Source organism: Ixodes scapularis, unplaced genomic scaffold, assembly GCF_016920785.2.
Source record: "Ixodes scapularis isolate PalLabHiFi unplaced genomic scaffold, ASM1692078v2 PGA_scaffold3__209_contigs__length_174095766, whole genome shotgun sequence".
Classification (NCBI taxonomy): Eukaryota; Metazoa; Arthropoda; class Arachnida; order Ixodida; family Ixodidae; genus Ixodes; species Ixodes scapularis.
Window position 1 is genome coordinate 13,075,814 of NW_024609868.1, and position 71,293 is coordinate 13,147,106.

General features: G+C 43.9%; 3 protein-coding genes and 1 long non-coding RNA gene across 4 annotated transcripts in view; all 4 read right to left on the minus strand.

Moving 5' to 3' along the window:
• The window catches only part of LOC115332265, a 9,685-nt gene extending 4,346 nt beyond the window's left edge, over positions 1-5,339 (minus strand). The window contains exons 1-2 of the long non-coding RNA XR_005715707.3: positions 5,260-5,339; positions 1,280-1,594 (exon numbers count right to left, since the gene is read on the minus strand). This is a non-coding gene — a long non-coding RNA (uncharacterized LOC115332265). The remainder of the gene's footprint in view (positions 1-1,279; positions 1,595-5,259) is intronic.
• A 7,724-nt stretch (positions 5,340-13,063) lies between these two features.
• On the minus strand, positions 13,064-28,042 carry LOC8040250 (cytochrome P450 4c3). Its single transcript, XM_029994683.4, has 11 exons — positions 27,641-28,042; positions 25,561-25,673; positions 25,332-25,411; positions 21,952-22,145; positions 21,805-21,874; positions 20,974-21,100; positions 16,126-16,317; positions 15,556-15,729; positions 15,379-15,445; positions 14,547-14,726; positions 13,064-13,227 (listed from the first exon to the last, which is right to left on the minus strand). Exons 1-11 carry the CDS (start codon positions 27,861-27,863, stop codon positions 13,064-13,066), a joined length of 1,584 nt encoding a protein of 527 aa, XP_029850543.2. The 5' UTR covers positions 27,864-28,042.
• Positions 28,043-30,123: 2,081 nt separating this feature from the next.
• LOC8038892 (cytochrome P450 4V2) lies at positions 30,124-49,709 on the minus strand. Its single transcript, XM_029994673.4, has 11 exons — positions 49,344-49,709; positions 35,392-35,504; positions 34,599-34,678; positions 33,930-34,123; positions 33,786-33,855; positions 33,489-33,615; positions 33,191-33,382; positions 32,947-33,120; positions 32,316-32,382; positions 31,766-31,945; positions 30,124-30,353 (listed from the first exon to the last, which is right to left on the minus strand). The coding sequence occupies exons 1-11, from the start codon at positions 49,564-49,566 to the stop codon at positions 30,190-30,192; spliced, it is 1,584 nt and encodes a 527-aa protein (XP_029850533.2). The 5' UTR covers positions 49,567-49,709; the 3' UTR covers positions 30,124-30,189.
• A 6,004-nt stretch (positions 49,710-55,713) lies between these two features.
• Positions 55,714-70,670, minus strand: LOC120841200 (cytochrome P450 4c3). The gene is made up of 11 exons (XM_042292570.1): positions 70,589-70,670; positions 69,323-69,435; positions 69,072-69,157; positions 66,464-66,654; positions 66,324-66,393; positions 61,975-62,101; positions 61,350-61,541; positions 61,113-61,286; positions 59,720-59,786; positions 59,408-59,587; positions 55,714-55,968 (listed from the first exon to the last, which is right to left on the minus strand). Exons 1-11 carry the CDS (start codon positions 70,668-70,670, stop codon positions 55,787-55,789), a joined length of 1,464 nt encoding a protein of 487 aa, XP_042148504.1. The 3' UTR covers positions 55,714-55,786.
• Positions 70,671-71,293: the final 623 nt, after the last annotated feature.

The following is a 71,293-nucleotide window of genomic DNA, read 5'->3' on the forward strand; positions in this document are numbered from 1 at the left end:
CTTGTGTGAAGAATGTCGCACCGTTCGCCGGAAGTGCGTCAGACGGGCATGAAACCCTGTGCGCACTGCATTGGGGTTCGTGCCCGTCCGGCGCACGGTACGACATTCTTCACACAAGTGCTCGAACGAATTCAAAGCGCATTTGACGGTTGCTAATGGCCATAATATTTGTTATGTGTTTGCTTTCTTCCTGCCTGAGTATGCCGAGATAATTTCAGACACAACGTTCCCGGCACAGATCTCGGGCGTCAGTAAAAACTCGTCCAAAAAAGCTTAGCGAGGAGTAGGGGACGCTTGTTAGGGCCCTCCGTCGTAGCTAGCCGATCTCAGCGTTTGCGAAAAGTTAATTTTCTATCAGCACAAAATTTGAGTGGGAGATATATGATGACACGAGGAAGACATCATAGTAACTTTTGTGCAGTAGTGAGGTCGAATTTATTAAAGTTCATGCGTAAACGCTGGCCTCAACTTTGATACCCTGTGAGGATGCGGCTTGCTATTCGCCCAATGAAGTAACAAGAAGCGGACGTTTGGCAAACAAAATGCCTGTAAGGCTCCGGACGAACAAATTTCAGTTGTAGTTCACTGGTACTAGACGGGATTACTGACATTGAGCTCAAAGATACACTCGTGGGGTGAGGTGACTAAGCTACGACTTACTACGTTCGCATACGCACGCACAATATCCGGTGTTTCGGGAACCAAGGAAAGTGCCCCGGTCTTCGTTTTGTATCGCTTGAGAATGAGTGTATTGTACGTTCGTGAAAAGTCAGATAATCGAAAACGCAAGCAGCGCGTTCGGTCGCGGCGTAATAGCATGAGATGAAGCTGCTCAGTCGAAACCGAAACTGAGTGGCCAACTAGTTCCCAGAGTGCACTGCGTGGTATTTCGCCGCGATGGGGCGCGTCGGTTTTGGAAGAAGTCCATTGGTACTTAAACCTTAGCATCTGGTTCGGAATGCTAGTGCTACATTTGGGCGGAAAATTGGCGTTCGGCAATTCATAGCTTAGTTTTGCAGTGAAAACTACACTGTAAATTTGGGGGGGGGGGGGCGGGGGGCCAGCTCTATGTCAACAATGTGATCCTTATGACACTGTCAGCAAACTTTGTGAAGGTAAGACTGAAAGAAACAATACAAAACTGTCCTTAAAATTATGCAACAAGGAAGCTCAGTTATGTTACATACAACCATACTTGTGCCATGCTTGTGCCAATCTGCCTGTTTAGAGTATGGAACATTCCGGCCAATTCTGCTTCATGCCCTTCACACAAACTTACCAAAGGCCTTCGCACCCTCGACGGTACGTTGAACAAGAGATTTTGAATAGGTACGGCGTTTGGATTCAGTCGAATTCTCTTTGTATCCATGCCGAGGCTTCGCCGGACTTCGGGATTTGCCTCATAGTCCTCGAGAAGAAAGTGATGGGAGCAGATGTGCACAATGTGTAGGCCAAAGTCATCCAGGCCATCTAAGTTGAGGGCTCAAAGCCACAAGGCTCTTCGGAGTGGCTGACTGGGCAACGTGTAAAATCCAATGTTGCCTCCCCATCACGCCACAATGTCTCACGATGGACATCTTCAGCATGGCAGGCGCTGAAACGGGAGCACAACGCACATCAACGTCATGAAGCAGACTGCAAGCTAGACCTGCACGACAACCAGGAAAAGGGGAGGAGAGCACTACTGAGCGATGTCAACCAGTTCTTCGAACGACGTTTCACCGACATGCGACATTTCATTGAAACGTTTCTCTTGTTCGCTTTATCAAAGCACCTTGTGACGTTTCGTCTAACACAATCCACGCTGAATTCGCAAAAAACTTTCTGCACCTTGCCTGGTTTATGGGGGGAGCGAAAGAAAGGGGAGCCCAAGGCGTGGGTAAACACGCCATGGTGATTCACGTGCTAGCCTTTAGCGGCTCCTAGGTTGAATTATATACTCAGCAAAAAACAAAACGTATACCCTAGTAGCACACTTAGTTCTGTGAATGTCCTTAGGATGTCCCGAACGTTCTGAGGATGTCCTGTGGACGTTCATAAGACGTCCCCAGAACGTTAGGACATCCAAGGACACTCGCAGAACGAAGTGCGCTACGGTATGTTATGTCAACAAAATGTTGAAGCATGTATCCACGAAACTCCAGTGTAGACGAAATCTGAGTCTATGAAACGTGTGTCCACAAAAGGTTGTCCGCGAAACGTGTTTCGACGAAACGATGTGGACCACTATCGAGCAGCCAAAAGAGCCGAACTTCCTCGGCTTGCGCAACTACAGGGTGCGGCCGTAAAAACTTTCACATTTGGCACGCCTAGCAAAACTCTAATTTCAAACGTACATACCTGAAATTGGGCACACGACCCTCGTTTATTCCAAAGTCTTTTGCCTATTTTTTTTCAGATCTCAACTCGGGAGTAGCGAATTATTAGAAAGATAACAAAAATGGCAGATGTGCATTTCCTATGGCCTATACCCGCTCGTTCGCCGTCTACAATCTGGTTCGCGAAGGCGCTCCCAGGTGGTGCACTGAACACAAAAACGCGAAAAACGACGCACGAAAGGCTGGCGTCGGGCAAGATAATCGCGATGAAAAGTGATTTTAACGAATTATATGAATGATTGCTGGAATCACCTGTTTCAAGTCAAGTTTTGACAGATCGTCATGCAAGCGAGAAGACACCATGATGTGACAACTGCCTGGAATAGCAAGTGGTGCTGCTACCGTTGCAGACAAGTTTTTTTTTAGTTATCATTTCATTCTGATTTTTACAGAACCACTGTAACTCGTAAAGCAATATTTTTTTTTCATACAGCTTGGGTATAAATAACACACAATTCGCAACACATGTTTGTAAAAAAAAAAGAAGAAATCATATTAATTGGAGCAATATTTACGGCGCTAGTCATTTCGGCCGGTCGGGGATAAAATGGCTGGTATTTGAGAGAAATAGTCGTCTTCTTGCCGGTTTCCCATTGGTACCTCTATCAGCAGCCTCTACTTTGCTCTCCGCGTGCCGCAAGCAGCACGAGAGACGAAAGTAACAGGGAAACTAATAGTTTAAATTCCGTCAGAAAGTGGAAGTTGTGCGTTCATTCAATTGTTTATTCTTGAAAAATACACCTTCTGATACGCCTCTTCTGTCACGACGATTTGAAATTATGTTGATGCTGCAGCGGCCCTTTAGACGACTAGGGTTCGGCCGATTCGATATGCCCTCCCTTCACAGATACGCAAAGCCGAAGTCGAGCTTCGTACGCCAGGAAATCCCTTTCGCGCAGCATCCCATCGTCGATCTCGAGGAACGCGCCCTGAATTCTTTCTTTCGGCTCTTCTGTGCTGGGGATCCTCCTCTTGTAGACAAGTCCTTTTATAAATACTCATACAAAAATGTTGCACATATTTAAGTCGGGGGATCGCGGAGACCAGTCCATATTGTCTGATCCCCGATCCATCCACCGCCGAGGGAATGTATTATTGAGCCATGCCCTCACACTCCTTGCGTAACGGAGAGCCACCCCATTACATGTCCATCAAGGTGAAAGTTTGCTTCGTCACCAAATAAAAGAAATCGCAGGTGCCCCGGGTTGCTATTATTTCGCAACAACTCCGCCTTGCAAAATTCTAAACGTCGGGCATTGTCGCCGTCGTGCAGGGCTTGGACAACTCGCACCCTGTACGGGCGCAAATTGTTTTTCCGCAGAATCCGTCGTACATTTTTTACCGAAATTTCAAACAACTAGGCTGCTTGTCTTGTTGACAATTGCGGGTCACTCTCCAAGACAGCAAGAAACACTTCAATGAGCTCTTCATTTTTCAGCAGGCTCTCACATACACTGACTGGAATTTTCTTTCTAAAGTCTCCCGCTCGCAAAACGATTCGCCCAAGTCAAAATTGTCGGGCATGAAGGCGAGTGTTTACGAAATGCAGTGCAAAATTTTCATTGTACTGTGGCCACCGAGTTCCGCTCCACGTACCACTTCAGTGCCTTGGCACACTCATTGGCCGAGTATTACGGCATTGCAGGGCGGTGCGAGAAATGTTTTGATAATAACTGCAGCAGATAGTGCAACAAAAACAATGAATAGCAGCAATCAAGATGCCTCAGCAGCGGCACTCTTGATTCCAAAGTTGAGCTTTCACCAGAGACGGACCCGTCAACAGATAAGCAGACGACAAAGGAAGACACTCGTTCGTCGGCTTTAGAATATATGTTTAATAAACGAGGTTGTCCATCAGTTTCTAAATTTCAATTAAAAGAGCATAATCGTTCACATATTTTGTTAAAATTACTTTTTACCGCGATTATCTCACCCGACGCCAGCCTTTCGTGCGGCGTTCACCGCGTTTTTGCGTTCAGTGCGCCACCTGGGAGTGGCGTCGCGAACCAGATTGCAGACGGCGAACGGGCGGGTATAGGCCATAGGAAATGCACGTCTGCCATTTTTATTCTCTTTCTAATAATTCGCTGCTCCCGAGTTGAGATCAGAAAAAAATTGGCAAAAAACTTTAGAATAAACGACGGTCGTGTGCCCAATTTCAGGTATGTGCGTTTGAAATTCGATTTTTGCTAGGCGTGCCAAATGTGAAAGATTTTACGGCCGCACCCTGTATAATCACCAACAGCATGAGAATGGCAGGGATTAGTTTCAGTAGTCCCGCCTCCAGCTCGAGCTTTCTTGCTTCAATGATGCTTCGGCGTCTCTTAAGCCTTGAGCAGCCAAAGCACGGCAAAGGTATGGCGCCCAGAATGCGTCTACGACAGGTGCGTTTAGAGTCTTATCCCGCCCGTACATCGAAAGTGTTCCCAAAGTGGTAACAAACGACGTCACAAAAGCCAGAGTGTCATGGACCGTGTTCCAAAATTTTATCGTCTTGCACCAGGGTAAGGGTTTTGTACACTGGCATTCTAAACCCTACCCGCAACCAGCGTTTTTCTATCTGTGCTGTCACGTGACACGACCTGCCGGAATAACTCGGAATCACTTGGGCAAGATTTAGAACACAGCCACGCCGTTAGATGTCCCGATCCTGGCGAAAAGCACGAGCAAAGGTGAGTGTCGCCGTCGCAACAGCGTCCCAACTTCTGGCTCCCAGAGCTTCCGTGGACTGTCAAGCTCAAAAAAAACCTTCAGTGTAACAGGCCATGTACAAAACCGACACTGCAACACCACCAGGATCGTGGCCAGCGACAAGGTGACATTCTAGCGACGTCATCGGGCGAAAATTGAGGGGCCACTTCTTGGGATGCGGTAGACATACCAGTCGGAGACACGTTCCAGGCACCACGGCAAAAAGGCAACGAGCACGTGTTGCAGCCAGGACGTCCGAAAAAAGACGCCCTGCAGTAGACAAACAAGGTTACTTTTAAACCAGCGTTCCGAGAATGAAGCCGGTTGTCAGGCGTCCTGGGACACCTGGCACCCTCTCATGGAGTGCCCCCCAGGCGGCACTCGCTATACATGGCTTGCATGTGACATTAGTCCGCCCCTCTTTCCGGTGGCCAGCGGCGACTCATTGACGCGGCGGAAGCTACCCTCTAATGTGCCCTTTCCCCCCATTATGTCTGACCAAGTGACGTCAGTGCAAGCTATGCATGCTATCAGCCTAAAGCCCCTTGATGTGCGTCTTGTAAGTAGCATCCAATGCGCCAATTCACGAGGCCCGTGCGTCGTGCGGCCCCCGGAAGCCAATGGCGGCACAGCATCGAAACGAGCCGCCTCCAGAAGCAAACGGAGGCGGAACATTCGCTCACCGCGTCACATGTCTTGCGTGTTTTCACAACAATAGTTGTCGGTACTCGTGAGAAGCGCAAAGCGTGAATTTTATCAAGGTGCTTTGTTGGGCTAGTCAATAACTCAGGAAGTTCCCGAGAAAAGAGAACCGTGTTTTTTGGCACAGGTGAATAAACTATGTATCGCAGAAAGCTAATAGTTCTATCGCAAACTTTTGCGATAGAACGCAAAAGTTTGAGAACTCGTTATGCGAATCATACGATGATTGAGAAAAACTGTGATTTCCCTAAGCCCGCCCGAGCCTAATATCGTCAAAACAAGAAATGTGTCATTTTTTGCACCAATGTCGTGCTCTCAAATTTTCGCGTTCTATCCCAACCGCCAGCGTCTCATTTTCACAGAGTTCGAGCTTTCTACAGTGCATTGTCATACCAAACACAGTTCACTTTTCTCGGGAACTTCCTGTACTTAGAAGACAAGGCCTGCTCATTACGTGATCGCTAGTGTATTTCTGACCCACCCAAAGCGAAAAACACAACAGAGCTTGACGAGAGACGCTGCAAAGCAGGAGACGCGTTCATCTTGGCATCGTCGCACTCGTTGTGAGACACTGCAAGGCGCACTGTTGACAATGCTTACAAGAGCTAGGCAGAGCTGCGTGGTTCCACTAGTGACGACGCTTGAGGCGAGAAATGCGCAGGCCTTTTGTCTTCTAGGTGATGTTGGCCTCATGTACAGAAATGGCGGAACCAGTTGAACCTTGGATGCACGTTAGCTGTGGGGGAAATTGATTTTATTGATCAGATGGCCACAAACGAGCTGGTGATATGGTTGAACATTGACTAAAATACCGTGTTATAGTACTATTCGAGTGCTTCAAGATCAAAAATCTAAGCATTTCCCGTTTCTTAAGTTGGTCACTGCCTCTGTGAACATTCATGTGGCAAGAAAAGGTATGCGAGAAGTGGTGATCGGTGTAGGTCACTGCCTCTCTGTTTATTATGGAAGGAGCGTTTTGTATTCTCCCTTCCCTCCTTTCTTTTTTTTTTTTTTGGGGGGGGGGGGGGGGGGGGGGTTGTGGAAGTTATATGAGCAGAATTGTTTGTCATAGAAGATTCCGCTGTATTTGAAACTGGGTTTGTCCACTCCTTCTCCTCTGTCAAATATGATGTCCATCCCTCCTCCTCTAAGTCTCGAGGTTTTAGTCAATAATAAGTTTACCATGTTGTTGTTGTTGTTTTTGTAAATATGAAGTTTGCACACAGTGTCGTTCAAAAACGATCCATCTCCATCGCCCGCGGTCGCGGTGCCTCTGGCGCCCCTAGGATCGCTATCCGCCCGTACCTGCTCAAGTTCGGGCGTTCTTGTGAAGCATACATACACAACATTACTACTTTCTTTTAAGCATGTTGGACACTGAATGAGAGCTTCTCACCTGTAAACATGATTAAATCATATCCGAACAATCAGTCCCTTCCATCTTGACACTATTGGCACTTCTGGCGCTCGAATACCCAATGAATGGATGACAGTTTCTATTCACCTCGTACGTAAAACGCGGAAAAACAGGTGCATGCGTCGGACCCCCGAAATTGGGTGGCGGCTTCCGTCACCTAGCGACTTTTTTTTTAACATCCCGAAGCGCGCGAACGTTTCTCCGGCCGCACATAGCCCGGCCGTCCCTCCCTGCCAGAATCGTCCCTTATGCGTCTCCACTTTCTAAATGTTTAAAAAGCACCAACACGCTCAAATAGTACGAGCCCCATTCGTGCGGAGCTATGGTGCGAAGAAGACATTCGGAAAAAGAGAAGGACACGGCGTCCCTCCGCGGGGAGGCGCTCTCAACCCAGGTATCAAATTCGCCGTTGGCAGTTTGTGGTTTCAGCTAGAGTGCCTTCATGCACACGTGCGCTTTTGCTTGACTGGTGACATGTCAGCCATTTTCCCGCCCAGTCGTTTTTTTAATGCATTTTGAGGTACGCGCTATCCGGTGTCACTCAACTCGAGCGCGTAGCTTTGGCTAATGAATAAACGCCATTTTAGCGCCCAAATCACGCACCTAGTGCGCTAAAGCGTCACACGCAGGCACAATAAGGGCAACAAATTGAATATCTTCACCCCGAGACAGACAGACAAGTAGACACCCTAGTTTCAGCTAGTTTCAGCATGGCCCGAGGGGGAAAAGTCCAAGAAAAAGTCTCGTTACGTCGAGTTACTGCAGCTTCTACTTACAGATTTTTGTGTCTTGTGGTAGTATGGTGAACAGTTGCTCTAGGGAAGTAGATAGACAAGTTTTTATGCTTATATAATTTCAGTCTGGACATGTGTCGGCTAGCGCTACAAGCGCGCCTTTTGATATATTTGACTGCAATGTGTAGCGCGTATAAAACTCCAGAAAAAAAACATAGCTCCGTACAAAAAGAACTTGGATTTCCCTAAATAAAAATAATCATGCTGTACTTTTTTTTCTCTTTTTTTTTTTTTTTTTCATTATTATTGCACGTTTTTTGACGCAGGTTTTTGAGCCTGAGCACGAGGTTAGTCCGAGTTGTCCTTTTTTTAATATTTTTAATATTTATTACGCAATTGTTGGCTCACATTGCGGTGTTTACTTCTAATAGAAGTACCTTTAAGCAAAAGAAAGTCGGCAGATATCAGTCACCGCGATATCCGTGGTTCGAATCCAGCATGCCAAGTGTCTCCTTGAATTCGTTGCCATGCGGCATTCAAAGCTCAGATATCTTGGTGACTCGCGTACGAATCTGTTTGCAGACTGTTTTTTGCATAGTGTATAAACAGTGTGACTCCGGCTTTAGGGGAAAATTAATGGCGGTGAGATACGACTACCTCGCAATGATTTCGCCATTTTTTTTTATAAACTTCGTGATAATTGTAAATGATGATTCAAAATGCGGGGCGTTATCTTGTAAACGTGCAGTGTTTGACACATGTAGCACAGACCACCGTTACCCGTTATGCACCTTGTGATGCAGTGGCGTAGGCAAGGAGGGGGGGGGGGTCGAAATCCTCTCCCTCCCCTCTCCCCTCGAGATGCCAAACCTACCCCCCGGGAAAGGGGGGGCCGGTGGGGGGGGGGGGGGCCTCTCGGTCCCTTGCTCATGCAGTCTGTTCTGCACGGGGCATAGAGCAAAGGGGGAGAGCGGTGTTTGTGGGGTACAAAATGCTCAAATAAATAAAATAGGCAGTATTTACATACAATTGAAAGAATCAAACACGGAGGACAAACACAGGACAACCACGTTCTTTCATTTAGCAACGACGTTTATTTTGGGCAGAAACATTGCACCCTGAACGAGACCCCGACTAAGATAAGGTGATAAGGGGGCAGGCGAATTGGGAGATGGAAAGGTGATAACCCTTTCCATCTTCCAGTTCGCCTTCCCCCTTATCATCCTATCTTGGTCGGGGTCTTTTTGCTAAATGAAGGGACGTGATTGTCCTGGTGCTTGTCCTCCGTGTTTTATTCTTTCAATGTTATGCATTTATGTTCAATTCGCTCGCCTTTACCAGTACGAGGCAATATTTCTTCCTTCATGTTTATTTGATGGGATGCGGAACTTGATTTCAGATATATAGAGTACAGATATTTTGAAACATATGTGTGGTAAAGGATGGCAATTTCAAGGGCAAGTACAACAAACTATTCTCACTGAAATGGACAGTTCAGTCATTCCAAAGCGAACACGTGGGCAGGGATGGGCAAAATACATGCAAATATGTATCGAAATACAAATACAAAATACTTCGTCAAAAATGTATTTAATTGCAAATCTAATTACATTTCGTAAAAAAGCATATAAGAACAAGATACAAATACAACCAAATGTATTTCGTCTCCCCCAATTACATTTCCAAATACATTCCTCAAAATTTGCGTCAGCGACTTCAGGTCACCTGAAGTTTCTGGGTATCTCATTTTAATTTGCATTGCACACTCGGGAGTTAGTGTGCGAGGCTCTAGTAACGTAAAAGAAATATAATAAAAAAAATGTAATCAGCTTGGACGTAATAGGTGAAAAAAGTACAGAGCTTCAAGCAACTTTTTTTGTCGATTACATTTTGGTATAGACCAACAAAGAACCGAGACGACCAAGACTCGCAGCACTAGCTAAAAAATTTTTTATTGTTGCTACTCGCACCAAATACGAAAATCTGGGCAACCCGCGCATTTAAAATATTCCAGGCAAACATATGGATGGAAATCAGGCTGGAAAGCATCACAAGCTGTCATAGGAACTTATTTAGCCAGAGTGCCTGTGAACGTCGATTTCGTCACTATTCTTGCCCTGGACTAGCACCGTAATCACAAAGTCACTAAACGCTTGTGCTTGATTGAGAGACACTGCATTCGGTGCAGAACGTACTTTTCTTCCTGTTCTGGGCAGTGACAATAAATTTGAGGGATGTATTTTCACCCACAAAATTGTATTTAATTACAATTGTATTTGAAATACCCACGTTTTAGTATTTAAATACACACGACAAATACATTACGCAATTTGTAATTAAATACAAATGCAAAATACACAAAGTATTTGAAATACGTATTTCAAATACTTGTATATTTTAGCACTGTAGCGCCGCCTGGATCGCTCCAAGATGGGAGGCGGAATTCTTCAAAAGATGTCGCTACACCAAACCCAGTTGTTTTGACCGTTTGACGATTTCCTTTTCGAAGTCTAAGTGGCAAGCGCTCGGAGAGCAGCCAGCGGAGAACACGTGACATCCGCCGCAATCGTGACGCTGTTCGTCTCGGGGCGAGCATATCTGGGGCGAGGCTGACGTTGAGGGAACGTCCTAGTCGTTCCCGCCACCGAAACGGCTGCTTTTGTACGAATTTTGAGAGACGGGTGGGACAATAGCCCCTTCTGGGAAGAGGGGAGTTCCTCCTTCCCCTCGTCTGTTATGGTGGCCGGAGGCGAGACAGGGATCGTCACTACCTGTCAGACTTCCTAGACTGGCATAACGAGGCGTTAGCGACAGTCATCAGGTGCTCTTTCCTGATCGTTTAATTCGTTTTAAACTTTTTTTTTTGTGTCTTTTTCGACAGGAGATTGGTGTATCTAATGAGATAGCGCTTATTTCAACACGAATAGACCAAGAAATAAGCGCCGAAATTTTGTTGTAGTATCCCTTTATATGCTGTAAGCATCTTTTTTCTTTTTTTTTTCTGCTTTTATCAGTTGGACCAATCTGCAGGCCTAGGCAGCTTGTTAAGAAAAATCACACCGATTGTCCTTTTCTGCAAACCCGCGCGGAAAAGACAGAAAAACAAAAATGACAAGCCGCGGTAAGCAAAACCATGTATCACAGTTGAAAGTGAAGGGAAAGGTCGCGACGGGTTTGGACAGAAGACGGACAAAGTCCTAAATTGTCCACCCTCGTTGCGTACAACTGAAAAAAAAAAAAAAAAAAAAGCAATATCGCCGTTTTTGGCGGCTTATACGAGTTTTTATCACACGTTCGAGTACTTATAGGAAAACAGTGGGAGGGAAGATATGGGCCTGTAATTGTTAGCGTTATCAAGAGTTATCCTTTGTGCATAGGCGTAATTACCCTAGCAATCTTCATGCTGTCTGGAAAAGTTCCGGTCGGTAAAGCGTTATTGCAGATATGCCGCGGTAAGACACATAATAAGCCTGCGACAAATTTGACTCACTCGGCTTTGATATCATCGTCCCCAGCTGCAGAATTATTGGATAAGGAATTAAGAGAGGGAAATATTTCAATATCGCTACATGGATCTAAAAATGCGATGTTTGAAGATTGTGGGTAAAATATGCATCTCTAAGTTTTGCATTAAACCCGCAGATCCGATGCTGCACCGGATTCACACACACACACACAAAAAAAAAAAAAAAAGAGTTGCGTGACACTCTTACAATTTTTAACATTAGTCTTGCCTTCCATAGTATTTGCCATCAATACTGCAATTGAAACATGACCACCCCCAATATAATTAATGATTTAATTAACGAATTTCGTTAGCCCACTCGACCATGACGATTATCCCCTCGTCTAATGCCCTCCGAGCCTGATAAATACATGGTGAAAATGGCACTTGTCTAACTCTCACCCATCTTTTTTTTTAAATGTTTAAATTAAAATTAATCTCCTTGTATAAAACATTACGGGTGCTTGTGCGTATTCTCGTGTTAACTAACCGATTTGATTTGTGTGCACTTTTTTTTGGTTAAACAGCGGCATTACAAGGTGTGCATACCACACGTTGATGGGCCTCTATCCGCAACCGGTCGTATTTGTTGTAATAAATGCTTTAAAAGGAGCTTTGAATTTCGCTATCAATAAACTCAGGCGTAATTAGTTTACAAAAACAGGTGAAAACGGTCAATTCATTAAAACTATCCGATAAATCTGAGGGAGTATAGAGTGGAGTCAAAGATGACCATGCATTCTCTTTTCCGTGACTTGAGAGCTTCCGCGCAGACAAATGGTAAATAGTAGGTGTGCTTATCGAAGGATGCCAGACTTCGAGTTGTCACGTGCGCGAGAAGTCGGATTTGTTTTACCTTTCAACTAAACCCACAGCTACGGCGCGCAATGGCATGCTCGTCCGATCGCCTTTTTCGAGTATTATTCAAGAACAGTTAAAGTAATTGCACACACGGTCTTCCACCCCATGGTTTCTAATACAATAGCAGCTTGAAGACCGTAATAATAAACATTTTTTTATGCCTGGAGATACCCATTACCTCAATTGATAATGTCTGTTTGTTGTCATTATATAATTAATCTCTTGCTGACACTGAGCTTAGTTTTGCGGCCCAAATTACGATGGCCGTCATTTTTGTTTTTCATGTCGGGGTCGGAGGTCCTTTTTCTAGGAGGGCCCGGTTCATTTCAACTTCTCAAACACTGGATAATCCGGCCCTCTACCCAGAAAGAAGGTGCGGAACTGCTGTGTTCGGACATTTACTGACCAAGAGTACACGTACAATTCATATAGTACATAGAACTTCAGGGTGCTTGCGTCTATTTTCGCAGTGCTGAACCAAGTAAAGGCCTTGCATACTAATGGACATAGACCTAGACAAAGAATACAGCCTGAAAGGATCATGCGTTGATTTGTTAAATGGTTTGTTCACAGTATATTTTACAACGAGAAACAAGTCTGTATATTTATATATGTATTGTGATAATTTTAGGTAATTTTTTATTCGTAGTTCAATGAGTGAATCTCCACAAATCCTGCTTTTTTACAAGGCAACTTCTAGAAAACAACACAAATGGTTCATCACTGCCATTCTATGTTACAACCTATAATGTGCCCCAGGATGAGCACTGAGGCGTCACACCTCACGATGTGTAAATTTGAGCCTTAGTCCATCAACCGATCTCAAGACCAACTCGGAAGAAAGCAGAAGCTTGTCACGTTGATCGAAGGGCTTCACGGTGAAATTTTTAAATATGTGTGCAATTGTTATTTTCACTTCCATGCTGCCAAACCTTTGACCTGAAAAAAAAAAATAATTACGTCGTCATTCAAGGGACAAGTACTACTGATCCTGAACCGAGCACGCAGTGGTGCCTACATGTTGGTCACTAGAACGGAAACAAAATCAACTGTCTAGCTTGTGACACGTGACCATGCTCTCAAAGCGTATCCGTGAGTACTGAGTACTACATTTGTAAATGGATGACGTGCAAGTGGCCCATGTAAACAAACCAATATTATTTATTATCTAGCACTTTAAGTCTGACCAACCTTCTTGTCCACCTGCTAGGATGGTCCGGCAAAACCACGCTGCTATCTTTTTTTTTTTTGGTGCTCCGCTGCCAGTTTCATCGTTACACATGCTCCAGTCGCAGTTTCTGCCACAGCTCGCGTTTTCCAGTTGCGCACGCCACAGAAAGTTCGGTCCCGTGGCCCAAGATGATGTTAATAAACTCATCAGAGCCTCATGCGGTCTATCCAGACGATGTCTGATAATAGCATCTCTGAAGGGTTGTCACAGCGTCCAGCACTCCGCGTCTCCCGAAGGCGGAGCACGGACAGAAGCAGCAAACAACATAAAAGCACTCCCCATTCAGCCCCTCCTCCTCCTCCTATGCCAAACACATTCTTAAAAATATCGTTTTTTTGTTTGTTTGTTTTTTTACGTTGGCGTTTCTATGGTGGCGTTGCCTAGGTTGTTTTAAGACCACAAGCAACATTCTTCAAAGTATGTCTACTCTTGCTTGGGGAGGCTTTGCGACACAAAGAACACTTGTTCCGCTCATACCCTTGTCCGCATTTAAAGCCGTACGGCATAGCTGCTGAATAAGGTGGAAATATATGCAGTGTGAAGATCCATTCAGTTTTCAACTGAAAACCGTTCGTCAGAGAAAAGTAATATCCGTTATCAGTAGGCTTAAATCTCTTTCCTGTTTCGTTCACAAACCAAGCTATTTCTAAATTTAAAAAAAGTGTCACTCTCTAAAGTCTAAAAACATTAGTTTTGTTCGCTGTACACAAGAAAAATAATTAAAAAAAATATTGCACATGATTTTTTTGCTATTTTCATAGAACGTGTATGCACGTTCCCATTTAAAAGTCAAAGAACATGCGACAACTGCATAGACTGATTGAAAATAAGCAAGGTATTGTTTGAGTGTGTGGGACTTTTCTTTTTTTTTTTTTTGTGACCAACAAAAGCATTCCTGCGACATGTGCTTTGCATTCCTCAAAAAAAAAACAAAAAACATCCGTCAACAGAAAAACAACAAAAAAAAAAACAAAAAACATGGCGGCAGTTTTTAGCAAGTTTGCGCGCAATCAGAGATCGTTCTTACCGATGCAGTTTCTTGAACCCGCTGAAAACGGTATAAATGCGAAAGGATGACGAGAAGCGCAGTTCTCTAGCAGAAAACGATCTGGGTCAAACACCTCGGGGTCTGGAAATACTTCGGGATCTCTGTGGAGCCCGTAAATAAAGATTTCCACTGAAGTTCCTTCAGGTACCACATAATTCCCTAAACAAAAACAAAACAAGACAAAATAAATAAAGAAAATGCGCCAAATATGAACTAATCAAGACGAAAAATTTAGTTTTGCCGTTTATACAGATATTGGCAGCATTTAGGAATTTTAAACACTAGGAATAAGCCAGAGCGGTTGCATATAATAAATTTAGTAATATCGTCAAGCGAGGCGTTTAAATAAGAACGTAAAGCACAAACAAAGTAGCAGCGATAACACGCTCATAATAATAATATAACAAGAAAATGAGCTCGGATCTTAAAATGCATTTTGTCTTTCGTTGACCAGAGGTAGCTGCTTTACAATACCATGGACTCCGTGCGTTTATAACTGTATACTCAGTGATCCAAAAAGAATGCACAGTATTTGTATTCTTCGAAAAGAAAAACGAAAAGTACCCAACACTGAACAAAAACAGAAACTAGAGTGAAATGGTGCGAGACGAGTGAGACAATAAAAGGCACACCTAAGCTTTTCATAAAAAGTAGTTTTGTTTTCTTCTAAATTGGCGAAGGCGCAATTATACGGCGTGGATTCGGTGTCTAAGTTTATTTCTTATAATATGTTAAACAAACGTGTACATTGCTCATTTAGTGCTTTTCAGATAACAGAAAATAATTAAGAAAAACATGAATATTTATTTACCTAACGTGAACGACTTCGTCACAGTCCTTCCGATCATCGGCACAGAGGGACACAGCCTTTGACTTTCCTGCATTTTCGATGTAAATAATCACTAAAACTTCGTTTAATTTTTTTTTATTTTAAAAGGATCCAAAAGCGTAACAAATCATGGAATTTGACAGCAAAACGAACATATACCTTTACGACGCACTCCAGGTATTTCAGTTCTTTCAAGTTCTCCGTCGAAATGCCTTCGGTCTTGTGTTCACCGAGTACCATATCTAATTCTTCTTGAACTTTCTTTTGAACGTCAGGGTGCAGGGCTATTAGATAGCAGTTCCAGGCAATCGCCATAGCAGTTGTGTCATGACCCTATAGACAATGGAAAAAGCCCTTAGAGCCCTATACATGCATGGTCTGTGCATTGCGTGCAGGGTGTATTCTAATTTCCAAGATCCTAGGTAGAGAGCTGGTCCATCTCGAACCATGAGGAGCATTTGCAATTTAATGGTGGACAGTTCCGGCGGATATTGGTCATTAGTGCGCATGCGCTACATTTTTGGGTGGCAAGGAGGAAAGCAGGCGGAAGGGCGAAGATGCCCGCGCAGACGACCAACACGATCGTCACGTCCTTGCAGCTCGTATCGCAAACGCGTCCCATAGTTCATGTAACCCCGATTGAGCAGTTGGACACTCTGTAATATTAAGCAGTTACAAGAAATCGAAAAAACACTCTGCGCAGCCGTGATAGGAAATAGTGAAGAATACCGCAAACATAAACGTATCGACTTCTTCCCCGATATCTTCGTCAGTAAACGACTCGTCGACGTCGAGACTGTGGTTCAGCAAGATATCCAAAAAGGTGAGGAGCCTTTTCTTCGGGGACCCATGTTCAGCTGCAGCTGTTTTAGAGGCTTTTTTTCTCTCGTCAAGCATCTCTCTTCTTCGTTTTTGTATTATCTGTGAGATAATGAGATTCAATTCAATCAATTCAATGTTTTTTTTCGCGTGCTTAACCACAACTCAAAGGCCTTTGCGGTAAAGCATGAAACATAAAATACATAGTCATCACAAATATCCATGCTTCAAATTATCCACATGCTTAAAAACTTATACATATGGTTTACATTAATACACATGCAAACAGTTTAGGCAATTTCAGAGCAACATTGTGCAAACAAGAGGCAGTTTTGTACAACAAATATCAACATTGCAGAACTTCGTGTCAAAAACATGTTGAATTCGTGATATCGGTGACAAGTTGCCATGAATATCTAGGTAAAAAACTGAGATTTCTAGAGTTTGCACTGAAGGGAATGCGGAAGTGTAAAGAAGCAAGAAGTGCAGGACTGTCTATGAACCCATGGACCAACCTGCGCAAAAACTTAACATCCCGGACAGATCTCCTGTTATGCAGAGTGCCCAGTTTTAGTTTGGATAAAATTAAATTATATTCAAAATAACATTTGCGACCAAAATATTTGTCATAAACAATCCGCACAAATCGTTTTTGCATATGTTCAATTTTTTTCACTCGCTGTACTAGAGATAGCGTTCGAAATAACGGCTGCAAATTCAAGTCTACAGCGTGCATGAGTACTGAACAGTCGCAAAAGACAATGATGAGTGCTAAATGGTCTAGTTTAGGCGGGCCATTATTCCCAACATGCGCAGACTCTGGCTAACAATGGAGTTTATGTGAGAATCAAAAGAAAGGCGATCATCCACAAACACCCCTAGATCTTTAACTATTGTGGTCCGACTTATAGTTTCATTTCCCATACAGTACATGTAAGATAATGTGCTACGCTTTCTGGACAAAGACATCACTTGGGTTTTGCGGGGGTTCAAAACTAAATTGTTCAGAATACACCATCTTTGTACTGAATAGACATCTTCTTGCAGCGAAGCACAGTCAGTGATAATTTTGACCTGCCGAAACAGTTTAACGTCGTCTGCAAACATGAGCACCTGCGAGTGTTTCACAAAGGTCAGTAAATCATTTATAAAAATAATAAACAGCGGACCAAGATTCGAGCCCTGAGGTACACCCGAAATAGACATGAAAGGTTGTGACAAGAAGCCAGAAATTCTAACACAGTTCTGTCTTTCATGTAGATAACTCCTGGACCAGGTAATATATTCAGGACCAAGCCCATAGTTCCCAAGTTTCTTCAATAACAATGGATGATTGAACTTGTCAAAGGCTTTGAACATATCCAAATATACTGCATCTAGCTGACCCCGGCTCTGAACAATTGGCATAAAATAATTAAGAAATGTGCATAAATTTGTTTTAACGAATCTCCCTGCTAAAAACCCATGTGGTATAGGAATCCCGGAGAAAAGCTCACCGGAGATAAGCTCACCGGAGAAAAGCTCACCGCGAAACCGGCGGATGCGGAGAAAAGCTCACCGTCCATTGAGAGTATGCGAAGAAAAGCTCACCGATTTTTTTTCTTCATTTTATATGGAGGCTGTTGGATCATGCGTAACATATATCAATTTATTATCATTAAAATTCGTCAGCTTTGTAGAAAAGAAAGTCTCTTTTTTGTAATATTTGTTAAGCTTATTGTGTATATTGCCTCCAATTTAATAATTGCGGGCGAGTGTTTTCTGTGGCTTAATCTGTAGGCAACGAAAGCCGAACTGAAAACTTTTATAAACTTGAAGAACAGGAAAAAGTTCGAAAACGTAATAATGCCTGCCTAAAACCTAAAAATCAAAGTTCTAAATCCCGAAAATCCGAAAGTGCATGCGCAATAACGCGGTGCCTGAAATTCTCTTTGAAGCTTTTGTTAACCTTTGAAAACTGGATAAAACAGTCAGTAGGAAGTCGAGACTTTTTCTTCTACGGACATGCACGTTTGTAGCCGTTCGTGCTGGTGTTTCCACACGTTGCCTTTGTGTGATTTTGCCCTTCTACGACGAGCCATTCATGACCTTCAGAGCTGCACACTGGCACGTTTTTTCTCGTGACCTATATAAGAATTACACTCTAAAAAAAAAGGGTACCACCTTACACCCTTTTGTCCCATATAATACACCCCAAAACTTCATTTCGACGTACAGCGCCCTATAGTTGAACAGACGGCACAAAATTTTACCAGGGGCTTGATAACGGTGCGATATAACTTATTAAATTGCTAAAGTACGTATCAAAGACCAAAGAAAGAAAACACAGAGCTTTTGCAGTATGGCCAAGAAAACTCCGATAACCTTTTTTGTAGTCAATAATACGTACATCAGCTATCTTAATAAGTTGTACCACACGGCTATCAAGCCCCTCATAAACTTTGGGGCCGCCTGTTCGATTATGGGGCGCTGTACGTCGAATTGAAGTTTTGGGGTGTATTATATGGGACAAGGGGTGTAATAATACACCTTTTTTTCTGAGAGTGTAGTCTTCTGCAAATTAGCGAATTGGGCGAGTTGGTAAACGTTATACATGTTGAAAACCGCTCAAACGACGGCGACGGAGTGAAGTCCACAAACACGACAGGACGAAGCTGTTCACGTAACTAAAGTTTGTAAGTGAAATTAACAGAAGGAAAACAGCGTAGCCGACACTGATTACATCAGCAAACACCTACTTATCTACTAAGCACTATCGAATATTTGGAGCTGAAACGGTTCACACATCACTACTCATATTAGCTCTAAAAGTACAAACCTCTTTATCTGACAGAGCTACAGCCGGCGCACTTTCAGCTGTATATAAATTGTTGTATTTTTTACCGGTGTGCAATGTTCTGATTTTATACTTGCGGCTTCAATAATATACAGAATGGGTGATTACTAATTTCTGAGGAATTAGTAATTATGCCCAATGAACTTCAAGAATATTACAAAAAGAGGATATATTTTTAATGAAGTGACGAATGCGAATTGTGTTAAATTGACACGTTTGACACAGAATACTCTAAGTTAAAAAAGAAAATCGGCGAGTTTTTCTCCGCATCCGATCAAAGGCCGGTGAGCTTTTCTCCGCATATGCCGGTTTCGCGGTGAGCTTTTCTCCGGTGAGTTTATCTCCGGTGAGCTTATCTCCGGTGAGCTTTTCTCCGCCGCCCGTGGTATAGAAACTACCTTTTGTTTAAAATAATGATATAGGCGGTTGTACATCACCTTCTCCAATACTTTTGAAAATGCATTAAAAATAGATATTGGACAATAATTGCTGACGTCACTAGAATTACCAGATTTTAAAATTGGGACAATAATTGAAGATTTCCAGTTTTATGGAAATACACCTGTTTGTAGCGACAAGTTAAACAACTTCTCAAAAACAGGAGCGAAAATTTCGCTGCAGCCCTTCACAATAAAATTGTAAATACCATCGCAGCCGGTCGATAGTTTAGAAATTTGTTTTCCAATAGCCGAAAGCACCTCGTCGACTGTAATTCTCGTAAGAGGAAAATAGTCATCAGACCTACATGTCACAGGCGAACTGGTGTTGACACTAGAAAAACATGAAGTAAAATAATGTGGAAACTGCTCGCAAACAGATTTTGGGGACATGTGAACACCAGATTCACTGCGCAGCGTTAAATTGCCCGACTGCTTCCTGATATGCTTTTTTACAAAGCGCCAGAATTCTTCGGGTAGCTCCACTTGCCTATGATGTATATACTGGTCATGAACGAAGAGCTTCTTTGATAGTTCACGGCGTATGCTATACTTTTCATACCAGAAGTCGAGTTTCTTCTTTTTACACAATCTATGATAACACAATTTTAACCTTAAATAATGTCGTAGATCCTTAGAGAACCATTTTGGATACTTCTCGGGGCGTTGAAGGTGCCTAGGAATATACTTATCCATTTGCTTTATTGACTACTGATCTAAGACCGTCCGCCATTAAATCAACATCCGAATTTTGTAAAATAATGCTCCAATCATATTTCTTAAAATATTTTAAAAAACCCAAAATAATCACCGAGATCGTACGTATATCTGAGCACGCAGCAAAGTGGTATCACCCTTAACGACATTGAAAACGAGATTGGGAGCGGAGGGTGGTAAGCATCAGCATTTACCAGCGGATCATTTATGCGAGCCACTTCCGCGACATGAAAGTTAGATTAAACTAGATACAGAATATTACCGGAACAGTTCGCAAACGTGTTCTGCTGCGTAAAATCATTAAAATTGATAAAGTTGAACAAGCAGGACACTTTTTGACGCGTGAATGAGCTTGCACTGTTAATTATACCGGGAGGCCAGTCCACCTTTGGCAGGTTAAAATCTCCGTAAATTTGTACGCGATAGTCAGCCATATCGATACTGTTTTCCAGGAAATGGAAGTGGTCTATAAAGATAGCAGAATCTGAGGCAGGGGAAAATAATATGATCCGATAAGAATGTTGAACCCATCAGCGGAAGTTATCTCCACCCAGGCAGATTCTTGATAAGTTTCTAGATCGTGACGTCTATGTGCGTTCAAAGATTGCCTGCAAGCTATAAGTACACCACCGCCGTATCTCATCCCGGAAGTATATTCACGATCTCTTCGAGATGCAACATATCTTGGTACAGTATGCACCCTGTGAAAACGAGCAAATAAAAAATAAACGATTCTAAGCAAAGAGAAATAACCCAACATTGCGTTACCTTGGTGCTGAACGCGTGTACCGCGGCAACGCCATCTTTATACCGCCGGCCATTATCAGTTCGGTAAAACGTAAAATCTGGGTATAGCCATGGACTCTGTATCCTAACGGAAATCTCGTTCGTTAAGCTGAAAAAAAAAAGTTTTACAGTTTGTTTTTATACTCGTAGTGAAAGGAGAAACTATAAAGCGTGCTAATTGTTTTTTTAAATTTTATCACGGTTCGACGGAAGAGAGACGTACTAAATTAACCTGGGAATGATTTGGATACCCACCTCCCCGCCTCCTCAAAATAAAAAAGAAAAAAAGAGAGAACTTTTTTTTTTATTAGCGCAACCCATATAGTTGTTAATCGAGTGCCGTACAATATAATTTTTGTAATACACTTCCTGTAGTTATCCTTGCATGGTAGAAAAACTTAAAATACTTTTTTTTTTTGCGCTTTGTGTTAACTTAACTTGAGCTCAACCCTTTGGTAACTTTTATTTCCTTTCAGCATAAGTTGTAGTATTATTTTGATTCATAGGGTAGGGCACACAATCACACCAATTTATTTGACTAGTAATCAAGTTACGGTCTTTTTCTTGAAAAAACAAAGAGTAGTTCACCCTCCGATTATGCACTCGACACAAAGAACCACATATACACACAATATGAACAACCTCGAAATTTGTTCTCCCAGGAAGAGAGAAAAAAAAAAAAAAAAAAAAGCGAGGCTTGCGCCGAGAATTTGTGCATTATTTACGTACTAACATGTGTCTGCACTCTCCGTTTAGGCTACACAAATAGAAATTTAAAGCAAAATAGAAAAAAAAAACATTAAAGCAGCTCACACATTGATAGCCTTTACGTAGTCCTCGCAGCACTCTTTCTCTTGACTCCCGCTCACCCCCATAACTGTTTCTGTAAGAAACATACAAAACACCTCCAGCAAGCCGTGTTATGTTAAAAAAAAAAAAAAAAAAAACACACACACATACCCAGCAATACGCCAAGCGTACACGACGTTGACAGAGGCACCACATCGAGCCACTCAGATTCTTCGCGAAGCTTTGAGATCTTGGCCACCATTTTTCTGGAATGCTCATTGATGGTATGAACGAAATCGTCGAGGATTCGAAAGTGGAACGCAGGAGTGAGCATGCGTCGCCTCTTTTTCCACTTTGGTCCGGTGCTGAAAAATAATAATAAGACGGCGTTCCGTATACTCAAGTAAATTAGCATTCTGTATGCACTTAAAGTTGAGGTTTGAACTGTTGGATCAAGAACGAAGCGAGTCACCTCCCACCTCTTTCCTTCTAGCAGAGCAAATGCTGGAGGGAAGGTCGTCTCCCCTCCATAGTTCGCTCTGCTAAAGTGGAAAGAGGTGGGAGGAGCTTCCACTTCGTTCTTGACCTGTCACGGACTATACCTACATGGGATGCCATAATCAATACCTGCGGTCGCTCAAAAAAAAAAAAAAAGAGGAAAAAAGCTTAAAGTTTGAGTTTTGCTAGATTTAGCGGGAAAATTGACGTCGCGTGACCTCAACACAAATTCTATTCCCCGCTAAATTTAGCGGGGTATTGATTTCAGCGGCTAATTGAATTGGTCTTAAGGTCACGTGACGTCAATGTTCCTGCTAAATTTAGCGCGGTTAGGTTACGCCGACGCCGCGAAACACGAGAACGGGCTCGTAAGTTAGAGCTGCGTACTAAAAATTCATTGCTCACGGGATGTCAGACGACGAAAAATAGGAATAGCTGGAAACCTGTCGTGACACGGTCAAGGCCAAGAGCTCGAGTTTGGGAACGCTTCTTCACATGCCCAAGAGCAAACAAAAAAGGAAGGAGCTGCTCCCTGAGCCACTGTGCCGCTGGGGACACCAAAAGCTCTTTTATTCTAGAGTTCTGTATAGGTAGGGTTGTTCGCTTTCGGGTAAAACCCGATTTTACCCGATTTTTACACCCCGAACATGTTTCAGGAGAATCCCCCCGAATTCCAAAACCCCATAACCAACCTATTTATTTTTACGCCGCACGAGTTTGCGGTGCACACACGCTAGCTACCCTACCTCGGGACAACAGTGACGTATAGTTCATTTCGCAAGCTGCGTGCAGCACTGTGGACGCTACACGTCTCTCAACCAACCGCCCAACGAGCGCGCCTAACTCACCGTGACATTCTACAGAGGCCGGCTGAGGAAAAGCAACAATAGGCGTTGGGCCTCGGAGGGACATTTCCGCCCCCCGCTGTGCAGGTGGAACCGCCTCGGCACGCCACGTAGCTTCGGCCCTGCTGCACTTAGCTTGTGAAATGCACTAGCAATCCATCCCCCTTCGACCGGTGAGGTGTCGACGCCCCACGGAGTCTCTCGGGTATACATGGCCATCTCGCTGGTGTCCAACCTTTCTCACGAATAACGTCCGAGCCAGTCAGTCACTTAAACAGATCGGGAAAACTTGACAAGTTTATTTCATAGCAAAATATCTGGTCGAAGACAACCGTCCCTCGAACGGTCGGGATTCTTGTTGACACCTGAGAAAGAGGAGGATTCCGTGGGCGGCTTCCCTTGAAGCGACCGACGGCAATCGAAGCTGGAAAACCCTGAAGTTCCCCCCGATTACCAGCTTGAAACACGTCCCTAACTTTAACGCGTTAGCCTTAAACAGCTCTTAATACCCTCCAATAACAAAAAAAAAAAAAAGAAAAGAAAAGAGTGTATTATTGAGTACATTTGTATATTTAACCCGAAAAAACCCGAATTTCGGAATGTTTCCTCAAAAATCCCGATTTCTCCCCGATTATCAGCCTGAAAAATAGCACCCGATTTTTAGCCCCCGAATTTAGAAAAAATATAAAACCCGAAAACGAACAACCCTATGTATAGGCTCCCTACGAGAGCCATAGTTGCACGTCTGTTTTCCGAATGCCGCCTCGCCGCTATTCGCCGAGATGCGATCACGTGAGGAGCCAGATCAAATGCTGTGTATGAATGTAGACGTTGCACCCGGCCCCGGAGTACGTTCCCCATGCTTTTGAGCGCGCCGCGCGCCTCGAACGCGCGGCGCCGCTATTCGCCGAATTCAGTCACGTGAGGAGCTGAATCAACATGTCGTGCAGGAAAGACGGCGCTACGGGGATGAACGCGCAACTCCGTCGTTGAGCGTACGCTGCGTTCGCTGCGGACAACGTCGGACCGACGACGTCACGGACGTTTTCAATCATGGCAGTCTTCCAAAATAGACAGACCCGAGACCAAATCAAATTTACCCATAGCTTGGTGTTGATTACAAAGAGTATAACATGTCGTGAATTCCAATGAAATGGTTATCTTGAATTTGTGCGGCATGTCTTTTTTGCCGCTCTTTGTTAAATAGAATTGGTCGAAGGCAAGCATTTAAAATATATCAAGCCATTTAAAAAGAAAGTTAAAGAGAGGCGTAACGGAATTAACAACATCGTATCCCACAACCAGATTAATTAAGAAAGGCAGAATTCATCAAACTGTCTAATCATCCCAATGAATAACACGCCCAGCCTTACGAGCCTTCCCGAGCGAACGGCCGTACTCGTCGTCTCGTTGCCTCACCGCCTGTGATTATTGTATCTTGGAGTTTCGTTCACACTACGAGCGCAGACTGATGCCGCAGTTGTGCAGACGTCGTCGGATATCGTATAGACACCAAAACGTGGGGAAGGCTGCGTTGCAGACGACATTTGCGCCTTGCACACGCCCGCCCCGATGGTGGCCCGCCCATATCCCCCCCGTCGTCGCGTAGAGAATCACATGACCGCTCGTACCAAGGTAGTCGTGTGTTTGGCGGCCCAAGGCCAATGTTGACCGACGGAGGCGAAGTTTCGGTTTCGGTTTAACATGCTTAAAGTAAGATTTCACAAAATATCTCAAAGTTTTCGCCAGGCAAATGATGTAGTGCCTTTTATTAGCGCCTTTTTGATGTGAGATCCCCCAAAATCCCGAAAGTGAGCAGAGTTGCCTTTTGAACTAAGTTCAGGATTAAACAATTCGGTTTATATAAGAAAATATTTAGAAGTCGGTCTCTGCGACCGCGCGATGAATATGACCACCGTGCCAAGCTTCACATGTACGTTCAAATATTTGAGGTCGCCGATATAAACTAATCCCGCGAGCTTCTTTATATTGTTTACTGAAGTACTTTTCCATATGATAAGCATAGCGAAGCAAAACAAGAATAGGGTCGAACACGCCAGTGACTACGCTTGAAATATTCCTGTGAATCGCGGCAGGTTCCTTAGAATTCAAATTTTTAGCCAGACCTGCGATCATAAGCCTAACCTCTGGTTTGAAAGTCGCGACTACATTAAAACGCTTAACAAATGGCTGGTCTTATGAGCATACCTTGTCAATAGTCCAGTGCCAAGCCAGGAGTGCAAGAGTGCATATTGTGGTGCCTTAGTCAGGGTGTTGGACATAACTGTCTGAAAATTTCAACGGTTGAAAAAATTAATACATTTTTTTTTCGTTACAGTTAGTGGCATACAAACGCGCACGCTAGGAACAAGAGCAACCAGGAAATTAAAACTAAGTGCATAGAATTTATTGCAAAGGGATACATGTATTTACTCACCTCAATGTGGTCCGCTTTGAATATCAGAACTGATGCTAGAGTTCCTAAATAAAATCTACAGATCCCATGAGCTTGGAACAGCTTACAGAGGGCGTATCGAGTTTGAAGTACTGCTGTAGAGCATACAGAGAGAAAAAAAAAAAAAATAGCGCAAGAGCGTTATAGAAATAAATACCATTCCATTCGTTTTTGCACATTTTCAATAGCTAATTCTAGCGGCAGATTCAATAATTCCAAATGACTGAGGCAAACTCCAGTCGAGATCGAACTAGAGACTTAAATAAAAATAGCAAGCAACAGGGAGTTGAAAGTTGACGACAAATTCTTGAGATTCTTCCTAACGTCCCCAATGCTGCAATTCCCCATCTAAAAGAAACAAAAGACTAAACTTTCTAAAGAGGACAGACACTACAAAGAAGCTGAATAACAAAAGCGACCGCACGCTAATATAAAACTAGTAAGCGGACAACAAGATCTTCAAACATTATCTCCGGTTTTTCGACGAGTTGTCTCAGTGACGAATCGCCCTATGACGAATTGCCCTATGTGACGATTAGCCCTGCTACGAGTTGCCCTATCACATATTGTCTTTCGACGAACGGCCCGTATACCATTTGGTGCGCCATGGCCTCAACTGCTCAACTCATCAATATCCTCAATCGGGACGACCAAACGTCTATGTCAACTATTTCGTGCTACATTTCCAAGGCCAGCGGGACGTCCACAGCGCCGCAGCCTTGCACTGCTGTGGAAGTAGTTGACTCTATCTTCCGCAACTATCTTTAACAGAGTTATGCAGAAGCTACGCTAGGCATTGATGACGTAGCACAAGATAGTTGACGCCTAGGTAGGTCTAAAAAGAAATTGTTCATACGTTTGTTATCGGCGGGCGTGTACGCTTGCGTAAGGCGGAGGCTTTTATCGCCGAGAGCGGTGTCGAAACAGATACCACGCCCTTCGTCGTCGAGTGCTTTGACGGAGTTGGAGCATCTAAATGGTATTAGAGCACACGTAGAGCGAAGAGAGGAGATAGAGGAAAGAGGGCGCTACTCGCAACCATATTTACAGAGATGTAGAGAAGGAAGAACATCGTAAAAGAACACCTCAGTAAATAGAGTTGTGAGTAGCGCTTCTTTCCTGTATCTCCTCTCTTCTCTCTATGTGTGCGCCGTTTAGATGTTCATTCAAATACCAACTAGCCCATTTATCAAGCCTTTGGAGTTGGAGCACTGCGGATGTTATAGGCTAACCTAGGGTGCCTTCATGTGCGCTCTGCTTAGGGTGGTGGCATCTCGCCATTTTGTCACACACGTTTATTTTTATTTTTTGTTCAGAAGCGCGTGAAAGAGCGTATCCCTGCACACGCTTGTGGCGCTGACTGTGCTATGGCGACATTTTGTTTTCGTCGATTTCTTTGTATTTTTCCCGTGAGCGCGTGCTGTCGGCATGTGGTACTACAAAGGGTGGCATCACCCTAAACAGAAGGACATTGAGGCACCCTAGGCTAACCGTGACAATGTAGCATAAAAGAGTCGGAAATCCTAGGCCCCAACGATAAAAATAGGAAATAATCCCAAACGTAGGCTCTTGTGAAGAGAGGGGCTGCGTATGAAACAATATTTGTGCTTTTTACAGCACCCTTTGCATCGATGTTGTTCTTGGAGCTTCGTGACTATGCTTTTCTGACGACGTTCTTGCACTACAATATGTGCGAGGATTTCTAAGAAAATGGTGTCTTGCAAAAAGCGCAGCCCCGCTTCTGTGTCATTACGTCGCGTAAACAAACATGGCCGCGCCCATGAAACAGTGCAGACATTGGTCGTGCACTGGTCGTAGCAGTTGTAGTCACTGAACGATTAGAACAAAAGGGTGCGGCTTCTTAATGTTCACGCTTCTTGCTTCATGATTAATCCTTCAGCGTCCTTATCGGCCAATTCCGCAATATCACTGGATGCGGGGGTGTAAGGAAGATGGTCGGCAGTTGCCACGCATTGCGTTCCTTAAGCCGTCAGTGACTAAAGTTACAACGCAGGCACTTAGGTGATGCTAATTCCAAAGCTACCCAAAAATGTATACTTACAAGCGTTGTAAGGCACCATTGGTTTCCGTTGTTCCGCTCTAAGATGTTCCATTACGACCCAACGCAGTGGGATGTCTTCGTTGGGTCCGGGAACCTTCTTCAAGTGCTTCCAAGTTGCCAGCCGCGCGGCGTGTAAAGCTCCTAGGAGGCCAACCACCAAAACCACTCCACCGAAAAGACACAACCCCACGACGACGAAAAGTAGCTGGAGCCATTCTTGCATCGCGTGTTCTTCGGACAGGGCAAGTACGTTTTCCAGCGTCAATGTTCCGGAATGTAAGAAGTTCGGTCAAATTTTGTATGTCCAAAATATACTCTGAACTGCAGCTGCGTGTACTCTCTTGTTAGCTGTCGGCGGATAAGGAAAACGCCACTCCGCTACGCCATGTACCGGTTTTTATCTCATCAATCCGGTCGCCCTCTTTCTTCTTCTTCTGTCTTTCTTTTTTTTTTTTTTTTTTTTTTTTTGTATAGTTACGACGCGTACCGAATCTGCGCAGAGTTCCGTTTCGAGGAAGGGCGTTCGGTGGCCGTGAATAGTATTTATGGTAATGTAATAAGCCCATTCTTCCTGCTTTCTTCGGTGTTGAACGGGCCTTGTTTACTTCAGCATTAACGCATTTTGAGGGATAATTCTTGTCTCAACGCAACTTTGTCATTTTTTTCTAACGTTAATACTGGTCGGATGAAATAGGGAATATGTCACTTTCGCAAACGATTGCGAGGTTGTCCAAGAGATTGAAGTACAGGTGGTCACAAGATTGGTTGAGAAACCGATTGTTGCCTAGTTTTATTAAAACGTGCGGGGAACTGTCTTTCCATTAAAAAAAATAATAATATTTGCTTTTATCAGGATCGGAATTGTCAAAAAACTGGAGTGCTTTTCCACGTGTACTACATTGCAATGTATAATAGTTTAGACAGTCTACTCGAGAATATATGCTGTTCTTTTTTTCTGTTTACGAACACTTTGAGCTGTTATTCTATGAATCAGAATAACATTACATTTATTCATCCTTTTCATCAATTGCTTTTGGTATCTGTATTGTTACCCAAGAAGGTTTCGGGGTTTGAGGGCAGTGTATGACTTGGTCCTCACACTGGCAGACCTGCGAGCCAACTTTTCGGTTTGAGTGAGGGATTGTTGATAACCAAACAACCACGCTATGTCCCAATATAAAACAAAACGACGTTTTGTCCTATACGTATTGAGACATAGTATACATGAGCAAGTACTCACTAGCAAGGTGAGCTCGTGGCAGATATTTATTATTCGTAAGCATGGGCCCGACCCATTCCACCTTGCTCTGCACTCAGCGTCCTTTGGTAGTCTCGCAATCGCAAGCAGACACGATATATATTAAATTCAAACTTTTTCTCGAGCTGAAACGAAGCACGAAACAAGCATTATTTTAGATTTTTATGCTTTCAAGAGCGAATAATGTTGCTAATAAATCTGCGCAAAGCAGAACCAGCTTGAGATAATCTATAATGTTTATATCACAATATAGGCTGAATAATTTTATTAAAGTTAAGTTGCTGCAAAGGCGAAGCTAGTCGCGTTAATTTAGGAAAGAAAAATAACTCGAAAATATGACAGTCTCCACTTCCAAACCAGCTGGCCTCTGAACTGGAAGATGTTGAAGCGAATAGTTTTTGTATGTTATTTTGCAAGTTATTTGGTGTTTCATGTCATGTTGGTTGTCACGTCATGTCATGTTGAATGAAACTATTCAAGTTAACACGCTTAACGTGGGTCATGCCAAATTTCGACAGAAAACTCGCACAAACATACACCTACAATTGATTGAAATGTTTTGTCCTACCATAGCCTCCTATACTGACAAAGCCTGGCAGATCGCCACGAGAGGCGGTTGCTGAAATGGAAAAGGTGGAGCGGCAGACAACGGATGAGAGGAGAGCCACGTGACTGGCGCCCCGCTGTGGCGAGACGCCGAAACACACTTCTCCCGAGCGAACAAGTGTGTTTCGAGTCCTCGCCGCTGCAAAAACTGTGCGCTGACGTCCAGGTTCCCCGAGAAATGGCTCTTTGATGGTATGTGCTACCAGATCCTCACGCTCCAGATCTGAGACCGGGCACTCTATGGCTCCGTCGTCGAACTGCCAGGCGTTACGAGTATAGGGGAGGCCATGGTCCTACACAACGGTCGCTTGATCGCTTGTTTTTACGACCTGGAGTATCGCGTACCTCCGTGTAGGAAAGAAGGTTCTGATAATGATGCGCTGTTTATAGTGAAGTAACTCACCAGCTGCCGTAAAATTTAACATAGAATGTGTTATATAAGAAGAGTTGTGTCATGGATGAAAAAAAATAACCAGAAACTGCTTTCAAATACCAAAGTCAGAAAATGCACATGAGCAAATATATATTACAAACGCATCTTTAATAAAAACTAAAGCTTAAATGAAAGCTACCATGACTTATTTAGATTTTTTAACAATCTATTTTGTTTAGCACGTGTCTTGGTACCTATACAGTTTTGTTTGTATGAGCAATTTACAATGTTACGAAAATTGAACATGATGCTTTAAAGTGAGCGAGGTGTAAATTTGATCTTGAGTCCATCTATTGCCCTCAGGATGAGCTCGCTGGACAGTTGAAGTTTGTCGCGATGCTCAAGGGGTCGTAGATTGAAGTTTCTCAGGATGTTACCCAGGCATATCTTGACCTCCATGTTGGCAAATTTTTGTCCTGAAAAAGCACAATTTTTCTTTTTAAATATCTGAGTAAACTTTGAATTTCTAACACTGCACACGACAGATACAGATTACCTCTAAAGAGTTTGGGCACATTCATGCTGTGGGAACCACGTGTTCCCCGCCTCCCTATCTAGGCCTAGCTCCGGTAGTCCCTGGGGCGTCGCTATGTCGGGGCGCATCCCTGAAGCGAGGCGAGGCCGCATTCCCTGGTCGACGGCTCTCCTTTGCCCTCTAGGGTGTTTTGCCTCAGGCACACCCTTCGGGACCTTGAACGTGTACATCCGCCCCTCCGGGGAGTGAATTTACTACCGACAACCAGGGCGCGTCCATTCCGTAGGCAATATAAGCCGGCCCTAAAGAGCGGCTGGGGGCTCTCGTCGGGGGAGGGCCTTACTCCACGGAGCTCTATTTTGAGGCTCTTCCGGTGATTCTGCCTACTGCGACAGCGCAGACTCTGACCGATAATCCTGTCACATTGAGACAGCGCCGATATTTTGGACTTTGTTGAGGGTACTGTGATTTGGAACTTGATGTCAATAAAAACGTCGCTCTACGGACCCACGGACCAACTGTGTTTTTACGTGGTACTCCCAAATGGGAAACTAACAATGCACGTCGAATTGAAAGCAAAGTTAATTATAAATGTCCAAGATAACTAACGTTGCCCTTCCAAGAGATAACCGTTTTCACATATTTTACGTTCTTCAACACAATTTGGAACTACAATCAAAACTCCAAGATATTATAGAAACAAAAAGTAAAAAAAAAAAAAAATTACAACAAAAATACCTCAACCACAGTAGGTATTTTTTTACGGACAAAGGAACTGAACGCGTCGAGAAAAAAAAGTCAAGTGAACAAGACACGACAATATGGTACATTTACAGTGGTTACTTCTTTTTGGCATGTCTGTCTTTTTGGTGGTCTCAGTTTCTTGAAGATGTATTAACTGGTCACTTTTTGTATTGATGTATTTTATTAGCCTTGTGTCTACATGCAACGCGAAAATCGGAACACTGCACATGTCGAGGTGAAGCGTAATCTTAGACCACTTGTTGACTTGCCGAATGAACTCTTCCTTCTATCTATATTCCTTCAATATGGATAGCGTAAAGACTCTTTAAAACCTGTGTAAACTTTTGATTATTAAAAATAAAATGTAAATGAAAATCTATTCAAATTTCCAGTCACCGGGTGCCGTCGTTGAATCATGTCTTGCTAAGTTTCCGAACACCTTGACCTGGATATCAGACTCTTACTGAATTACATATGCCGGTCTTCATCCACGGATCCACAGAAGTGAACAAACAACAAAGAAGTATGCATTTGACATCAACAATACATTAGAGCTGAAAAGGGTCGGTTTAAGTCGGTCATGAACAAATTTATGCATGCGTTCCTCACCTATGCAGTTTCTCGAGCCAGCTGAGAAAGGAATGAACGCAAAAGGGTGCCGTGAGGCACTGTTTTCTGACGAAAAACGCTCTGGATCGAAGACCTCGGGATCTGGGAAAATCTTTGGATCTCGGTGTAGGGCGTAGATAAATATATCTACTGTAGTACCTTCAGGTAACAGGTGGTCTCCTGAAAAATTACAAAAAATGGTGTTTTAATTAAGCAAGTATGCTGTACTTTCTTCCCCTAAAGTGCCAATTTATTTGATTGTCTTTACCGACGGGAATAATTATTAAAAGGTACGTCCTATACATGTGTTATCTATAACAAAATATTCTTTATTCTATCCTTTACTCTAAATGATTTGTCAGTTTTCTCACCCATATGATTCATATTAGTGCTCGACTTGTCATTTGAAAGTTGAAGCTCATATTTGGGAAGCAGGTACCCGAAAATTTATATTAAAATGTGGCGGCCTGGCGCAGTGTATAAAAACATTACTGAGAATTTATGTAGATATGATTTTAGGTCGTCTATTAGAAGATAAAAAGAACGTTACCTAATCTGAGTTCCTTCGTGACGGCTCTCCCAATGAAGGGAACTGAGGGGTAAAGACGTTGGCATTCCTGGAAGCAAAAATAGTACGTTGTTGCGTTCATACATTGTACTGCTTAATTTTAAAACAATCCCTAAAACGTACATACTATAAAGTGCGTATTCTAAAATAGTGAATATTATGCGCAGGTTGTAAAGTAAAGTTCTCCTGTTATTGCCTTCTTTATAAAAAAATAATAGTAATAGTCTTTATTGATCAAAATCAACTGTACAAAATGTCAGGTCTACCGAAGCCGGTTAGGGCCTGTGTGGCGCGACCTGGCAGTGGAAGCACATTCTTCACAAAAATACAACACAAATCAGCGACTGGTACTCAAAATTTAGAATGCTTATTTCTATTATTAAACAGTCTCTTGACATTCTTTTTAAGATGACGATTCGTCATTTAAAGTTATCATAAATTTCAACAAGGTAGAATTAAAAAAATAAATAAAAAAGTGCAGTGTTTTATTCGGCATAGTTCTATGATGAAGTACAAACCGCTGAATATAAAATGCTATCTTGTTTCTGTACACGTGTGTGTACAGATTTTGAGGCTAATTATTGTGTGGTATTAAGGGCAACATTATATTTACCTTTGTTACGCAGTCCATGTATTTGAATTCCTTCATGTCATTCATTGATATATTTTTTTCGATGTCATTTCCAAGTACAGCATCCAATTCCTGCTGTATTTTCTGCTGAACTTGTGGATGCAAAGCGATCATGTAGAGCGCCCAGGCAATGGCCAGTGCCGTGGTGTCATGACCCTTTGAAAGTAGTTTGGTAGTTAACGCTTTTACTCAGTTAGTTATTCAGTCACAAAGTTCTGGAGTTTACCTCAAACATAAACGTGTCGACCTCTTCTCTGATATCTTCGTCAGTAAATGAACTGTCACTGTCCAGACTGTAGCAGAGTAAAATGTCCAGGAACGTACGGAGCCTTTTCCTTTGAGGTTTAGCAACATCTGCGAGGGGTGCCTGCGCCGTACTCCTCTCCTTGATCAGTTCCTTTCTGCGTTTCTGTATCACCTGCGCCAGATCAAAAAGTTTTAAAAAAGACGAAGATCTTTTCTTAAAGCCTCAATAAAATAATATTTATGTAAATTCTCTTCTGCAAACAACGATACTTCTTTACCTGGGTGCTAAAAGTATGCACAAGATTTGTAGCCGCCTTATACCGATGTCCGTATTCTGTTCGGTAATAAATGAAGTCTAGAAGTAGCCAGGGTGTTTGCGCCCTGAACACCATTTGGTCTGCTAAGCTGAAATAAAGTATTGCTTAAAGTTAGTGGTTATATATGAGTAAGCAAAATAACAGGGTAAACCAAGCAGAGGTGGTTTATACATATAATTATTGCAGTTGCCCGAATGAAAATGTTTTACTGCAGAGTTGAATACAAATTTTATAACCAAGTAAAAGCAATACACTCACAAATTGGCAGCTTTGACGTAAGATTGGCACTCCGGTTGTTGTTGACTTGCAGTGATTCCCATTATTGTTTCTGTAATAAAAGAATCAAGTATCGCTTGGGTTAGTTATGTGCACCATGTCATCGAAACATGCAGACTTATTCACCAAGTAAAACGTCCAGCGTGGTCGATGCTGCCAGCGGCACGACATCAACCCAGTCGTCCTGCTCAGAAAGTTGACGGATCCTGGTTACCAAGTGCTTTGTGTGCTCGTTTATGGGCAAAACAAAGTCGTCCAGAATTCGGAAGTGGAAAGCGGGGGTCAGCATTCGTCGCCTCGTCTTCCATTTTGATCCAGAGCTGCATACCAGAGAAACTATAAATCTTACAATTAAAGTTTTAAATATAGATTCGTCCTTGAAAAGAAAACTATTTTTTATGTCATTCATGTGCACATTAGGAAACAAGACCAAACATAAATCGGACTATAAGATAAAAAATTTACTTCAGAAGAAAGGCAAAAGTGTGGTGTAATATTATAATTAATACCAATTTAACGATAATTTTTGTCGTGATTACGTAAGACCCAAAATGACCAGGAATTCAACTGCGTTGGAAAAATGGTGACTAATTTATGATTAAAGCTTCAAATATTTATTTTCTAAGTGTCTCGATTGCGTTTGTCTGAATGTCTGAAATTTCACAAAATGAAAATGATTCTTAGAGATTATGAACAATCAATTATAACACACTTTACCAGTTAACAAATTACTTAGTTCAAAAAAATGTTACATCATACCGTTCTAGGTACCGTACTGTCTGTCACCACACGTACCTTGTCAGAAGCCCTGTGCCAAGCCAGGAGTGCAAAAGTGAGTAATCAATGGACTTGGAAAGCGTGTTTGTGAGAACGATCTGAAAAGGACAAAAGTTCTGATAAACACTGCTAAATCTGTCACATCCACGTTAAAGTTATAAGCACAAGCCCATGTTTAATTATCCGCATGTGATTAGTTTTTTGATTTCATTAGGAGTGAAGACTATATATACCAATGCCCTTTCAACGAGCGTAGACATCAGGGATAAATCAAGATTCGGTAAGCTCCTACAGGACTGAATTCCTCTTATAAGACATGTGAGTGCTTCTTAGGCATACCATCTTTGCTGCACGATAATCCCTAGGTAAGTTTCACGACGGAATATTAAAAGAAACACGTTAATGTTGAGTAACAATAACCTGTACTTTTGTGATTACTCTCTTTTAAAATTAGTGCATCATTTTCGGTTGACGTGAGAATAGAAATGTCATTACTCCCGCTCTCCATTTCCGAATCACAATGTGCGATAAAGTGAGCGGAAAAATCTTTGTCGGTTTTTCCTTGTTTTCATGTACACAAGGGTGATTTATTACCCCGGTGGATTGCAATTGACATGTCCAGCAATAAGAAGGCGCAGCTGCAATGTTGAACATCGTGTATGCCGTTATGGCTTTTCCACTTGGTGCTCCTGATTCGTAATGCAACCGCTGCACATGTCGGTGTGAAACTGTTGGCGTTCACAACAAAGGTAACGAGTTGCAGGTGGAACGTAGGGTGAAAAACGTTTCACGAGTGTGCCATGAACGTTACCTCAATAAGGTCAGCTCGGTATACGACCACGGTAGGTACATGCCCTATGTAGAACCGGTAAAGCCCATGGGATTGATATTCCACGGAGTGAGCTACTCGAATCTCAAGAGTGGCTGAAATGAAAAGGAACAGTGTTTGCTCAGTGGCATAGAAAATAAGAGGCTATAACGAATTCTCAATTTAGGAAAACACTTGCATAAGGGTAGACAGAGGAACACATTCAAATAAAAATGCGCCAGACGGGTTCATATTTGACCAGCAACAAAGCCGTAATCTCTAATAGTAATCAAATTTAAATGTTCTTAAGGAAGTAACCCGTCGATTTCAATTCTGAATCATTACGTACGTTGTCTACAAAATTCCAAGACTTCGTTTAAAGAACACATGACATAAACATCTCCAGCAAAAATTGCCAAGTATCAATGTTTGAAAGGCAAACTGAGAGGGAGAATGTCAGTTGCATAAAAATCAAAATTTATTTTCACGATTACATCTCGTCGTTGACCATAGATTACCGCATTTTGCGAACTATATCCCGCACGCACTGAAAAGTCAGCACTTAGTGCCTAGTCCCAGCATAAAAATTATCACACACAGCACACCTTGACCAATGCCTGCCGTATCAGGTAGCAAAGAAGCTGGTATCATACACAAATCCCCATTAATATGCTCTACTATTAATAATATCTTTAACCTCTTGTCGCAGTAAATGTTCTAGAAAAAAACAATTCCTCGTATAGTTCGCACCTGTAGATAGTCTGTATCGGGTAAAATTTCGACTTTTAGACATGTAGTCTGTAGACTATAATCTGGAAAACACGTTTGAAGTACCATAAAAAAACAAAGCCTTGATTTTCTGGATTGAATTTGGCAACTGCGTTCTATACGCTCGAAATGAACGCGAAGAAAATGTGAACAAGGCAGGTGACTCGGGAGTGAAACCTCACATTGAATAAAAGGATCTAGAAATAGCGTCTAACATTTTACGTGTGCTTAATACACTTCTCGGTTAATAAGAGCCTTACATGTGTTATATTTTACATTAAATGTTTTGATTATTCTATCTGCTCCTCAAATGAGCAAAAGTGATGGCTGGAAAATGTAGTGACCGCCAAATATTTTGAGCTGCGTTTGTTTGAAACAAATCTGACACACGGAACAAACACTTAGCTAAATAGGGAGTGTCCGACACATGAAGGGGGCGTGTCGATCCAAGTGATGTGCGCGCCAAATGACTGTTGGCAGCCGCACCGCGGCGCCACTGTCGTTTCGCACGCTGCCGGAACCACTCCACAACCAACGAGACTTGCGGCGTTACGTTTTGAACGTCGAAGAACGAATTAGGCAGCGAGAAGCAGGAACAAAATAAGCACTGCCGTTCTCACTGACAAAGCAGGAATAACAGAGCTTATTGTGTTCATGCGCTGCCTGATTCCTTCTTCGGCGTTAATAATGACTAACGCCGGAGTAGCTCCTTCTTTTTGAAGAACACATGCAAAGGGGGAATAAAAAAAAAAAAAAAACGCCTAGACGGGAAAAGGATGGCAAAAAATGAATTTACAACGAACAAAAAAAAATTAGAGCTATATTTACGGCGCGCAACGAATTTGTAGTTGGCGCCCGCGGAAGCCGCCACTGGTCACGTGGTAGACCTGTGCGTCACCGCGCTGCGCCACCGCCGCTACAAAGTCACGCCACCACGGCACGCTGGGCGTGGCGCGCTGCCGGTCGAACTTGAACGCGTTTCTCCACACCGCCGCCACCGCCGCCGCCGTCAACTTCTGACTGGCTCACAGGTCTATCACGTGCTACGAATACTTGAAAGGATAAAACATCGAGGACGAGGACGGAAACAGGACTTCTTTCATTGAGCAACAACATAGAATGACACAAACTATAAAACCGTCCCCAATGGTTTCAACGTTCTCGAAAAAGCGCTGGCGAAACGACGAGGTATCAATAATCTAGTTATATCTGGTGCAGAGAATTCGACCTTTGTCTCTTGTCAGTGATAATGAAGGTGCAGAAATATTGTTGTTGAGAGTCCCAAAGGGAACTGTACTATAAATATAAAAGTTTAAAAAGCACTAGCGTCACGACAAGGTGTGAGTAATCTAGTCATTTCTGGTGTTAGGAATTCGACCTCTGACTTTGTCAGTGATAATGAAGGTAAAGAAATGTTAACAGACCCCATGGCAAATGATTCAATGATTTCTCTCCCAAATCTCTTGTTGTGCGCGCCCAGTAATATAGTATCAGAGAAATAAGAAGTACAGTAATCGCATGTGCGGCTGTGAACGACGATTGGGTAAAAAGACTCGTTTGAAGCTTTTGATGCTTGAAAGTTGTGTTTCCTAGGTCGATGGATGACGCACCTTCCAGTTTGTCCAGTGTATTGACTGCTGCAGCTTAGTGGAATTGAACAAACCTTTCTTTCTTCACACTCTACGAACTTTTTTGGTATGTTTTACATTGCACCCTCTGGGCCTGTCGCTCCCATTAGCATTTTACACATCTGTTTGAGGCGCATACGACAAGAAAAAAACAACACCCGTGTCGAACGTGGACGCGACAGATCTTAAACGGTGCGCAGAATTGTGCATGTAGGGAATCACAAAGAAGCGACTTTTTTTTTTTTTTGGCAACAGCTTGAGGAAGTTGTAGTCTTAGGATGAATTTTTCAAGGGTTGAACCAAGGAGGTCCACAAGAAATCCTGCTTTTTCCAACCTCTGATGCTGCAACTTGAGGCTACTTTCGGAGAAATTTGTACACGACTCATAGAATGAGGACTTGAAAAGTGACCTCGCTATGCCATGCTTAACTGACTTGGTGTGAGCACTGGTGAAAGGGAGGACTGGCTTCTCCAATCACTGCTGCAAGGCCCAACAAGGACCTGAGGAATGAGGGTGTAACCATAAATCCAGGAATTATAATCCTTTCTTTGAAGGATTTTCCCGTGTAAATGTTAATCTTGCAGCACAGTCTTTGAACACTTCAAAGACGGTGTCAGCGGACAAAACGTCTCGATAAATGACCAAGTAATTGTCGACATACCTAAACAGTGGAGGCTTCATCAACCTGACAGTTGACGAAGCCTCAACCTGACAAATATCTATTTGTAGTCCACCTTAGTAGAATACGCCTTTCAGTTGAGGGCTTCATCAACCTGACAAATATATATTTGTAGCCCACTTTAGTAGAATACGGAATAAATATTTACAGACCAAAGTATGCAATGGCTCGTGACTTGCACCTGTCCTTAGTGAAATATTTCTTCTTTTTTGACACAACGATCAGTTGGACAAGTCCTTTCAGGGTTGCCTAATGTTTAGGTATGTCGACGACTACTTGGTCACTTATCCAAACGTTGTGTGCGCTGACCGCATCTTTGAAGTTTTCAAAGACTGTGCAGCGAGACTAATTTTTACGCAAAAAAATCCTTCAAAGGAAACATTACAATTCCTGGGTTTACGGTTACATCCTTATTCCTTAGGTCTTTGGTTTTCCAGCAGAGACCGGAGAAGTCAGTCCTCTCTTTCACCAGTGCTCACTCCAAGTCAGTTAAGCATGGCGTAGTGAGGTCGCTTTTCAAGTCCTCATTCTCCAAATCGTGTACGCATTTTTCCGAAGGTAGCCTCAAGTTGCAGCATCAGAGGTTGGAAAAAGCAGGCTTTCCTGCGGACCTCCCTGGTTCAACCACAACTTCCTCATGCTGTTGCCAAAAAGAAAGGTCGTTTTGCTGTGATTCCCTACATGCACAATTCTGCGCACCGTTTAAGATCTATCGCGTCCAAGTTTGACACGAGTGTTGTTTTTTCCTGTCATAGGTGCCTTAAGCAGATGTGTAAAAAGGTTAATAGGAGCGACAGTCACAGAGGGTGCAATGTAATATATGCCAAAAAGTTCGTAGAGTGCGAAGAAAGAAAAGATTATTCAATTTCACTAAGCTGCGGCAGTCAATCGATTGGACAAACCAGTGTTGGGAAGTACTTTAGGCACATTGTACTTGAAGTACTACTTCAGGTAGGTTTAGGAAACTTGTACTTTACTTGAAGTACATTCTCTGAGTATTTACTTGTACTATACTTAAAGTATTTTTGTGGTACTTTCAGAGAAAAGTACAATTCCTGACTTCAAAGTACATTCCCCAATTTGATTTTGTTAAATTTTTATCACGAAATGAAGCTTTGTCAACTCCAAAGAAATCCTGGGAGGGATATTCTACTCTCACCAGAAACGTGAGCAGACGATGCATCGCTCCGTTTGTTCTGGGGGCGACTTTCCCGTAGCTTTTTGAACTCTCGCTACGTTTCGGTCGGTCAGCGCAAGTGAGGAGGTTTAAAATATTATAACAGCAAAATGAATCATAACCTAGCACCTGAGACTGTGGTGCGGAAAAAATAAACTTTGAAATCTAAGAAAAAAACAACAGAGGAGAATGTCGCAATGTTTTGAGACATTCTCTTTTGTCTTTTCTTTCGAGTTGAGAGTTCCTTAATTTTTTCGCACCCCATCTCAGGTGTCACATTATAATTAATTATCACCAGCTCGCCTGCGCAGTAACTGTCTTTTTTCATTAAAGAAAGGACACTCCTCTATGAGGGCATTACTTGCGGAAGCTACGGGGCTGACGTCATGCTCTCTCCCAGTACATCCCCCTTGGGTGAAACAATCCAGTGCAAGCGACACCAAATTCAGAAGAGGGACTTCTGAATTTGGCTCCATTCCTGAGGGAACTACTCTGTGGCCACTTGACTTTATCAAATATTCGTCGCTGTTTTTGGAAATAGGTCATGCACCCCTGGTTACCCCTGGGCGATGCATAGCAGTTAAAACATCACTGTATAGGGGAATAAAAGGGCATGATGAAAGATTGTTTTAAAATACTTGTACTTTACTTTGAAAGTACATCTATTTATAGTACTTTACTTGAAGTACATTGCACCCAGTGTACTTACTACTTTACTTGAAGTACGTCACGTCTCATTTACTTTGTACTTTACTTGAAGTATCTTTGAGGTGTACTTTACCCAACACTGGGACAAACTGGGAGATGCGTCAACCAACGACTCAGAGAACACAATTTGGAAGCATCAAATGCTTCAATTGAGCCTTCTCACTCAGACGTCGTTCAAAGCCGCACGTGCGATGACTGTACTCCTTATTTCTCTGATATTAGAATAGTGATCGGGCACAGCAACAGATATGGGAGGGAAATCACTGAACCATTTGCCAGGGGGACTGTCAACAACATTTTTTTACCTTCATTATCAGTGACAATGATGGAGGTCGAATTTCTAAGATTAGAGATGACTAATTACTGACACCTGGTTGGGACGCTGGTGCTTTTGAAAATTTATAGTTATAGTACATTTCTTTTTGGGACAGTCAACAATAATATTTCTGCGCCTTTATTATCACTGACAAAGGTCGAATTCCTTGAACAACAGATAACTAGATTATTCTGTCACGTGGTGCTTGAGTTTTTCCGGGAGCTTCCTGTATGCCCTGAAAGTTACTTATTAATCTTGGTTCTTTTGTTGCACTTTAAAGGAAGTATAAGTAACTTTTAGAGCCCATATGAAGCTCCCGAAAAATCCCTAACACCACGGGAGAATAGTGGCCGCTTTTCCTAGGGCTCCCACGGTCGCGAACTACAAATACGTTTCGCGCCGTAAATTTAGCTCTAAAAGTTTTTTTTTTTCACTGTAAATTTTGTCAATTTTTACATTCTTTTTTATCTCGGTTGTTTAAATTTTTTTTTTCTTTGCATGTGTCCTTTGAGGCTGGTTCACACACTTTAGACTTCCTAGAACTGTGTGCCTTGAAACCTCTTAAAATCGCTTGCTACAGGAGAAAAGCGGGGGATGAATTTGAATTTTATAAACAAGTACCACAATGCTGGTGCATGCCGGAAGTCACTTGAGCTAAAAATGGCGGAGCGTCGCCTCCATTCTAGTTTGTCGCGGCGGCGCGGCTCTGGGATCTGCATTAGAGCAATAAGAGCGGGCTTGCAAACGTTGGAGCGTCACCGGCAGCCACAGGAGACTAATAAGATCATGCGCTACAGGATGTGGGATACGCCATGAGCCAAAAATGGCAACGCGTCGCTGCATTCAATAGCAGTGACCGCGGCAAAATCAAACAATGGCGGTACTTGGGTAAGTCAGGATATCCTGCGCTTTAGACTAGGGAGGCTGTAGTGAGGGTGGGCGCAACTCAAAACCTGGAGAGCGTTTGCAATTTAATGGCGGCGCCTGAGGGAGAGGATTCGAGAAAGGATATGCGCCAGTGTTGCCTGCACGAGAGCAGGCGCCCGCTCTGTTGCAACTCTGCTGCTCCATGCGCCTTTCCTCCTCTCGCCTCCCATTGCAAGAAACGAGCGCCTTGGCGCAGCCTCTCTCGCTTCCCTCTCGCTCTGAGAATTGCAAACGTCGAGCGGAGAAAGCAAAGTTGCCAGACAAGCAGCAACGTCCAAGATGGCGGAATTTACCATTTTTCGCGTTAAAAAAATACTTAACCTATCGCAACAAAACTGGTGGCTATGGAAAAGTAATCATTTATAAATTGTGTAAATTATTCAAGCACCTTAATGGGCTTTTATGACCCGAGTTAGGAAAGAAAACGACCCTTTGCCCCATAGACTCCCAGCAAAATTTAGCAATTAAATGGCGTCCATGTCCCGTGATCGCCGATCTAGCAGTTGCACCCACCCTCACTTGAGCCTCCCTACTTTAATGGATGGATGGATGAATACGGCTGAGCCCTTTGGATCGGGCGGTAGCTTACGCCACCTAGCCATTTTGTTTTACATTTAAGCTTAGAATATTTAAATGTGAAATCTATATTCACTCCGCAGTGCGAAGAAAATGAGGCTATGAAACCCCTTGCCATCAGTAAATAAGAAAATACCTAGTTTTCTCTCGATTTCTGCCACCGTTTACTTAATCTTTGCTTGGTAATCTCTACAGTCTTGAAATCCACTCTTCCTTCGCTGTCTCTAAAACCCAATGACTTTATTAAATCTATGTTGTCTTCGGTAGGCATAGGGTGAAGCCCTTTACAGTAGAGTATCAAGTGCTCAGCCGTCTCGTCCTCCTCTCCACAAGCAGTGCACAATGTATCCATTTCTTGGTACTTCACTCTGTATGTTCTGGTTCGCAGAACACCCGTCCTCGCCTCAAACAGCAATGAGCTTCCCCTAGAATTGTCATAAATGCTTTCTTTGGCAATAACTGTTTTGTTTAATCTATAGCTTTCCAGAGCCGTCTTTCTCTGCATTCCCTCTAGCCACCGATCTCTTTCTGTGGCCTTAACTTTCTTCTTAACTGAGACTTGCTCTTCCGTACCTTCGCTATAGCCCAAAAACTTTCCTCTTAATTTCCTAGTGCGCTGTCTCCACTTTGTGTCTACACTCCTCATGTATAAATAGCTGAAAACCTTTCGTGCCCATTGCTCCCCATCCATTTGCCTCAACCTATCCTCAAATTCTATCTTGCTCACCGCTTCCCTGCTCTCAAATGACGCCCATCCCATGTCTCCTTGTACTCCCTGGTTTGGCGTTTTGCAATGTGCCCCCAAAGCCAGTCTACCTACTCCGCGCTGTTTTATTTCTAGTCTCGCATGCACTTCGGATTTCATGCATAGCATTGCGTTTCCAAAAGTCATGCCAGGCACCATGACCCCTTTCCAAATCTCTCTGACCACCTCATACCTGTTGTAATTCCAAAGTGCTCTATTTTTCATTACAGCTGCATTTCTGTTGCCCTTACCTATTATATACTTTTCATGCTCTCGGAGATATTCTGCACCATCACATATCCACACTCCTAAATACTTGTATTTACTAGCTCTCTCAACTGTAATATTCTGTATCTTCAGCCTCTCAACTTCATCCTCGTTAAAAATCACGACTGCTGATTTTTCGCTACTGAATTCTAAACCTAATTCCTCTCCTTCCCTACCACAGATGCTCATTAATTCCTGCAGCTCTGTCCTGTTGTTAGCCATTAGTACGATATCATCCGCATACATCAATCCTGGTAAGGATTGCTGAATTTTTTGGCCTAGCTTACTGTAAGAAAGGTTGAATCCAAGCCCACTCTTCTCTAGTCTATCCTCCAATCCTCTCAGATACTTTAGACAGAACACACCAACACCACCTATCGGGGAGCCGTAAAACACTTGGCGGTGCCATATATTTTATATTTTCTCGCGCATCATTTTTTTTTCTTTAAACAACTTTGGTTTATGTTATAATTGGCCGTTTTTTACAGATAGTACATAGATTTGACCCCGCAGATACCACAAAACATGCGCCCCAGTGAAATGCAGTTCCACAGTCACCGCATAGATGGCGCCAGCGTGCCAGTGTGTTCTCTCGTCGGAAGAGATTGTAAGAGGTTTGGGTACTCGGTTCTAAGAAGTCGCGAGTGTGTGAACGGGTCTTAAGGCGTCGCACGTCCCTAAAACGTTTTATCTAGTGGGTGCGTGGTGCAAAGCGTGCTCACCCAGAGTAAAATCGCGAGAAAAAAAACTTGATGAATTTGCGCAGCTTCGCGGGTGTTCTTCACTCCAGCGGTCACATGTATTCCCTTGAACCCTTTGTGACTTCTAGTCACGGTATGATGCCGCTTTAGCCGCATATTACTCAGACGAAAATTAGTTAGTAAAACGTAAAAAAAAAAAAAAAAGAATTTTGTAGGCTAGCATAAGCCAAAAGTGCGCAGGCTTGCTTAGAAAAAAAAATGTCTTAATCATTCTGATAAACCCTAGAAGCGCAGAATGTGTCGTGAATGCGTTATTTATTATGCTCGGTTAGAGAATGTTTTGGGCGGTTACGGATGCGTTGCACTCACGACATACTCATGTACTCCCCGAGTTTATCGGAATGACCAAGACTAGTTTAATTGTATTCATAACCCGAGACGTATGAGATAACATGAGGAGCTACACTTCGTCAGTCGGAAACCAGCTGCGCACGCCGACAGTCTCCAACTCTCTTGAGACATTGTTGATCAAAAATACAATCGCTATTGAATAGTTTTTTTCTTATTTACAGTATATCATCAACAAAATATTTAAATTTATTATGTACGCTATACTTTGCCACATGCCGTTGCGGGGAGGACAAACATAGATTCATAGTACCAACGAGATGGTTGAAGCAATCATAATGATTGTTGCGACCACCCGGTGGCGTTAGCAAAAACCTTTAGAGCCATTATGAATCCAGCAGAGAAAAATATTCGAAGTACTTTCGCAGAAAATAAATTAATCGCTTACTGCAAAACGCCGAAACTTCAATGGAAGGTAGCCCAAGGAGCGAGAGCAGAATGCCAAAGTTTCGAGAGAATACTTTAACTCAATCAGAAGTTAGCAGCGATTTCTAAACAAAATTAGATGAAAGGTAACCCTGCACTGTTGGTAGGAAACATATGGTCACGCTGCTTGACACCACGACTCAAAAGATAATGCTAACTGTCGTGTGTACGCCTGAGTATCTACTCAGAGCCATTATCATACGACAATAGCCGCCTCTGTGGCTCCAAAGCAAAGCGCTGGCCTTCGATCCCTAAGTGGCAGGTTCGAATGCCGGTCCAGGTGCCCGCACTCTGGCGGGGGCTCATTGCTGAGAATGCGCCGTGTAACCGAGCTTTCGTTTGCACGTAAAAAGATCCCCAGGTGATCAATATTAATCCTCAGTCCTCCGCATCAGCGTCTGAGACGCCTGTCGTTGATTAGGCAAGTAAAACTCCCAAATTTACTTTTGATTGTTCGAAAATAGGGTTATCTACAAAGCTGCGCTGTCAAAACACCGTCCTACATCTGCAACAAAAAGAGTATTTTTTTTCTTCTTTTCTTTTTTTAAATTTTTAGTGAGTCGCTTTTGACTCAAGCAATGTATTGGGTAGAAACTTCTTAACCTTGCCTTCGTAGCTGGGGCTACCTTCTAGTAAAATTTCAGCGCTCTGGGATTTGTACATTGCTCATGCGCTGCAAAAAAACAAAAAAACAACTTAACTATGTTTTTTTTTATGTTGACCCGGCGCAGCCTCAACCTTCGCGAATCTATCACACTGCAGTAAAACTGGTAAACTTAGTGCCTCGCGTAAACATATATTTTAGGTTATCCGTAAAACAACAGGCACGTTCGCTTTATCTCCCCTGATTTAGAATCTTGACAAAGATCAGCTGCACACTTCCAAAACGCGAAACAAAAAAAGAGTGCTTTATGTTTTGTTGATAAGGAATGCTATTTAGCAGAATGTAGCGAATATACCTAACCACTTGAAAGGTGCACGCCAAGGGCCAACATCTGGGGACCTCATCTGGGCACTCGGCGAGAAAGTCGGCGAGAAATCTGGCGGCCGTGATTGGCCAACGCCATACTTGACCTTGACGCCGGCCAATCATAGCCGCCGGATTTCTCGCCGACTTTCTCGCCAAGTGTCCAGACTAGGGCCCCTGGATGGCAGGGTCGGAGAACTGAAGTTTGAACGGTACCTGAAGAGACAAAGGTGGGATTGAACAGGAGTGCCGCGTCATCGTTCGTCTGTCACCGAGAACACGAGTCGGACCCAAACGGTGACGCAGTACTCATGTTCACTCCCAGGTTTGCCTCTTCGGGTGACGTTGAAGATTTAGCCCTCCAGCATAGAGACCATACATACTAACTCTAGAGGGAAAGGTCCGCCATTTTCTCATGCATTCTGGCTGCCGGAAGCGGCGGAACATGCAGGCAGACCCTCGGGGTCCCACACATTGTTGCCAGCTGCTTTCTACTTCACGAAAATAATTATATCACCAGAGCAGTTTCATGAACTTTAACGATCCGCGAACTTACCGGTGGAAAGATATTCGCGTTCCTTTCGAAGCTTTCTTTCTGCATAGCGCGCAGATGCACGGCCTCGCGTCAACACTAAACTAAACCAGATAACCGTCCTCGCGGGTGGGGCGGGTGGGGCGCGAGTGGCGCGCCCCACCCGCCCCACGAGTGGGCGCGCTCCAGGAATACGAAACTGAGCAAACACCAGATTTCCGAGATTTCGACAGAAGGGAAGTTAATGCAGCGTAATGAGTATCCGCGACTCCAACTAACTATAGGTGGCGCCACTCATTTTCCAAGATGGCGGGTTTAGTGAGGGTCAGAAATGCGTGCCGCTGTTGAGCCCGTCTAGTGTGCTGGCTTCACTGAGCGACATAAATTATTTCTGGTAATACAAGGAAGCTGATGTCTTATGAGCGCAGGTTACCCCTTTAACCTGAAAACAAGAACGGTGTTTAGCGTATTTTTTACGGAAGGATGCGCGTTTTAATTCTGGAGCGAAACCGAAACTTACCTCTATTTTGGATTTAATTTCTCGATATAGGCCTTAATTTCGAATTATTTCACGACTCAAGGTGTGTCTCACATCGTAATTATTTACTTAGAAAAGTTGTTCGCGGAAACTTTATTTTGTGACATATTGCTCGATCCAGGGTGATATTTGTAGTTGGTGAAAAAATCAGTGCTGACATCTGTGCGTTCTCGCAGCCTTTCTCTCGCTCAGATAATTGTCATGGGAAATAATGACAATTATTCCAGCACAAGAATAAGAAAATAATTCTAATTTTTATAATATGTCCACGAAACGTATAAACTAATAAACGCTGCTCTCACTGCAACAACCCAAAGACGGAATCTGAGTCAGACAGCTGAAGTGTGTGTGTGTGTGTTTATAGCACCGCGTGACGTGTAGGACTTCATATTACATCCATTGTTTGACTGTTTGTCTATCTTGATAACTATGTCAGAGTTTTTCATATGCTAAAAAGAAAACAGAATTATACCTTTCTGGAAAGACTATTATGGTTAAATAGCGTATTCTCGCGATCTTGGCGTTAAGTGGAGGCATACTTTGCCGCGATTTGTATTAATAATAATAATATTAAAAGTCACATATTTGAATAAGTAATTCTTCAAGTTCTAATATAATTTGTTGCTTATGATCTAATTTTAAACGCGCGAAGAAATATGACAATAAAAACTGTGCTAATTATCATCACTGGTTTCAGTTGCTGCATTTTAATTACCAATAAAAAAATAGTCTAAAATCAATGAAAACATTTTAGCGAATGTGAGAAATCCATGTAAAATTACATTAATTGTGAATAAAGTATATTGTGCTCAAAGTCGCGACTTTTGACAACCGGTTAAACGCCCAAAGTCGCCGCCAATAACCTTCCAAACCCAATGCCCAAAAATAAAAAAAATAAAAAAAAGAAAAAAATGAAAAAAAGAAAAACGCTTTTTTTTAATTATTAGTTTTTTCATAACATTTATTTACTTTTGTATTTGCTCGCCGTTGTTTTGCCAATCTCAACCTTTCCAGTTCGAAGGAGGAACGCGTATACCTGCTTGCACGTCTGGTCACTGCAGCACGTTTCGTTGGCGTTGGAAGCCGGTGAAACAGTTGTGAGTTTTTTACTCAAGCCCTGTGTGTTTGCGTTAGCTTTACGTGTTCTACACTGCGCGTGCGCGGAGCCCGAAACTGCGGTCTTGGATGGCGCATGGCGATGGGGCGGACGCACAACGTGGGGCACGGAACTCTAACGCAAACGCATACCGCTTGCGTTTGCTTCTATGCGCAATACTAAAACTCTCCAGTAAGGTACAATCCCATACCGGCTGCAGCACTACGTTGGGACAGTGAAGAGTCTTGTTTACATTCGGAAACGACATTTCGCGAGCCATGATCGCGAGCAGTTCCGCCATGCCCGCTGAGCAGGAGAGTCGGGGGACCCTCACTAGAGCGCTTCCCGTTTCCGCCGCGGGAGGGCGAGCGTCGATCTGGAGACGCGAATACTGCTTTTTATAAGCGTTAAAATAGCTCAGAACTTTGTTTACAACCCTAAATTATCACTGTTTATATTGCTGAGAGTTTTCAGTCTTCGCGATTACCATTGCGACTGTCGTCCTTCAGCTGGCAACATTGGTTTCTTTCTCTCGTGTTCTGTCGCTCCCTTTCGCGATCTTACCTCGGGACCCAGGATGTCGGCGCACGGGATTTGCCACTCCTCCTCACCCACCTTTACCCCCTGCCCTCCAGCGTTCTTATCTAAGTGCTATTTTGATCAAGATGATGATGATGATGATGGTGCACCGCTGTCCCACTATCTCCGAGGGAAAACAAGCGGACAGCGCAAATATGCTGACGATGTTTTTTTCACGCAGCGCGGGAATGGGCGGTAGAGCAACGTTTTTCTATATATACACGGTCATTTTCGTCAATTTCGTTACTGGTGCTAAGGTGCCTGGAAAGCAGCTGGAACGCGTCTTTGACTGGTCTGTTTACCACATTCAAAAAGTGCTCCCTCAATTTCCGCCTGTCGACGTCACAGAAGTGTCACGCTGTCGTCGGCCGCGATCCTGGCGGTGTCACAGCAGCGGTGGTGGAAGTGACAGACGCCTGATCTGCTGCGTGTCGCTCTTCAGCTCGACAGCCCACGGAAGCTTCGAAAGCCAGGAGCTGAGACGCCGCGACGACAGCGACACTTGCGTTCACTCGTGCTTTTCGCCGGCACTTCTACAACCAACCACCAGGATCGCGACATCCGACAGCAGGACACCGACTTTTGTGATGTCATTTGTTGACACTGGGAAACCTCTTTCGATGCATGGGCGAAACAGGACGTTAAACCTATACAAGTTGGAGACGCGTTCCAGGCAGCGTACTGCCGCAGCAGTTGTTCAGGGGCCAATATGCCAATGGTAATAGGTATTAGTTATCAATTGACCAAACGCAGCCACATTTACCTCATCTACGAATACATGCTCAACTGTTTGTTTCAAAGTTTGACCCTGATGTTCAAATAACGTGTCAAACAATAGCAAATTCTGGAGTCGAAGAGATGCACTTCTTCAACGTGAATTTTAGTAAAGAAGAAAAACACAAACAGAGCTACTTACACACGTTGTAAGGCACAAGTGGCTTCCGTCGCACGGCCCGCAAGTGCTGTTGAACGACCCAAAACAGCGGAATGCCTTCGTAGGGTCCCGGTGTATTCTTCAGGTGCTTCCACGTCGACAGGCGTGCGACATGCAGAGCCCCGAGAAGCACGACCACCAGGAGGACGCATCCCAAAACACAGAACACCGAGAGGAAAAACAGCAGCAGGAGCCACGCCGCCATGTTGAGCACCGCTTCCTAGCCAAATAGCGCCGCCGAACGCGCCGATAACGCGATAAACACGCAGCGAGATACGTCCAAAGGCTTCGACTACTCCCCGAAATGGTCGCAGTGCTGCAGCGTTGCCTACGGGGACGGAATATCTATATCTGACAGGAAGGAGCGTAGATTTTGCAAGCCTGACTTTCTCTCTTCACCAGCGCTCTCGCCATCGCCAGTTCCGCCCATCCGTGGAGACGACCGTCTCGTCTAAACCTGTAATGGTCGGCTGGTTTCAAAAAGAACACACACGGAAAAAGAAAAAGAAAAAAAAACCTGGCGCGGCTGCACAAATTTTTTTTTTTTCTAGTTGTGTCGTCATAACTATATATATATATATTAACTGCGTTCCTGTACTTTAACGGCGTGCGCTCGCACGACCTCTCGGAAACGCCTTGAGACTCGATCAACGGTCCCCTCGTAACAGCCGCCGAGTGTGTGGCCTGGAGTCAAGCCCCTTGGTGTTTTTGTGTTCGCATGAGGCCCGTGCTTCGTCGATACTTTGGAAGCATACCCCGGCTTTAATGATAGTCGGTACTTGAAAGAAACGCGAAGCGGGAATTTTAAGGGGTTTTACTCCGGAAAAATTCGGATTATGAAGGTAATATATTTTTTTTTTTTGGTGCAGATTTGAGCACAATATATTCGCCTTTCTCCATACCCTACCAAAAAAAAAAAAAAAAAAAAAAGGGATATTCAGCTACATTGTTATCAGCGTCTTTTCTTGACTTTACTACCTGCCCGATGCTTACAATCTTCTGTTTGCTTGGAATTTAAATTACTTGCAAAGTGCGGAGTTGCTTTGCTACTGAGGTATTGGAAGCATGGCTTGATTTTGTCACCGAATGAACACGCGTACATCTATAGCTGTTTACCTTGCGATCGTTTTTTTTGTGACTGAGATTTTGTTTTAATTACTGATTTGTAGATCCGGTTACAAAAGTAGCAGCATATCTATTGAAGGTTGCGTAAAGTATAGTAAGGGATGTAAAATTATATGATGATTCAGTAAACTACTACAAATTGAGGAATCTCTGCAACTTAAACCTGTGTTGCTTGAAGGTGCAGTGCGACGATTTTAACGTTAAAAGGACTTGCAGCTCGCATTTTTGTATTGTTTTTTGGCACAAGTGAGAGAAAATGCGCTACCTTCGCTCACGATATTACAATTTTGCTGCGTAATGGTAAAACATTTGTTTTCCCGATTTGCAGTTGCGTGTGATGTTCTTTGAAACTAAGGTGTAACGCCATTCGGAGTGCACAAGTTTTCGTGGTGCCACGTATCAAATGTAAACAAAACCCTCTCCTATCCGTCGCTGCCCTCACCAACTCTCTCGTAGCGAACTGCCTATCTCGATCGCTCACTGTGACCTTCAGTGATGCTAAGCGGGTGCGGCTATCTTGTAAATAAATAAAAATAACGTACGAAGGTTTTGTTTTTGATGCTGTTAAAGGTTTCCCGCTTTCTGTTTACCTTCATGTATTCCATAATTCCTGTGCCTTGTGCACCTTGAACCTTCTCGTTTTCCCGTTAGTTTTATATTTGTTACGTTCTCGGGAAGACGTCGATCACTTTCTTTGAGTTTGTAACTTGCAGTGGATAACATTTTTTTTGTCCATATATTAACCTATTAGAAGTGCAAAGAATCAGTGCCTCGTCAAGCTTCTTAACCTCTTTTACTTTTCCCTGTTTCGGATCCTGTGCAAAATAAAAAATAAACGAAATAATTAAAAAACAAATAGAAGTTAAGAATCACGGAGGAACGGCTGGGATTGAGGGCCTCGAATATAGAACCGAGGGTGGTTTTCCGACTTAGGTCACTAAGCATCTCATTCGCGAAAGACGCTGTGCATTGTGAGATACCCCAACCTTCAAATTATTCATTTATATATATATATATATATATATATATATATATATATATATATATATATATATATATATATATAAATATATATATATATATTTTTTTTTTTTTGCAAAACTCAGCGCGCGCGTAAACAGCGTTTTGGTAAGGATCATGGCCCGGGCCCCGGGGGGGGGGGGGGGTTGTGCTTTCCCCCCTTCCCCGGATTTTACCAGGGGGGGGGGGGGGGGGCACGTGCCCCGACCCCCGAAGTCTACGCCTACGTCTTTCACTGTTATAAAAACACAACCCCTCCTCCCTCTAAGAAGCGCAAATAGTATGGTCTAAACTGGAATCTGGAACAGTCGCTTTCTATCGTGGACCGTGGGCCAGAAAAACATTGGCCCATTTCGTACTGAACGAACCTTGACGAGATGAATTGGAAAACTCGCTGCCAATAGTCCCAGATAAAAGAACGAACTAATTTGATGTTTTCAGGACCAATAGCCCTGTGCTCTAACGAACTTTATTTGTGAATACCGTCTTTTTGGCTTTTTATTTTGCCATCGTGCCTTTCAAATTCGGTGTTTCTCGGATAAGACCGAATTGACGAAAGTTTACCGGCGAGGTTTTTTCGGAGTTTATCAAATTTATCCCAAAACAGGGAACTATCTACAACCTGCAATAGCATATACGGCGGGAGCCGGAGTTCGTGATTAAGGTGCATGATACTACCTGCGCCATCACCTGAGCTGGGTTAATAATAGCTCCTTACATTTAGCTCCCTTCAGTCATTCGTCGCCTCATCTATTTCATTCGTGACATTTCGGTAGGGGTGCGGGGTATACGTTCCACGGGCATGGACTGTGATACCCCTCCTGGACCAAAATTGCAACACGAAGGAACTCCGCCCTCGGAAATTGACGTCGACCCGAAGCTTCCAGCTACTGAACGAGGACGGCTGCCTGACCTTCTGAGTGAATTCGGCGAGCACTCCGCCAGAACGTCAAGGGCGCGGCCAACACCGGTAGCGAAGCACCGCATCTTTGATGACGATGACGCGCTCCCTGTCCACTAGTGGCCGTACCGAGTCTCATTGAAGAAAAGGGAGGGGGTTCAAGAACAAGTGCAGGAAATGCTTGACGACGACATCATTCAACCCTCAAGAAGTTCGTGGGCGCCCCCAGTCGCGCTTGTAAAGGAGCATTGAACCTTGAGGTTCTGCGTGGAGTATCGTTTATTGAACGCTGTGACTTAGAAGGGCGTCTATCCACTTCCCCGCAGTGACGATGCGTTAGACAGCCTGTGCCACTCCCGATATTTTTCGTCGATGGACCTGAAGAGTGGCTACTGGCAGATCGAAATCGACGAACGCGACCACGAGAAGACTTCCTTCGTCATTCCCGACGGACCGTACGAGTTCAAAGGGATGTCGTTCGGACATCGAACAGCACCAGCCACCTTCCTCACTCGTCACGGACACCGTGCTGGCACTTTGGAAACAGCCGAGCTGCCTCGTCTACCTCGACGATGTCATAGTATTTTAACGGGATTTCGACGAACACCTGAGACGACTTCAAGCCGTGCTTCAAGCTATCAAGACCGCCCTCCTGTCGCTCTAGCCTACGAAGTATCGATTTGCCTATGGTGAACTTAAGTTCCTTGGCCACGTCGTGAGCAATGAAGGTGTTCGCTCTGACCCCGAGAAGACGGGCGTCGTAACTACATTTACGTCGCCATCTGACAAGAAGTCCGTGAGAAGATTTCTCGGACTCTGTCTACTTCAGGCGGTTTGTTCGGGACCTCGCCAAGCCGTCAGCATTACCGACGTACCTCAAGGAGGACGCCGTAAAGTTTAAGTGGACAGAAGAACACCAGCGGTAATTCGATGAGTTCAGACGAGGACTCCAGACGTCCCAGATCCTTGGTCATTTCAACCAGTTCGCTGAAACAGCGATCCACACGGACACCAGTAACACCAGACTTGGTGTAGCACTAGTCTAAAGGCATAAGGGGGCAGAGCGAGTCATTGCCTACGCATGTCGGACGCTGTTTAACGCGAAGAGGAACTACTCAACGACTGTAAAGGAGTGCGTTGCTGTCGTCTGGGCAATAACAAAGTTCCTCCAGTATTTGTATGGGAGTCCTTTTGCGTGGTCACAAATCACAACTCCCTGTGCTGGCTCGCGAATCTAAAGGACCCCTCGGACACCTCGCTCAGTGGAGCCCATGACTGCAGGAGTTCGACAGGACCGTGGTGTATACGGCCGACCGGAAGCACAATGACGCCGATTGCCTGTCAAGGGCCCCCGTCGAGGCCGTTCCTGCCTGCACCGAAGACGACGACGATGAGTGGTTCCTCGGCGCTATGGATGTCAGCGACAAGGCAGGCAACACTTCAACGAGACGACCTCCAACTGCGAGCACTTATCGAGCAGCTAGATGGACAAGGGAGTACGGTTCCCTGTGCTTTCTTACAAATCCTGCGTATTTTCTGCATTCGACAAGGGGCGCTGTACAAGGAGAACTTCGGCGACAACAACGCAGCATGCTTGTTGGTTATTCCTTCCAGCCTTCGAGAAGAAATCTTCCAAGGTTGCAATGACGATCTGATGGCGGGGCACCTCGGGTACAGCAGGACACTTGCCAGAAGTCGTGAAAAATACCATTGGCTTAAGCTGCCGAAGACACTCGATCGTGCCGCGAATTCCAACGATGCAAGAAACCGCCCACGAAGCCGATTCTGCCTCGAAATTCCCCGTTCACCAGATCGAAATGGAATTGCTTTGACCGTACCCACCATCGACGCAAAGGAACCGGTGGATAATCGTCGCCATGGATTATCTTACACGATACGCCCAAACCAAAGCCCTTCCGTTGAGAACTGCGGTTGAAGTCACGAGGTTTTTTATCGAGTCCATCGTCCTTAGGCATGGCGCTCCCGAGGTTTTCACTACAGATCGCGGGTCGTCGTTTATGGCGCAGTTGACGCAATAAATTCTTCGTCTCAGCCAATCCAGCCATCGTCGCACCACGGCGTACTACCCGAAGACCAATGTGTTGATGGCGCAACTCAGCAAGACCATGGCCGACATGATCTTCATATACGTCAACTTAGAGCACAAGGCGTGGGACGAAATGTTGCTCTACGTCACGTTTGCCTAATATGGCCGTGCAAAAGACCACCGGGGTGACGCAATTTCAACTGGCTCATGCTACAAGAGTCTCGGTTTAGGCTGAGTTCTTCCCAAGCGCTCTTTCTTCGTTAGCAAGCTCCCGGAGCGTATAAAAAAATCGAACTCGGGGCATATCTTATCATGCATTTAGGACTATGATCTAACTGCTTGTTATCATTTTACTTTTTTTTTTTGGGGGGGGGGGGGGGGGGGAGGAGGGGGTAGAGGGGGGTCGTTCAGTATTCGTGAACAATTACACGTTCGGCGTATACATGTATGCCATTTTGATTTTATTACTTGCTCGATTATTATTAAATTTAAACTTTAACGAGCTGTGAAAGACGGGTAATACGGAAACTTTAATACATATGTAATTAAGGGGTTATAACCGAGAGGACACGTCACTAATTATTCGAGAAATTATAAAAAAACAATCGTAGCTTTCTGACGTCGTTATTTTTTATTCATCTAGCGACCTTAACTAATTTAGAACTTTAACAAAACATACTCTAGCTTTGCTGGGGCGTGATTGATTCAGGCTTCATGGTTAGAACTGTGACAACATAATGTAGGCGTCATACTGTTTTCCGGAAACAACATTCTCCATTCTCAAACATAACGTAAACAACGTAGCAAAGTTGTCGCTTTGTTGATGCGTCAGCACTAGAAATTCGCGGTTTTTGCCACGTCCTCAAAATTAATTGCGGTGATAGACGAACGCTGCACAATGTCGTGCTTCATTTTAGCGCAATAACTTCCCTCTAAATTCAGTGGACGGTTCTCATGTGACAATGTGAAGTTACCCGGCACCTTGACGTCACGTGACGCTAGCTTTACAGCTAAATATAGCGGTACAATTGTGACGTCATGTGACATATAACGTCACATGACACCGTGACGTCACGATGCAGCAACATTACGATTTCCCGCTAAATTTAGCGTATTATCTTTCCCCGCTAAGTTTAGCATTCGGCAACGTACATATATACATGAAACACACATAGGGTCCGCTGTGAAATCTAACCATTAACTTCTATCACAAGGGAAAAAAAAAAGAAATGTTCCCGTTGCTGTTGTTATCACAATTTATTGCCGTGTTCTGCGATCGTAAGAACATGTTTCGTCAGCGCACCTTCCACAAAAACAAAATGATCTCGCGTCTTAGGAGGACGTTCCTTTGGACGAGGCTCGCGGGACTACTTTGATCCTGAGACCGTTCGCTACTCTCAGGACGATCTCGAGAGACACGAGAAGCTTGTCTCGAGGATCCATTGACTGCACGATGAAGGAGCGCATGATGTGCCCCACTATTATCTTAACCTCCATGGAAGCAAACTTCTGGCCTGCAAGAAAAGAAACCGTATAACACGTCGAGTCTCAAGCTATCACCGCGCGTTGACAGAACCTTAGCTTTATGTTTTCATATTAGAAACTCGTCGTTATCCGTTACGTTTAATGTAAAAAAAACAAAAAAAAAACATATCGCCAATTTACTTATATTGAGAATTCAGTTTACAGTGTCCTTAATTTCATTACGAAAATATTGTTCGCACTTTTGCTTGATTAGCGCTATAGTCGCTGAGAGCCTTAGAAATGATAGTGTGGCGAGTCCCGATGCGTCGGATTATAGCTCAGCCGCCAATGACATTGCTGTATTAGGCGATAAGAACACCCAAGAAACACATTGCAAAGCGAGAAGCATAAATATATTAAGCAAGGCCATGCGTTTTTTTTTTAAATGCTTTTAGTGGCTATACCTCCATTTAAAAAAACATAAAAAGAAACTTATGAAAGACAGCAATAGTAAGGTAGGCCGGCTTGAAGGGTATCTTCTGGCGAAGCTCGACGGAAACTGACGCATGCGGGCAGAGCGCGACGCAGACGAGAGCGTGCGGGGATCTCAGAACACTAAGTTTTGGTTAGGGTGATTAACGGGGCAGACAAAGCTAGCTGCTTTTGTATTAATTGCACTCGACGAACGCGTTTGGGCTTCGAACGCCGGCGTGTTGCGTTTGACGTTCGCGTTCGAACGCGTTCAAACATTGTAATGGACGCAAAGGCAGCTATGCGGAGCGCCAGTTCATCTGCTTTTTTTGCAGGAGTTGCAGTGACGTGAGAACGACGCCGACCTCTGATTGGCTTTGACTGAAAGGATAGTGGGTAGGCCTCAAAGCAAAATGCATCGAGGTGTACCCACCATGCATCAATCAGAGCCAATCAGAGCTCGGCGTCTTTCTGACGTCACCGCAACCCCTGCAAAAAAAAAAAAAAAAAAAGCAGACGAACTGGCGCTTTGACGTGCCGCGCGCTCTCGTCTAGTCTGCCTCGCTTTCTGCCTGCATAGATTTAGGATATTTTCGAATATATTTCGTATCACGCGCTTGCTTCGCTGCCATAAATCACTCCACTCGTCTCACCCCTTCAGTCCCCCCTCCTCCCTCCTATCTTTCTCTAGTCACGTTTTACGTCGCAAAGATTAAAATACTACATAGATCACCGATAGCTCAAGGAAAGCAGGACGTGGCGATCACCGAGCATCTCATCGAGGATGTCATTGCGGTGGTTAGTACTATGGCGCACCGTGCATTCACGAGGGCGCCCATCAAACCATTCTGCCAATCTTGGCCGCCAGGCAGCTACGTAGCTGCCTTGCCTCAGACACGATCACATGGTCGTGTCGTCTCGGTCTCGTCCGGAGTTCTAAGTGGCCCCTCGCCCCCTGCCCCACCGAGTATATATCCATCGATGGGCGAGGAGGTTTCTCCTCGCCCGCCAGGGGGCGCTGCAGGCGCTCGCGTACCTGGACGACATCATTGTGTACTCGGAAACTTTAGAGGACCACCTTCGTCAGTACTCATCCACAAATTTGGGTTAGGAAGCGTCGTGTAACGTCAAAAGCATCCCTGCATTACAGAAGTCTTAACGTTTTAAAACGCACCTCTTAGGCGCCGGTTTCCGGGTTGAGCGGCGACGCCGTCGGCGTAACCGCGCGTTTCATTATGGGAAAATTTCTGCATAAATTAAATGGGAAACGTTCCCGATAAGTACAAAAATGTGCCCCGCTAAATTTAGCGGGGAAATTAGCGTCACGTGACCTCAACACTAATTCAGTTTCCCCACTAAATTTAGCGGAGAAAGTTTTGCTGAATTTAGCCAAAATTTTCCGCTAAATGGGAGGGCAGCAGGCGAGGAGGAGGGGAGGGTATGGAGGGGTAGGAGGGGCATACACTCCCCTCCGTACCCTCTTTTCCTCCTCCTCAAAAGCTGCGCTATAATTCGGCATTACAGAGAATTGTAAACGTCTTTAATTTTTTATAATCGTAATTAGTGCAGGCTCTTTTCCTGAAACGATAAAATATAGCTGACTAAACAGCATCGATAAACAAATTAAGAGAACCAATCTGATCTCTTTTGTGAGGAAGTGTAACAGGCAAATGTTGACTTGCTCTGTAGTCACTCACAACGAGCCATTAACTTATGCGCCGAGAAAGTGATGGTGAGGAGGAGGCGAAAGGGGACGTCAGAAGGCGGAGCTCTGGTTGGAACGATTAGTGGGTACATCTAAAGCCTTTGTCTCCACTATGGTGCCTGGAACGCGTCTCCGACTGGTGTGTTTAGCGTCCTATTCCGCCCATACGTCAAAAGTGGTCCCGAAGTTGCAACGAACGCCGTCACTGAGGTCGTAGTGTCATGCTGTTGCATGTCGCGATCCTGGCGGTTGGTCGTAGAAATGCTAACGAGTAGGTTATGAGTAACACAATTACACGCGAGTGTCGCTGTCGTCACGGCATCCCTACTTCCGGCTGCCGAAGCTCCCGTAGACTGCCACACTGGAGAGCGACATGCAGCAGAACAGACGTCTGCCACGTGCCCCACGGCTGTTGGGACGCCGCCAGGATCGCTACCGGCGACACCATGACATCTCTATGACGTCATCAGGCGGAAATCCAGGGACCACCTTTTTGGACGCGGTAAACACACCAGTCGGAGACGCGTTCCACGCACCGTATCTCCACTGCACTCGTCGAATGCGTTCGTTCGGATACGAGAGCCAAATACCGAACGCCGGCATTCCGCGTTCGAACGAGTTCAACGAGTGCCGTGGAGTCAAAGGCTGCCTTTGCGTCCACTGCACTGGTCACCTCCTCACCCTTTCTTTTTCTGCGCATAAGAACACCAAAGAACGAATCACGAAATAACAAGAGTGAGCATAACCACGCCCCGTGCTTCTTCAGCTCTCAGGGGGTATAGTTCGCTGATTGCGGTAGCGATCTCCTAGGGTGAACACGGTGGTGCGTTGGTCGTTCGAATAGACCGCATAAATCGGTGTCTCAACAAATTGCGATGTAATTTTTTCGCAGGGTTGTAATTATACGTCGCAAGTTTGTAGGCATAATGTTGAAGGGCTAAACCACCTAAGTAAAAAATAAAATAAAAAAGAAAGGCATAGAATAGGCATCTTTCTTTTGCCTTTGTGAAACCATCAAATCCGTTATGGGCTAGTGTTACCCTTATTTTTAAAGAAAGATTTAGTTGATAATTTGCCGAAGGGGAAAAAAGATCTTTTTTTCTCTCTGGCATTGATAAGCTCATATTTGTATACTTTCAAATACGAAATGCACCACCTTCGGGCACCTCTTTAGCAAATCGTAGCACGCTGCGTTTAAAAATATAAATACTATTTTGCAGGCTTTCCGAAGGGACAACGGGCCATCGAACTCTCCCTATGTAGTCACCGAGTAGTCCTAGCTGCCTGATTACGCTTGGCACAACAGTTCATACCAATGCAGTTTCTGGGCCCAGCTGAAAATGGCAAGTACGATAAAGGGTGGCGTTTTTCACTGTTCTCAGGAAGGAACCGATCAGGATCGAACTCTTCTGGCTTTGGAAAGACGTCGGGATCACGATGCAACGCATATATGAACACTCCGATATTGGCTCCTGCCGGAATTAGATGGCCTCCTGCGATGCAAAAAAGAAGAAAAAGGAAGGGAACAGTAATCATATATGGCAGCTTCTACGTAGAATAAATGCATAACATTTTAGATCTGCTTCGCAGGCGACAATTCGCAGTTTGTCAAAAATGTTACTTGCCCATTTCGAAATCCTCCGAAGCGGTCCGTCCAATCAATGGTACAGACGGATACAGGCGTTGGCATTCCTGTGTGTCATTAGGGGGACAAGAAAAACTCAGAAAGGAGGATGAAGGGGATGTTTTTTATGCCTAGTAACAATACTGCTTTCAAGACAAGCTCTCAGCCCAAAACGCCGGTATTGAACTTGCGAAGTAGCTCAGAATTAGGAAAAAAAACAACTTATTATCGCCACTAAACTTAAAGGTTCCATGAAACAAATTTTGGGCTGGGATAAATGAGTTTAAATTGGGACTTTACTAATCGCATATCGTTTAGTTGGCCAAAAAAAAAGAGGATAGAAAGTCAAACGCCAGCTTTTCGGTACGAACATTTGAAAATATAGCGGACTATTTTGTACCTTCTTGCCTTCGAAAGCTCTCTGAGACTCCGCCTTTTCACTATGATACATCCGCGGTTCCAAAAGCGCGTCACCGGCGCCAAACTGACTTCAGCAGAGCCCGGCTCACGCATTGCACACGAGAACTGCGTCACTCGGACGTATGCGCTCGTTAACAATCAATCCGTCGACGAATATTCGGATTCGCGTTCGTGGCCAATGAGTGCCCGACGGAACTTATCGTCACTGGCGAATGACAAGTTCTATGGTGCGCATAAAAAGCACGGTGGAAGCTAGGAGTCATCGCACCGGTGCCGAAGAATGTCGCGACGACGTGAGTTGAGGATTAAAGCTAAGGAGGAAGAAGTAGGAAAATCGCCTCATGACCCCTTTAATAAAAATACACGTTTTATTTATTAATTTATGTAATCATATTATTTTCCCGTGGCAGTAAAAAGCCTTCTGCAAACCAGGGAAATTCAGGATAAATAGCTACGTTAACATTATGCTGAAATCTACGAAGGCGTAGAGTGTCGACCCAGAGAACTGCAATAACATATTCCAGTGAGCATACAAGTGCCTTCATTCATTGCATAAGGGTGGAAATTAGTCACAACTCCCGAGACGGCGATTGTTTTATTTATTTATAGTTTATAGGGTACTGAGGTTCTGCGATGCAAATATGGCAAGAAGAAATAGAAAAAAAATATGCTGACTGTGCATTTAACAAAGAACAAACAAGCAACAACGAATAAGCACATTTGAAGTACATTCAAGTTGCATCACACTTTCGATATCTGAGGTACACCTTTAATGCGATATTAGTAATTTTCCTGTGTTTGAAGGGTGCGTTGTTAATTTTTTTTCCTCCTGATCTACGAAAGCAAACGGTGAGCAAATTTCTAAAGTTTCTAAAGTCTAATGTGATATCTAATCACATTTTGTTTTACATTTCACCAGCTGCAATACAACTTTCTTTTTTGGCCATTCTTGATACATCAAAACATTTTCCTACCTTGATGACACGATCTAAGTACGTGAGCTTCTTCAGGTCTTCCAGTGTTATGTTCTTTTCTGGTTCATCGCCAACGATTGCATCTAGCTCCTCATGGACTCCCTTTTGGACTTCAGGATGCAGGCCGATCAGGTAAATACACCATGCTATCGCTACTGCCGTCGTATCGTGACCCTGCACTCAAAACATCGGCATTATTTTGTCTTTTCATTACAGATTAGCAAACACATGTGATACCTCAAACATAAATGTGTCCACTTCTTCTCGGATGTCGTCGTCTGTAAGAAGGGCGTCAAAATCCAAGCTGTGCTGCAGTAAGATGTCAATGAATGTTGGCAGTTTTTTCCCCCGGAGTTCATTGTCACTCGTAGGGACTGCAGTAACCGTACTTCTTTCTTTGACAAGCTCTTCCCTTCTTTTTTGAATGACCTACAAGCGCATAAAGAGACGTTTGTGAGTATTTCTACTGAGTACTCGTATATATTAGTGGTGCAAAACTATCGATAGTACTATAGATAGTACTATCGATAGTCGACTGTCGAAAAACTATAGATAGTACAATCGATATAGCGGACTATCAGAAAATTATTGTTAATCGACTATCGGAAAAGTGTCGATAATCCACTATCGTAAACCTATCGATAGCACTGTCGATGGTTTACTATAGATAGTACTATCGATAGTCGACTATCAATATTTTTGGAGAAACTATCGATAGTATCAATAGTCAATTTATCGATAGTTTTGCATCACTAATATATATCGATAGTTTTGCATCACTAATATATATATATATATATCCAGCACAAATTGAGTATATTTTACGTAATGGGCAGTTTAACAGAAAAAATCGATTCCTTACCTTTTTGCTAAAGCTATGAACGACTGAGAGGTTGTGCGCGCACTCCCTTCCAAGGCTAGTTCTGTAGAATATCGAGTCAAGATATAGCCAGGGATTCTGAAACCTCAGCATAAACTTCAGAGTTAAACTGAAAAAAAAAAATAAAAAAATAAAAAAAAAATTCACATGGTAAAGTCGTAACTATGCACTCTAAAAAAAAGTTTGGGCGTGAAAGAACTCATGAGGGTTCTCCTGCTTGACCTGACGGTAAACGTTCGGCAGCCCCCTGCCGAACGTTTACCTTCATATTTTGAGCCCTAAAAAGTACCCCCTAAAAGGGGTCGTCGTAAGAAAACCTACTAGGAGTTCTTTTCAGCGTCCCTTTTTTATGCGAAAGTGTTCTTCTTCACCCAGATGCCTCTCTCTCGTGCGCCAGGGGGCGATAGTGCTTGAGGTGAAACCGTTCTTCACGAGCTGAAAGAGTTCTTGGGTTGTCGATGAACCTTTCAATAACGGATTTTTTTTAGAGTGTGTACCTTCAACGTGTGAATAGCAGAACCAATGAAGAAGATGAATAAAACAATCAACATAATATAAATATATAGGGAACGAATAGGGGAGATAGTGATTATTAAATTTATTGCATCAAAGTTAAAGGAAAGGAAAAGGGAAAGCTGGCGAAAGATTGGGCCAGGAGTGGGGGCCGAACCCGCAACCTTCGTGAATCCGGGGTAACTCCTTAACTGCTTATACCAGGGGTCGCAAACACGCGGCCAGCGACTCGCTGAGACATGGCGGCGTGCCAGCGAGTCGCTGGCACGCTGCCGCGCATCCTTATTACACTTTGTCTTATTACATTTCGAAGTATAAGGATCAGTGCTTCAGTGCGCCCTTGATTGCGCTCTTCGATAAAGAAATGTCGCTATTGGAGAGCTGTGACACGTGCCCTTAGGCGATGGTCCGATGTACGTTTGTCTGTGCTTTTACGCTGGTAGGTGGATTTCCAGAAATAAACCCGTTGTCAGAAAACGCTCAATCTGTGTGTTCCTCGTGCTTTGTCCTCCGTACTTTTGGCGCTGTTTCCTTCTTCGTAACTTCAAGAATAGCTCTGTTCTTGAATCCATTTCGTGATCGGAAGTTTTTTTTTACTGACTCTTCAAACGTCAAGCAGGGCTCATAATTCAGTACCTTTTCACAATGTACAGAACATGCAAAAAAGCATGTTTCGCTTCTTTCTCATGCAAATTTTAAGGTACCTTATGCGCCAGGGGTAATAAGTTTCTAATGAACATTTTGAATTTTTAGTGAGTTATATCAACACCCCCCCCCCCCCTCCCCCCGATGTACCGATGCCACTGCACACGCGCAGAAGAGCCTCAAAACCTGGATAAACGTTTCTGTTGTTGGAGACACCGGAATCCTTCGCCCGAATGGAGATGGTTCAGGGAAAATCGTAAGATGTGGCAAACGCGATGGCGAACCCGCAGAGCATACGGGCGGACAGCAGCGCGGAAAGTAATTTGCCGCCCCGGTATACCATAGACCTCAATTTAGACATTAATGAAAATTGTATTAAAGACGGCTTATGACGTATAGCAGGAGTGACCAAACTGAGGCTCGCGGCTACCTGGTCAAGGTGCCTCCTTCCCCTCTTGTGCCCCCCCCCCCCCCTCCAAAAAAAACTTTTAGAGTTAAAAAAAAAGATGGCTCACAGTCTCGGCAGTCTTGTACACTACACCAACTCATGTTTACAAACAAACCGGAGCGACGCCGCGCATGCGCGATGGGGGTGTGGGCAAGAAGCTCGCCGTCGCCCATAAACAAACCATTGGAATGTGATGTTGTCGGCGTCGTTGTTAGTCCCTACGCTCTTTTTAGCGTTGGAATTGTTGATTCTACGTCTTCATGGCAATGTCTGACTACCTGAGCGGCCGCAGAGAAATTAACGAGGCTCGTTACACCGCAAAACGTGGTATGAATAATGTAACATGCGGCGATTCACTCCTCGTGGACGCCGCAGAATGGACGCTAAAGCCTGATTCACATGGTAAGGTTCTGCTGGCTATTTTCAGTCATGACGTCGCTCGGGCTGCAAAAGCCTGAACTGTAGCTGAGATGTCGACGTCGATACTGAAAATCGCAAGCAGAATCGGACCGAGTGAATCAGGCATAACAAGTAACAACTGGTAACAATTATCAACATCTCCTTACATCTACTGTTTACACCGAGCCTACTTACCCGTAGCAACCTTCAAGCTTAAACGTTTTTTGAGGTCTGCCCTTTTTATCGCAATTACCGGGTCAACGTTTGGTCTACAAGCCGCTGTTGTTTGAACGAGCAGACGACATGCATACAAGTTTGAGAGAAGACGACAGCTCGAACGATAGGGCGGCCGTTTGAACGTGATGACGCACTGAACGGCAGTCCGCAGGTGGTTCGCGCAACTTGACGGTTTTCCCGCGTTCATGTTAGAACAAAATAAATAAATCTGACGACCTCAAGTATCCGTGAATTCAATCCAAGGTGCTTTCCGCCCAAGCAATCGTGGTCCGACGGCGTCTGTTTTTCCTTTTTAACGGCCCCTGTTCACGTTCTCGGACAAACCGAGAAGGTAGAAAACGCATGAAAACTGACCTTCTAACCCTTCCCGACTATTTTGGTAATGCCCGAGTCACGGCGTTTTGACGAGAAGGCAGGTTCTTGTCCGGTTTCTTCCGAAGTAACACAGGAATGCACGTGCCCCAAGGCGGCTTCTGCCCACAGCCCCAGACCGGATGTGCGGCCGACGCGCCACCACCGCGCCATTACGTAAAATAGATGAGTTCGTGTATAGTACGTACATACAGTTGCACTTCTTTTTGACACATAGATGCGTCCACTGACCCTGTTGCCTTTGTTGTTCGAGAAAGAATTGCGAACCGTGTGCTCACAACGGGCGTCAGGGGCAGTGGCTGGCTAGCGAAGCATGCATTCATTTTTGCTTAGCTATTGAAGAAACATTTTGCTGCCTGGTGTTGTTTGCTGTAGTCTACAATTATACGTGCCCCCTTTGGAAACGACAGTTCCCTTCATATCGTTTCTTGTAAAAAGTTGCCCACCCCCCTCTTTTTTTTCCTGTGGCTCTCTAAACTTTAGTAGCTTTGTCTGCGGCTCCAACCCTCATGTCACTTCGGCCAGCCCTGACGTAGAGCGACTGTTAATGATGTAAACAACTTACGTGGGCGCTTTTAAATGAGCCGTCCTAACTATAGTCCCTGAGAGCTTAAAGAACGCAGTGCGATAGCCTCCTCTATACTCATAAAGCCTGACAGTTCGACGACGGAGCCATAGAGTTCCCAGGCGCAGATTTGAAGCGCGAGGCTTTGGTAGCACAGAGCATCAAAGCGCCATTTCTCGGGGAACCTGGACGTCAGCGCACAGATTTTGCAGCGGCGAGGACCCAAGACGCACTTGTTCTCTCTCGAGAGCGTCTCGCCACAGCAGGGCGCCAGTCACGTGGCTCTCCCGTCATCCGTTGTCTGCCGCTCCTCCTTTTCCATTTCGGCGGCCGCTTCTCGTGGCGATCTACCAGGCTTTGTCAGTATAAAGGAGGCTATGGCAGTGCGTAGATAATTACCATCCTCGCACTTCTTGCTTTGTCACTCGGCTTTCGTATCTGATAATCCCGTTATCTCTTTGGCTGTGGAGCAATGACAAAACGCCCGAGACTCGTCGCGTCCCGCATTTCTTAAGCCATCAATGACTTTAACTGTGTTGGCCGTATAAAGACGTCCCGTAATGTCAATGAGCGTTCACGCTCATAAAGATGACGGATCACTTGCTTTATATTTATTTATTGATACCGTTGGCTTACTGGCCGCTACAAGGGCGGGTTTTCGGCAAGTCTGCATACTTCATACTCACTTGCGACACTTCGGGGAATTTTTGCTCCATATCGATTTAGAGTGCCTGAAATCGGTAGCCTTTTCAAAAGTGCACGCCGTGAATATCTACTGCATCAGAAATCGGATGTTTAGACCTGAAAATGAAGTCCGCCCAGTGGCATCACGCAATGCAAAGCGTCATCCTTACATTGCGTAATGCCACAGTCCAGACTTCATTTTGAGGTCTAAACAGATGTTCCGCTTCCTCATTCGCTAAGCTGATTTCGCAGATCGCAGAGATTGGCTCTTTGAGTGTTTTGCGGGTAAGTAGACGTGCAGGCATTTCTTAGAGTGTGAAATATAATTTCAATATTCGTCATCCTAGACTTTTAATAAAGACGCTTAAAGTTTTATTTTTTTTCAAATAAAGACCCGTTTCAGTTTCCCTTTCAATACACTGCAACACCGTTTCGTGTCCCGCACAAATCTAGTATACATTTACTTACTTTTTAATGGCTTCCACGTATGATCCAATGTCCTCATGGTGATTAGCTGTTGTCACACCCATGATGGTTTCTGCAATATGCAAAGTGTGCAGCTTGGCACGGTATATTTTACATCAGAACAAATAGGGTGGTGAACATACCCAGTAAGATTTCCATAGTACACTCTGTCGAAAACGAAACAATGTCGGTTGCAGCATTTCCAGAACATTGGTTTAGTCTCTTTACCATTTTTCTTGCATGTTCATTAATGGTAGGGACGAGATCTTCAAGAATACGGAAGTGAAAAGCTGGAGTCAGCATTCGCCTTCGCTGCTTCCACTTGGCTCCAAAACTGTTTCAGTTTCGTGAAAAAAGTATTAAAATATAGGTAAAAGTACAGCCAAACAGATGTGTGTTCAGTACGCAAAACGAGAGCACGTGCGTCCACGGACTCATATTTAGATTGCGCGCAATGTTCCTGGTTAGAAAGACAACTTTTACAAATCTGCAATGAAGAAAACCAGACATACACTTTTGGAAAACAAAAACAACAACAACAACGACTAAACGTTTGCACGACACTACCTATTTAATGTAAAATTCATATCGCCGTAGTAAGTGGTCGTAAACTAGCACCCGCAGTATTCTCGCAAGGAGGACCTAAGGGTGGGAAATCGGTGAATACTGTTGCGTCCCGTTTCTTTCTTTTTTTTCTTCTTTTAAAAAAGAGTCACTATACCCTGCGTGTAATTAAAACTTAAAAAAAAGACATTGTGCCATCAATCCACGTGACAGTTAGTTAGCGCGATATCTCCTTTGTAGCAAGGGCATAGTGGTGGAACTTGGAATCGAGTTTGGCGTCAGGGTTCGATCTTGCCCCGTGTTTACACTGACAGACCACCATGCAGTCCTGGCCTAACCCTGACACAGCACTGGTGTTTAATCTGTGCATTCGCGCTGGCCTTTACTAAGTAGGTGACATAGAAAACCCAGCACTACAGCCTGTTTTTTTATAGTCCGTTGCAGGTTAAGAAGACAAGGTCGTCCCACCAAATCTCTCCGCTCTTTCCACTTTAACACTGCGCACGCCGGAGAGAAGGCGGGGAGGGACTCCTCGAACCATTTGAGATGTTGCACTGTAGAAGCCCCGCTAAATTTAGCGGAAAAATTTCCCCGCTTAATCTAATGAAAAAATTTCCCCGCTAAATCTAACGAAAAAATTTCCGCTCTAAATGTAGCGGAAAATTTTCCCCGCTAAATCTAGCGGAAAAGTTTCCCCGCTAAATCTAGCAGAAAAACTTCCCCGCTAAATCTAGCGGAAAAATTTCTCTGAGGGACTACGTGACCCCCCCCCCCCCCTCCCCCCCCAGAGGTTACGTGACCTCCCCCCCCCCCCCCCCGAGGTCACGTGACCCGAGCACGTGACCCTCAGTGTAGCGATGCAGCCACATGCGGCGGCGCTTGGTGCCCGGCACCGAACGCGCTCTTTTTTTTTTTCAAGTACGCAGCCCGTGGAATCCGCTTTTCGTCGCTAGCTTTATGAATACGAACGTTTTCTTACATGCGCTGTAAATGTACAACGCTAAATGTACAACGCGAAAGAGAAGCAAATTTTCTTACGTTTTGAAATGGATAGAGTTGGCTAAGTCAGCTCCACGTCGTACCGCCTACCGCAGAACCCACGTGGCGTCGTCTTCGGGATAGTTTCGGTCTTGCCATAAACGCCCCCCGATATCAAACTTTGGGCCATAATATTTACAAAACAACTCACATTATTGAGAAACAAAGCATAAACCTTTATGCTTTGTTTCTGTTTGTTTAGTGAGTTGAAAAAAGTTCTAATCCTAAATTTGATAATATTGACCGGAGTTGCCCTTTAATCTGGCTGAATATGGGAAGTAGTTCAACAGCCAAATCAAACTAGTCTCCATTTGGTATATAATATACATTGTTTTCAACGTTATAAATTACCCATCGCTTTGTAAGAACTCTTATAAAGCGCGATTTTGAGTCGTGCGTTATCCATTCGTGCTTTGACGACAGCCTTTTGCAATTCTGCAGCGAGCTAGCATATGAGGGGATTAAATATAAAATGTTTAAACCCCTTTCACATGCCCTGTTCCTTTAAAATAGCATGTCACTGCAATCACCCACAGGTGATTGCAGCGCAGGTCACCAGAGCCAGGATAAACATGATCTTGGGCAAGAAAAGTAATAACCTAAAGCGACGACATGCAAGGCTGCAGAAGAAAAGATAAATAAAAAAAAGGGATCCGGCCGGTTTTCGCCAATCGTGCAACGAAATATGTTGTCCGGTATGCCTTCCCCGCATATCCCCATAAAGATCTCCCACTGAGCGCAGGATTATTAAACCCTGTGGGTTACATACACAACTCCCACAGTCCTGTGGGTCTCAGGTTCCCCACACAGATTGCCCACAAAGCGCAGGATTATGAAAGTTGACCACACGATTCCCGCACATCTGTGGGTCTGCGGCATCCATAGGCATCCCACACAGATTACATATGATATTTGTGGGGCCCGCAGGGCTCCCACAGACCCGCAGAGAGTGTGTGGTGACCCACAGACACTGAGGAACACAAGGACCCTAGACCCACGGAAACCCGTAGGCCCACAGAGTTTCATAATCCTGCATGTCTGCGGATTCTTGAAGCGGGGATGGCACTTCCTCATTTTCTGCAAATATTTGTTTCACTATAAAATGCAAGAACAGCTCAGATGATAAGATATGACACTGAGACCTCTTACCTCGTTAACAAGCCCGTGCCCAACCAAGAGTGCAATAAAGTATAGTTGAAAGATTTCCTCGTCGTTTTTTGGCTGGTAAGAACTCTCTGTAATGTAAGGTATTGGGCGGTCATACATAAGGTGTGTGGTCACTTGGAAAATTAATTTCACATTATTATATAAGCAAAATGAACGGCACACTGTTCATAGCTTACAAGCTCAAACATCTTGGGTCAACTTAATAATCGATTGCTGATTTCCTTGTTACTTACCTCAACAAATTCCGTCTTAAATATTAACACACACAATTGGTTTCCCAAAACGATGCGGACAAGGCCCTTGTTCTGGAATTGCGAACAAAGCCCTAACTGTACCTCCATTGAGCCTGAAATAAAAAAAAAATAACGTAATGCGAAGTGTAAAGATTAATTTAAAAATGTAATGTTCTGATTGCAAGCGTATCTAAACATCTGTTTTCTTTTTATACCAAAGTGTATTACGCAGATTCTAAGTTGGAATAAATAAGACACTTTAATATAAAAAAGGGAACTACATAAAAGACAAGGAAGGACAAGGCGTCTGTTCGTTCTCGTCTTTTTTTATGTTCTTCCCTTTATTTATAGGATCCTTAAAATCACGCTTTCCATTCCACGTAAAACGGTTTGTTGGGCACATTTGAATTTTCTTGAGTTTGTTTCGAAACCCCTTAATACAGATACACTTAGCAACGCTGGTTCACGCTAGATATCCATTTTGCGAATTTGTTGTTTGGAGAGTTGAGGCTTTGTTCCTTTACAAAACATGCAGCAGTAGCAGTCAGTGGAGCTGTTTTAAAATTGCCCGTACAAAGAATCAAATGCAAACAAAAGTCGTAAAAAATCGTAAATTCAGATAAAAAGGCTCTGCAAAAACACGAATTACTTATGAACTTTTAATACTCCCGCCAAATGTAGGCTACGCTACACTTTGGGCGAACAAGCAATCACCGGTTTTCTTGTTTTTTTCTCAGTATTGAAGGACTGTCATTATAGCCTCCAAAGTGGTTGAGAGTGCTCAGTTGGTGTACTAACCTAAGTGGTAAGTCTTGATTCCCTCCTCTACTACCCTTTCGAAGTAAGATGCAAAAAATTGGCGAAGTTATGTTAGCCCTGACAGTGTTGCGTAGTGTGAACACCTTGGTTAGCTGTGTAAAATACGATGACAATAATGGTCTTTGCAGCATTTTCGCCCTCTTCCTTAAACACGCACGAAAAGTGTCAGCTGAATAAAAATTATACTTTAGGCGAGCGACTTTGAGGGTAGCAATTATAACTCAATGAGAAACGTGTGGCGAAACATTATAGGCTGATTCATACACTTGCGACCGACTCCGCCACAATCTCTGTTTAAGCCTCCTGCGAGTGCTTACGACAGGCAGCGCAGCTGAAATATGAACAACGAAGCGCGTGGCTTTCTGTACATCCTGCGCATCCTGGCGACGGGCTAGGGAAGGTTGCGCAGACGCAGTAAGGCCAAAGATACGAGGATTCTCGTCCAACTGTAATATGCCTTGACCGTCGCTTCGTGTTCAGGCGCTTTGTCACGGCGAGCTTCGGGGCCGTGACAAGGCGCCTCCTCCATGTTGCCTCAACGACAAGCTCCGCTGGCAAACACACCACGCAGCCGCCAGTTGAGATAACGGTGGCGCGAGCTATAATCAGTTTATTTATTTATTTTTATTTATTCATTTACCCTAAATGCCCTGACGGGAATCACGTAGGAGGGTGAAGCAATGGTACAAAGTTTGATACAATTGAGTCAAGTGAAAAAACAAAAACAAAAAAAATACGATTACATAGTTGGCATGAACAGTGTTAAACAAGCAATAAACAATATACATAACAAAAACACTAAATGAAAACATGGCGCAAAGCGGCACTATATAAGTTGATACAAATTACTTAAAGAATTAATGAACATATCTTCTATTCGGAGATGTAAAGAACCAGTGGGGAATTATTGAACAAGTTAGCGCGGGCAAAGATGGGCGATACTTTAAAGTGATGGTCTACGCGAGACGAAATATGATGTGCAGGCTGAATGAATGAGGTCCTTAAGGGGGATGATCCATGATAGAGCTTGTGGAAAACTGACATGCGAGCAATACATCTTCTGTACTGCAGTTGGGTTAGGTTGAGGTTACGTTTTATGTTAGTCACACTGGAAGTACGGGAGAAGTTGCGGGTTATAAATCTTGCAGCTTT

Excerpts from the sequence above, each read along its gene's own strand:
- LOC8040250 (XM_029994683.4), bottom strand. The coding sequence starts at position 27,863 with ATGCAAGAATGGCTCCAGCTACTTTTCGTCGTCGTGGGGTTGTGTCTT. Across the intron at positions 25,674-27,640 it reads AATGGTGCCTTACAACGCTT|CAGTACTTCAAACTCGATAC; the intron begins GTAAGTATACAT and ends TATGCTCTACAG. Across the intron at positions 15,446-15,555 it reads ACCTGGAGTGCGTCGTAAAG|GAAAGTCAAAGGCTGTGTCC; the intron begins GTATATGTTCGT and ends TCGAAAATGCAG.
- LOC8038892 (XM_029994673.4), bottom strand. The coding sequence starts at position 49,566 with ATGGCGGCGTGGCTCCTGCTGCTGTTTTTCCTCTCGGTGTTCTGTGTT. Across the intron at positions 34,124-34,598 it reads GGCACAGGGCTTCTGACAAG|CTCTGGATCAAAATGGAAGA; the intron begins GTACGTGTGGTG and ends TCTGGTATGCAG. Across the intron at positions 33,856-33,929 it reads CACGCTGGACGTTTTACTTG|AAACAATAATGGGAATCACT; the intron begins GTGAATAAGTCT and ends CTTTTATTACAG.
- LOC120841200 (XM_042292570.1), bottom strand. The coding sequence starts at position 70,670 with ATGGAGGAGGCGCCTTGTCACGGCCCCGAAGCTCGCCGTGACAAAGCG. Across the intron at positions 69,158-69,322 it reads TTAAGACGGAATTTGTTGAG|AGAGTTCTTACCAGCCAAAA; the intron begins GTAAGTAACAAG and ends CTTACATTACAG. Across the intron at positions 55,969-59,407 it reads TGGGCCCAGAAACTGCATTG|GCCAGAAGTTTGCTTCCATG; the intron begins GTATGAACTGTT and ends CTTTTCTTGCAG.